The sequence below is a fragment of the Caretta caretta genome, chromosome 3, assembly GCF_965140235.1.
Source record: "Caretta caretta isolate rCarCar2 chromosome 3, rCarCar1.hap1, whole genome shotgun sequence".
In the NCBI taxonomy this organism is placed as follows: domain Eukaryota; kingdom Metazoa; phylum Chordata; order Testudines; family Cheloniidae; genus Caretta; species Caretta caretta.
In genome coordinates, this window is record NC_134208.1 from 79875781 (window position 1) to 79947869 (window position 72089).

The window sequence follows — 72089 nt, forward strand, 5'->3', positions numbered from 1 at the left end:
GGGGAGGAAGCCGAAAGCAGGGGCAAAAAGCAAGGAAAGCCCAGGCTAGAGGGCACCAGCAGGAGAGCAGGCTAAGTAGGTCCCTTTTCCCTGGGTAAGGTAACAGAGAAGGGTTTTTTTTTTTTTTTGAAACAGAAAAGAATTTTATTTGTAATACTTACAAAGAATTACCAAGGAAAACAAAACAAACTATGCAACAAAACAACGCAAACAGAAGGTATAACACAGCAGCTTTCAGGAGGGAGAAGTGTTCAGGCTAGCCTGGGCCCAGAGCGGGGGGGCTTCCTCGACACTCGTGGTCTTCCACCCTCCTGAGTTACCTGGTGGCCTAGAGCGGGGGGGCTTCCTCGACACTTGTGGTCTTCCACCCCCTCGAGTTACCTAGTGCCGCGCCCGGTGTCACCAATTATCCCTCTCCTGAGAGTGCCGGGCAAGATGGGCACGGCTGCGGGGTGGGCGATTTCGGGGTGGGGGAGGTAGACACCCATGTATTATAGGACCCCTCCTAGATGACAGTAATGATGGTATCCACAGTGGCAACGGCTGGGGCTGGCGTCTCTCGCTCTTTCGCTCAATCAAAGGGTCAGACGGAGGGAACCGGACGGGGTCACCGAGCAGAGAAACCTGGACAGCGCCCACCGCTCCTCGAAAGCATCAAGGGAGTCGGTGGACGCCGCCCAGAGGAACTCCGCCCGGATATGTGAATGTACTGAGGATCGGAAAAAGGCCCCACAATCGCAGGACGTTTCATGGGCCAACCTTCTCTCTCTGGTTTTATAAATGGCTGTTTTAGCCAAGGCTAGGAGGAGGTTGACCAGAAGATCCCGCGACTTTGTGGGGCCACGGATGGGAAGTGTATAGATAAAAAGGTGGGGGGAGAAATGAAGCCAGAAGCGCAATAGAATATTTGTGAGGAGCCGGAAAAGGGGCTGCAATCTGGCACACTCTAAATATACGTGCGCCAGGGTTTCCCTCACATTACAAAAAAGACAAGTGTCCGGGATGGGGGTAAACCGTGTCAGAAACATGCCCGTGCTCACAGCTCCATGAAGGAGCCGCCAACTGATGTCCCCGACGGGCCTCGGGACCAAGGTGGAATACAGGCTGGCCCACCGAAGTTGCTCACCCTCCAAAGGTGGCAGGAGGTCCCGTCACTTTGTATCGGGGCAGGACACCAGGGTGTGGGCGTGAAGGGTGTGAAGCGTAAGTGTATATAAATATTTCCGTAGTGCAATTTGAAAACTAACCGGCTGCAGTTCGTGCAGCCGGCTTGCAGTGAAAGGGTGAGGGGTTTGTTGGGATCTACGGGGTAGGGGCATGATGGAAAGGTCCGGCGGGCCTGGGGTAAAGGATGGGCGAGGTGCGCCCTCGCACAAGGCTCGGCTAACATAAGCCTGAGCAGCGGGGGTCAAGGCGGCCTTCACCTCCTGAAGTACGCGCCGGGAGGTACGGGGGCTGGAGAGCCCCGTGCACCGAGCGAGCGTCAGGGGATCCAGCCAGTCTCTCCGGTCGTAGTCCAGGAGGTCTCTGACCCTCGTGACTTCTGCCAGGACCAACCTCTGGCGCACCGAGCGGGACTCCGCCACCTGCACACGGAGCTGGGGGTTGTGTAGCAGGGGCTCCGTGAGGAGATCTGCTCCCACGATGGCTGCCATGGACCTGGTTGTTAGAAACAGTTTCCAGGTCCGGAGGAGGTCCTGGTAGAAGACCGGCAGCACGGAGAGGTCTCGCAGAAAACCCCTCGGAGAAAGATAAAAGAGCTGCCGGTCGTATCGAAGCCCTTGGAAGCGGCGCAGGAAGGCGTGCGCCAGTATGCTCCACGCCGAACTACTTGCACTATAAAAGAGCCTCTGCAGGGCCTGGAGGCGGAAGACGCGGACCTGAGTGTACAGACACTTCAGGCCCTGCCCTCCTTCCTTCAGGGGTAGATGAAGAACTCCAACAGGGGCCCAGTGCATTCCTGACCAGAAGAACTCTAGAATCAATCTCCGGAGGTGGGTCAGGAAACCCGGGGCCGGGGCCAGGGTGTTGAGCCGGTACCAGAATGTGGACAGGACTAGTTGATTAAGCACCAGTGCTCTCCCTCGGAGGGAGAGACATCGGAGTAGCCTCGTCCATTTCCGGATCCGCTCTATCACCCCGCCCTCTAAATTTTGCCAGTTCTCCGCCGGGGAAGGGTGCGTGGCAGAAAGGTAAACGCCGAGATAGAGCAGTGGACCCGCACTCCACCGGATGGTCTGAAGTGCGGGTGGGAGGGAGCCTACCTGCCGCCAGTCCCCCACCGCCAAGCCAGAGCTCTTGACCCAGTTGACTCGGGCGGAGGAGGCTGCCGAATAGATGGCCTGGCATGCCTCCACTCGCGCCAAGTCGCCCGGGTCCTGGACCACGAGGAGTACGTCATCGGCGTACGCCAACAGGACCAGCCGCAGCTCCGGCTCCCGCAGCACCAACCCTGTCATCCTCCTGCGGAGGAGACAGAGGAAAGGCTCGATCGCCAGAGCGTACAACTGGCCCGAGAGGGGGCACCCCTGCCGCACTCCTCGCCCGAAGCTGACCGGTTCAGTCAGGGTCCAGTTGAGCCTAACCAAACACTCCGCGGAGGCATACAGCACCCAGAGAAAACTCACAAACTGAGGTCCAAATCCAAACGCCTGCAGAGTGCTCAGGAGGTACCCATGGTCTACTCTATCGAATGCCTTCTCCTGATCAAGAGACAGGAGGGCGAACGATAGACCATCTCTAGGGAGGTGGTAGAATCTAGGCGTTACCTAGGGAGGTGGTAGAATCTCCTTCCTTAGAGGTTTTTAAGGTCAGGCTTGACAAAGCCTTGGCTGGGATGATTTAACTGGGATTTGGTCCTGCTTCGAGCAGGGGGTTGGACTAGATGACCTTCTGGGGTCCCTTCCAACCCTTATATTCTATGATTCTATGATTCTATGATCTCTCTGCCCGAGTTCCAAAAGGTCTCGGACTAGAAAGAGGTTGTCGAAAATGCTGCGACCCGGGACAGTATAGGTCTGGTCTGGGTGGACCATGTCCGCCATCACGGACCCTAGCCGCAGCGAGATTGCTTTCGCTACGATTTTTGTAATCCGTGCTAAGGAGTGAGACGGGACGCCAGTTTCGTAGATCGCGGAGGTCCCCCTTCTTCGGCAGCAAAGCGAGCACCGCTCACCTGCATGACAGAGGGAGGACCCCGCTCTGCAAGGACTCAGCCCAGACGGTGACTAGGTCTGGGCCGAGAATGTCCCAGAACACGCGGTAAAACTCCACGGTCAGCCCGTCCATGCCCGGAGATTTATTGGTGGGCATGCGACGGAGGGCTTCCGAGAACTCGGCCAGGGTGAGAGGCAGCTCTAGTCGGTCTCGGTCGCCCACGCTGACCGTGGGGAGTTCCTCCCAGAGCACCTCGCAAGCGTCAGGATCGGTCGGGTCCGGGGAGAAAAGGCTTGTGTAGAAGTCACGGGCCCTCCCACACATCTCCTCCGGATCCGTGAGGGGGGTGCCGTCTTCCGCAAGAAGGCAGGTGACGTGTTTCCTGGCCCCCCTCGTTTTCTCCAGGGCGTAGAAGAAGCGGGAGCCGCGGTCCATCTCCCGAAGGAGGCGGATGCGGGACCGAACGAAGGCACCTCGGGCCCGGTGGTCCTCAAGGGCCCGGAGCTCCTCCCGCTTCTCCCGGCACGCTCCGCAGAGGGACGGGTCCTCGGGATCAGCGGCCAGGCACCTCTCCATCTCTAAGACCTCCCGTTCCAACTGCTCGATCGCCGCATTTCGCCGTCGGCTGGTGCCCCGAGTGTAGTCACGGCAGAAGAGCTTGGCGCGCACCTTCCCGAGATCCCATCATCGCCGCACCGAGGGAAAGGCACGCCACTGCTCTCGCCAGGCCAGCCAAAACTCCCGGAAGGACATCACAAAGCTCTCGTCCTCCAACAGGCTGTTATTAAAGTGCCAATAGGCCGGCCCCGGTCTCTCTGCACGGAGGGAGACCGTTACAGTGACTAAATGATGATCGGAGAATGGGGCCGGCCGAATGGCGGAGGAGTGGGCCTGTGAAAGATGGAAACGGGATAAGTAAATACGGTCCAACCGAGAGTGGTGTGACCGATGGTGAACGTGGAGGTGTCATCTGGGTGATGGTCATGCCAGACGTCCACTAGGGAGTGATGGTCAACTATCCCTTGGAGAATATTCGCAGCGGCCGGACTCGGTTCGGCCCCTGAGCGGTCCCGTTCCTCGAGGGTGGTGTTAAAGTCCCCTCCCAGGACCAGGCACTCGTGCGAATCCAGGGTGCCGAGAAAGTCGGACACCTGCTGATAAAATTGTGGCTGCCTGGAGCTCAGTTGCGGAGCATAGATGTTAACAAGATTAACCACGAGCCCTTCCATACGGACTCGAAGGTGCAGCAGGTGGCCCGGCACGGCCTCGTTGACCCCTAGCACCTCAGGCCGTAGGTTGGGGGAGAACAGGGTCGCCACTCCAGCTTGCCAGGTCGCAAAGTGGCTAAAGTATACCCCGTCCCCCCACTCCAGCCGCCACCTGTCCTCGGCGGCCGGGTCTGTATGGGTCTCCTGCAGGAAAACTACAGAGTACCTCCCTTCCCGAAGGTGAGAGATTCCTGGGACCTGCGGAGAGCCATCCTACAGCCCCTGGTATTCAGGGTCGCAATAATAAGAGGCGTCATGCGGAGGGCTGCAGGGGTGGGGGCCTCGTATTGGCGGGGGGGTTCAGGGCCCCCGGCGGGTTGCACAGCAACCCATGACCCATCCCGTGGGTGAGTAGATCGCGTCGGAAGCTGCGGGCTCGCTCGTAGGCCGCAGCACCGCGCCTTCCTTGCCCCCTGCCCTCCTTTATAAGGGCCCTTGTGGCCTGGAGGATTTGATCAAAGTCCCCCCATAGCTGAAGAGCCAGCTGTGCCCTATCGCGGGCGCCACGGGTGTGCTCTAGGAACTTCCGTAGCGCATGTCGCAGCTCATGGGGGGGTGGGGTTACAATTCCCGAGGTGTTCCCTGATGGGCCTCTTAATACAGCCTCGTGGTCCGCTAAGGCAGGTAGACAGGGTGCGGACCACCGACGGGGCGTCTGACAGGCTGGGGTTATTAAATTCATTTCACGCCTTGGGGTGGAGGGGGATGGCAGGGGAAAAATTGCCACTCCTAATGGGTCGCGGCTAGAAAGTGCAAAGACTGCTCCCTGGGGGGAATCTGCAAAAGGCGGAAAGGAAATAACCCCAGGGGCAGCATTAACATTGCAGGAGGAGGGACCTTGGGCAGGGGCAGGGGTGGGGGCAGGGGCAGGGGTAAGGCTCTGGGGTGCAGGAGGCAAGCAGCTAAAGGAAAGTGCCTCCTGAGCAGAGTCAAGGGTTAAGGGGTAAGGGAGGGGGCTCCCAATAATGCTAGGTGCTGGCTCCATGGTGGTCTTAGCGGCCATGGCATCAGGTGGTAGACCACCTTCTGCAGGGTGCTCACCCGGGAAGGCAATTAGGGGGAGGGAGCATGGGGAAAGGGAGGCTGGGGTAAGGCTGCCCAGCTCGAGGCCAGCCAGCAGCAAATCATCCCCTCCCTGGGTGACCGGGGTCAAATCTAGGGCCTCAATCTCCGCATACACAGGGGAGAGGCCAACTCCTGCCACCCCGGGGGCCTCTCCTCTAGGGCCCGCCTCAACGGTCGCCTCGGGGTCCGCGGGGGGTTCGGGTAGCGTCCAGGCAGAAGGGGCGTCCTCAGAAGTCTCGGAGGGGAGGGTCTCCCGTGGAGGGGGGATTCTGCCCTCCAATGCCAGTCCGTCTTCCCCTCCCGACACCAGCGGGTGGATCTCGCTCGCGGCCGTGGTGGGAGGCTCGATAGCAGTGCCTCCTTTCCTGGTCTTCCGGGGGGCTTCCGCGTCAGGTGGATGCAGTGGAGCTCGAGCCTTCCGCTTGCCTCGCTTCCCCTGGACTAGGGTCCAGCCCTCCATAGCATCATCTGGGGGCTGGTTAGCAGGGGTCATGTCGGGGGGCGGAGGCGATGGTTTAGGGGTTCGGGGAGGTAGCGGTGGGGCAACAAGAGGGGCGGGGGCTTCTCCTTGGGGAGGGCCCTCTCCTATACCCGATAATATCCTTGCCCCACCCTCCTCCATGGGCTCTGTTGGGTTGGTACTAGCGAGGGTGGAACTCCCTTGCTCGCCCGGGCGTTGTAGGGAAGGAATCTCTTTGGCCCGGACGGGAGCAGCGATGGGTCGAGTAGGAGGAGGGTTGGTTTCAGGTGCTGGGCAGCCAGGGGCGTCGGCAGCGACGGGGCCGATGTCCTGCCGGGTCTCAGGGGTTTCGGGTGCCCCTTCCCCCCGGGCCAAAGGGCAATCTCTGCGGACATGCCCCGCTGAACGGCAGAGGTAGCACCGGGCCTCTCCGGTAGAATAAAAGACCCGATAGCGGGCTCCCTGGTAGGGGACTAGAAAGGACCCCTCAAGCGCTTCTTCGTCACGCGCCCCTGCCGGTGGTAGAAGCTGCACTTGCCGGCGGAACGAAAAAATGTGACGGAGGGTGGGGTCCTTGCAGCCCAACGGGAGAGGGCTGATGGCAGAGACAAGTTTCTCCAGGGTGGAAAGAGCGGGTAACAGGGCAGCATTGGGTAAGAAGGGAGGAACGGAGGTAAGGACGAGGCGAACGCCCAGGTCTTCTCACGGTTCTAGGGGGACAAACACCCCCCCCCACCATCAGGCCCCTCTCTACCGTCTCCTGGGCGGCATCCTCCGAGGCTAAGAAGAAAACAACCTTCCCATACATCTTGGAGGCCGCCACAATAGCCGTGGGTCCTACCACCTGCACGTATGTCTCCACGTGGGGCGAGGCGGGCACCAGGAGGCAACGGACGCCGTGCTTCCTGGTCAAGGCGGGGAAAGGGCCTCGGCCGCTGGTGATGGTGGCGGAGGCGGGGGGGGCGAGATGACGAGGCGGCAGGCAGGGGAGAGCCCGCTGCCACCCGGGCATACGTCCTGGGGGCCGGGGGAGGGGCAATCGCGGAGCTGGTGGAGGGAAACGCAGGGAGGGGCGCCACGGTTGATGACGAGGCCGCAGCGGTGGGGGCAGCCCCTGCCATGGAGGGCTCAGTGGTTTTAGCGGGGCCCTTTCCTTTCCACCCACCCTGGCCCTTCCGGCGAACCGGGGGGGGGGGGGTTCCTAGAATCTGGGTGGGCAGTGGGTGCAGCAGCAGCAGCAATCACCCTGGTGCCTCCTGCTACCGGTGCCCCAGCAGGGGGGGTGGCAAGTATCTTAACAATAGTGGCAGGGGGGGACCTTGGGGGTCGGGCAGGGGTGGTGGTGGGGAAGGGACAACTAATTTTGTTGAAGCAGTCTCACCCCTCTCGTTCCCCGCCATTGTGAGCAGGGAGAGACAGGGAGACACCGGAAGGAGGAGGGGGGAGGGGAGAAAACGGAGTAGCCCCTCCTTCCGCTAGGCTGCGGGCAGGAAGGGGAGGAATGCCGAGTGGGGGGGACTGGGAGGAGGGGGGGGGAACAAAATCGGGGTCCAGTAATAGGGGCAAGTTGTGGGATAAGCAATCCGGGGGGGGGGGTGCAGACCCACACACGTTTGTCCAGAGAGTCTCGGTTGGTCGGCTGTTATGTCCGGTCCGGAAGGCAAAGTTCAAAGCGGACAGCTGGATCCGAAGGGAGATGGCAGGTTGCCAGCAGGGACAGACGGCGGGGGGGCCGTGACAGTTGTAATAACGATGGGGGGGTAGGGGCACCGTTGGATCGGGGGTGGGGGTCTCCACGCCACACCCCCTGTGCCGCCACGAACACAAATAATCACAGTCAAACTCCCCCCCACAGGAGTATAATTCAGAAAATTACTCAATCTTATGGCCCTCTTCATGATGATTTATAGCTCTCTTAAATTATTTCTCCTGTCTGCTGAAATCTTCTTCTCCGGCTGTGTTGGCTGTGTTCCAAGGCTTCCGGCATGTTAAGAATGTTGTAAAGTCCGAGCTGCTGGCAAAACGGCTGGGTCTGGGGGTTTCCACTCCCCCCTCCGGACAGCAAATCGGCAATCTTCCCCCCCCCCTCCTCCGGGGGCTCAGCTGAGGCAAGTAGCTGCGCCCGAAAGCAGGCGTGGGGGGGGGCGGGTGCTGGTGAAGGACGTAGACGGAAAAAAACACAAAAAATGAAAAAAAAAAAACAAAAAAGCTTCTGGCCCGGTCGGGGGGGGACTAAGGCAGGTGCAAAAAGTAAGAAAAATCCGGGCCAGGGGGCTTTAGGAAAGAACAGAAAGCAGATAGCTGAGGAGCAAGCAAAAGACGTTCCGTTTCCTAACAGGGACGGTTCCAGAACAATCAGGAACCTTCTGGAGACAATTAAGACAGGCTGAGTAGAACATCTGCAGCCAATCAAGAAGCTGCTAGAATCAATTAAGGCAGGCTAATCAGGGCACCTGGGTTTTAAAAAGGAGCTCACTTCAGTTTGTGGTGCGTGTGTGAGGAGCTGGGAGCAAGAGGCACTGGGAGCTGAGAGTGAGAACGTGGACTGTTGGAGGACTCCGGTGTACAAGCATTATCAGACACCAGGAGGGAGGTCCTATGGTGAGAATAAAGAAGGTGTTGGGAGGAGGCCATGGGGAAGTAGCCCAGGGAGTTGTAGCTGTCGCACAGCTGTTCCAGAAGGTACTCTGGACAGCTGCATTGCACAAGGCTCTGGGCTGGAACCCAGAATAGAAGGGGGACCCGGGTTCCCCCCAAACCTCCCAACTCCTGGTCAGACACAGGAGGAGTCGACCTGGACTGAGGGTTCAGAAAAATGGCCAAGCTGAGGGCTGCCGTGAAGCTCCAAGGTGAGCAAATCTGCCAATAAGTGCAAGACCCACCAAGATAGAGGAGGAACTTTGTCACAGGTAATATGAAATTTTAACAAAATTGAATATCAATTTTTTAGCATCCATTAGTATACACCCCAAATTAGAACACCATATTTTTTGCAGGATGAGGTGGAAAAGGATGCTGTTGTTTATAAGCATTTTTAGGCAATGGTTAACATCAGGTTGCTTTTGAATAAAACCACAAGTTTCTCATCTTCCACAGTATAATACTGTGCTGCAGTAAATCATCGCTAAAATCTTGAGTAATAGAATTCCCATGAAAAGTGTATAGAAATCTGAAATACTCTCGGAATGTGTAGGACCTTTAATTTACCCATAAGGCATACTTCAGGATCACCTTTGTATATATTGTAAGATGTTAATGTGCTCCTCCATGATTTGTCCTACGTAACTATGCTTCACTGCTTCTAAATTAGATTATTGTAAACTGAGTCATTGTGCTGAAGTCTGAATACAAGACCACTTCTGAAGAATCTTTCTTTTCTTTACATTTTAACAGATAGTATGTATTGTGAAGGTAATGTATCTTTAGCTCCTTTTGAGGTGTTCCTTCGGGAAGAATTTAAATCTGTTGTAAGGGGGCAGGTGATATAGTATTCTAGAAGGAGAGAAAGAAAAAGAATAGCAGAGATTGAGGAGCACAGCACAGGCACTCTCTCAAGCTTTACACAAATATATCATGTTGTGCATTCTACTTAACTTCAGCACACTATTGTTTAGATTTAATTTTTTCTGTTCACAGAACTGCTGCTTCAGAGATAACTTGAACTAAGATTTTAAATTGTGTCACCCTGAAACAACATGGTCCAGCTTCTGCATTCAGTTATGCCCCTACAACTCACTAAAGTCGCAATGGGTCAAATTCAACCATGCTGTTACTACTTTGATTTCAATGAAATTATGGCCTGTTGCAGTAGAACTAAATTGGCCCAAAAGATTGGCAGGGATGCAAAAGAGAGCAGAACTTGGCCTGGCTATAATTTAGATTCTTAATTTAATATTAATATAATACAATGACAACAATAGCCTAGAGGCAGACTTTCAGCTTTAGAACCATCTCCTGAGCTGTTTCAGTTTCAGTCATCCCTGGAGGTGTTTCAAACTAAAGTAATTGCTTTGGTAGCTGCTTCTAATCCAGAAAAGGCATACCTTAAACGTCAAGCCTAACCTTTCAAAATCAAATTGCCTAACCTTCAGCTGATTTCTAAATCAATTCAATTCTGTTTCAATTCAAAGAACGATTTTTCAGTACACAAAATACTATTAAACAGGATAACCTAACCAATGAGCCCTACTTGCTGTGCTATACATTAACATTCCAGGGTTGAAATCCTACTAATAATGGGGCCCTTACCACTGCCGTTACCCCTGATTGTGCTAGGATCTCTGCCTTCAGACGGGTATAGTCAGTGGCATCCGTGGCAGGCAAGTCAAAAGACCCGACTACCCAAGGAAGGCCCCTTTCGAAGCAAGCACCCGACCCCAACCCTGGAAGATTGGGCAGCCAAACCCCTGGAGAGTCCTAGGTGGAAGGGGGGGGGCGGCGAAAACCAGCAGGGACCCCAGAAGGAAGGGATTGGCCTGAGTGAGGGGAACCCCGGGACTAAACCCCCTAGCCCCCAGGATAGGGGAGTGATTAAAAACAATTATAGATGTTATGCATGTGGGGAGTGGGGACACATAGCAGCACAGTGTCCCAGCACCGGGGAGCCTATGCAATGCAACTTGGGGGATTGGGAGGTCCAATGCTCCCTTATCCACCTCGGGGGGGGACGGGACACATTAGCCCCGCATAATTACACCAGGCCAGTGAGGATAAATGGAGCAGAGACTACAGAGACTACAGCACTTGTGGACTCTGGGAGTGCTATCACCCTCATATCGGGTAAGCTGGTAAAAAATAGTCAGCTGCTACAAGCCAAACGCGTAATAGTGACGTGCGTGCATGGGGCCATGAGCCATTACCCCACCATCCCAGTGGAGATAGAGTTTCAGGGAAACCCCATTGAGGTGACCGTGGGCATAGTTCCTAAACTTCCATGTCCTGTAGTCATTGGGAGGGACTATCCAAGGTTTGATATATACACACAGAACATGAAAAAATGGGTGTTATCATACACACTGTAAGATTGAAGTGTTCTCCGACTGGTTTATGAATGTTATAATTCTTGACATCTGATTTGTGTCCATTTATTCTTTTATGTAGAGACTGTCCAGTTTGACCAATGTACATGGCAGAGGGACATTGCTGGTACATGATGGCATATATCACACTGGTAGATATGCAGGTGAATGAGCCTCTGATAGTGCGGCTGATGTGTTTAGGCCCTGTGATGATGTCCCCTGAATAGATACGTGGACACAGTTGGCAACGAGCTTTGTTGCAAGGATAGGTTCCTGGATTAGTGGTTCTGTTGTGTGGTGTGTGGTTGCTGGTGAGTATTTGCTTCAGGTTGGGGGGCTGGCTCTAGGCAAGGACTGGCCTGTCTCCCAAGATTTATGAGAGTGATGGGTCATCCTTCAGGATAGGTTGTAGATCCTTGATGATGAGTTGGAGAGGTTTTAGTTGGGGGCTGAAGGTGACGGCTAGTGGCGTTCTGTTATTTTCTTTGTTGGGCCTGTCCTGTAGTAGGTGACTTCTGGGTACTCTTCTGGCTCTGTCAATCTGGTTCTTCACTTCAGCAGGTGGGTATTCTAGTTGTCAGAATGCTTGATAGAGATCTTGTAGGTGTTTGTCTCTGTCTGAGGGGTTGGAGCAAATGCGGTAGCCAATGGATCATGTGGTGTGGTCAGGGTGAAAGGTGGAGGCATGTAGGTAGGAATAGCAATCAGTAGATTTCTGGTATAGGGAACCACAACAGAACCACTAACCCAAGAACCTATCCTTGCAACAAAGCCCATTGCCAACTGTGTCCACATATCTATTCAGGGGACACCATCATAGGGCCTAATCACATCAGCCGCACTATCAGAGACTCGTTCACCTGCATATCTACCAGTGTGATATATGCCATCATGTGCCAGCAATGCCCCTCTGCCATGTACATTGGTCAAACTGTGGACAGTCTCTATGTAAAAGAATAAATGGACACAAATCAGATGTCAAGAATTATAACATTTATAAACCAGTTGGAGAACACTTCAATCTCTCTGGTCACTCAATTACAGACCTAAAGGTCGCAATATTACAACAAAAAGACTTCAAAAACAGACTCCAACGAGAGAGTGCTGAATTGGAATTAATTTGCAAACTGGATACAATTAACTTAGGCTTGAATAGAGACTGGGAATGGATGGGTCATTACACAAAGTAAAACTATTTCCCCATGTTTATTCCCCTCCCACCTCCCACTGTTCCTCAGATGTTCCTGTTAACTGTTGGAAATGGCCCACCTTGATTATCACTACAAAAGGTTTTCTCCCCTGCCCCCCACTCTCCTGCTGGTAACAGCTCATCTTAAGTGATCACTCTCCTTACAGTGTGTATGATAACACCCATTTTTTCATGTTCTGTGTGTATATAACTCCTCACTGTATTTTCCACTGAATTCATCCAATGAAGTGAGCTGTAGCTCAAGAAAGCTTATGCTCAAATAAATTGGTTAGTCTCTAAGGTGCCACTAGTACTCCTTTTCTTTTTGCGAATACAGACTAACACGGCTGCTACTCTGAAACCTGAGATTTCTCAGGATCTGTTCTCAGCCCCCCAAAAGACCCAGAAGACAAAAAAGAGGGGAAGGCTGTGAAGGTCTTGGGAACCCGGATCCTGACCTAGGGCCAGAAGACCTCCCTAGTAGGCAGATGGACGCGAGCAGCCAACAGAGAAACTTCCACCACAGAAGGTGAGTCAGAAGCTGCCCCCAGCCATGATGGTGGCGAGCCGTTGGAAGAAGTAGAAGCCGGCCCTTGGGAGCTTGGTCATGTTAGTCCCGGGAGAGAGACTTTTGGGCGGGACCAGGTGGAGGACCTCAGATATGATAACACCAGGAAAGAGGTGGCCGAGATTGATGGGATACCCATGGATGGGAAGGTCCAGGATCCCGGACCTTACTTTATAGTGAAGAAAGATCTCCTGTACCGCGTGGTACAAATGCAGGAGCAAGAGGTACAACCACTTCTGGTGCCACGAGAACATCAAAAAGCCATATTGAGTCTCACCCACAGTCACCTGTTTGGAGGACACCTAGGGGTAGAGAAAACCCAGGCACGGATCCTGCGGAGGTTCTTCTGGCCAGGAGTACCTGAAGATGTCCGGTGATACTGCACCTCTTGTCCAGAGTGTCAGTTACATAGTCCTCACCCGCACTTGCTGGCTCCTTTGATACCTCTTCCAATAATAGAAGTTCCTTTTGAACGGATAACCATGGATCTAGTAGGACCCCTAGAGAAGACAGCTCGGGGCCACCAACATGTGCTTGTTGTACTGGACAACCCGGTACCTGGAAGCTGTTCCCCTGCGCAACACAGCTTCCAAGACAATAGCTAAGGAGCTAGTACAGATCTTTGCCCGGGTTGGGCTACCCAAGGAGATATTGACTGATCAAGGGACACCTTTCATGTCCAAGTTGATGAAAGATCTCTGTTCATTGCTCCATGTACAAGCCCTACGGACCTCTGTATACCACCCGCAAACAGATGGCCTTGTGGAAAGGTTCAATAGGACCCTCAAGGCCATGATCAGACAAGTGGTGAGCCAGGATGGGAAAGATTGGGATACCCTATTTCCTTACCTCACGTTTGCCATCCGGGAGGTTCCGCAATCTCCATTCGAACTACTATATGGGCACCACCCTCGGGGCATATTGGATATAGCCAGAGAAGCCTGGGAAGAGGAGCCAAATCCTGGAAGGAACATAGTTGAGCATGTACTGCAGATGAGAGATCGGATAGCCCAAGTTACGCCCATTGTACGGGAGCACTTGGAGAGAGCACAGGAGACCCAACGAACCCATTATAACCACCAAGCGAAGCTTCAACGGTTCCAACCAGGGGATCGGGTGATGGTACTGGTGCCCACAGAAGAAAGTAAACTGTTGGCCCAGTGGCAGGGACCCTACGAAATAATCGAAGCCATGGGAGAGGTGAACTATAAGGTGTGGCAGCCAGGCCGCTGGAAATCGGAGCAAATTTTCCACATCAATCTTCTAATACCTTGGCACAATCGAGAGGCATGCTTAGTCATGCAGGAGACCCTTCCCCAGGAGGATAACTTACATGAGCAAGTGAGGATATCAACCGACTTGACGCCGATCCAAAAGATCGAGGCAGCCGACATGATTAATCGCAACAGAGATGTGTTCTCTACAAAACCAGGGTGGACGACTGAGATCTATCACCATATCTGCACGATCCCCAGAGCCAAGGTAACATTGAGACCCTGCCGAATCCCAGCAGCCAAAAGAGAAGAAATCAAGGCCGAAGTAAAGAAAATGTTAGAATTAGGGGTTATTGAAGAATCTTACAGTCAGTGGTCCAGTCCAATTGTTCTAGTGCCTAAACCTGATGGTACCATGAGATTCTGTAATGACTTTCGCCGACTGAATGAAATATCCCGTTTGATGCATACCCCATACTACGCATCGACGAACTGGTTGACCGACTGGGTAGTACCCGATTCTTGACTACACTGGATCTGACAAAAGGGTTTTGGCAGATTCCTCTGACCAAAGAAGCTAAAGAAAAGATAGCATTCTCCACCCTGGATGGGCTATTCCAGTAGCCTCCCTTTTGGGCTACATGGGGCCCCAGCCACATTCCAGCGCCTCATGGATAAGCTGCTGCGCCCCCATACTAGTTATGCAGCTGCATACCTAGATGATGTCATCATCTATACACCAGACTGGGGAACCCACTTGGAGAAAGTTGAGGCAGTACTGCGCACCTTAAGGTGGGCTGACCTCACTGCAAATCCCGCTAAATGCGCCATAGGGCTAGCACAGTCTATGTACCTGGGATATATTGTGGGAAGGGGCATAGTGAAGCCCCAAATGAATAAGCTAGAGGCAATTCAAAACTGGCCCCGGCCGACCCCAAAGAAGCAGGTCCATGCGTTCCTAGGCATGGTAGGCTACTACTGATGGTTTATTCCCCACTTCGCCACTAGGGCAAGTCCCCTAACGGACCTGGTGAAGGCCCGAGGTCCAGACATGGTAAAGTGGACCGACGCAGCAGAGGGGGCATTTACAGACCTTCGGATGGCCCTCTGTAATGACCCTGTACTCATAGCCCTGGACTTTAACACGGAATTTATTTTACGAACAGATGCTTCCGAGGTGGGGTTGGGAGCAGTTCTGTTGCAAATGGTGGGAGAAGAGGAACACCTGATCCTCTACCTAAGGGGAAAGCTTCTCCCAAGAGAACAGAAATACGCAGTAGTCGAGAGAGAATTCCTTGCTGTCAAATGGGCTATGGAGACACTGCGTTATTACCTCTTAGTACCGCGATTTACTCTTGTGACGGACCATGCACCCCTCCAGTGGATACAGCGGAATAAGGAAAAGAATGCAAGGGTCACCAGGTGGTTCTTATCCCTCCAACCATTCCAGTTCCGCATATGGCACAGGGCTGGATGCCACCATGGCAACGCTGATGGTCTGTCACGAGCATACTGCCTGGTGTCCCAAGTTGCCCAACTCTATGGTGTTGAGCAGAGGGGGGGGATATGTGATGGGGAAGACCAGCTGGCTATAGAAAAGTAGCGGGAGATAGATATATTAGCTCCAGGCTAAACAAATCCCTGGTACCAGGTTAAGTGAAATGGAAGCTGTTCCAGGTCAGTTAAGACACCTGGGGCCAATTAAGAACTTTCCAGAAGGCAGGGAGAATGCTAGGTTGATTGGGACACCTAAAGCCAATCAAGGGCTGGCTGAAACTAGTTAAAAACCTCCCAGTCAGTCAGGTGGGTGTGCATTTCAGGAGCTGTGGGAGGAAGTTGTGCTGTTGGAGAGACTGAGTAGTACACACCATATCAGGCACGAGGAAGGAGGCCCTGAGGTAAGGGTGAAGTGGAGCTTGAGGAAGTGAGGGCTGCTGTGGGGGAAGTAGCCCAGGGAATTGTATATGTCATGTTTCTAAAAGGTCAGCTACCATAGCTGATACTATTAGGGTCCCTGGGCTGGAGCCGGAGTAGAGGGTGGGCCTGGGCTCCCCCCTCCCCCGCCCACCTTTGCCCCCTGATTAATTGCTGAGACTGGGAGACAACAGAGACTGTGCAAGGAAGGATAACTTCTCCTCACCTCCCTTGCTGGCTTATGATGAAAATGGCTCAGTAGACTGTGACCCTTGTCTCTAGAGAAAGAAGGGTTACATGGAGGGTCACAGTGAGCCTCTGAGGCTTGCGAAATCTGCCAGGAAATGCGGGACCCATGGAGGCAAGGACAGAGCTTTGTCACAATATGCTTTATATTAGACTGTCCTGTTTTAATTGGTTGTCTATACTTGTATGGCATTTTCACTTATGATTTGGAGATACATGAATTACAAAATAAACTGGGAGATTTTCAAGAGGAAAGATCCTTGTTTGTATATAGTTGAGTGTGTCATCTGTCATTAGATTAAGATCTAATAAGAGATTAGATTATTACTTCAGAAAATCATATTATTAAAAATAAATAAGGAATATTAGTATCCTATGCATCTGCCTTTAATTTTAGACATCAATAAATGAAGTTTAAACAACAGACATGTTCTTCATATGCTCCCTTGGATGTACACACATCTTAATTTTCAGTTTAGACAAATGACACTACAGGACATTTTGCTGATTAATGGGCACATGATTGTCTAGAAACACCATCTATAATTATATCTTTGTCTGATGCTGCTGCTTAGTAAAAGTGTGTTCATCACAAATGTCATGGTTTAATTATTTAATTTACACTGAGTTGAAACTTGGCATTCAGGTTCTCCAATTACAATTCTTTCAGAACACTTTTGTTAGTTCAGATCAGCCATTTTTAGGTTGAACATAGAAAAAAGTTGGCAACCTCCAAGATGCAGGCTCTGTTCATTTGTTAAAACATCAAAAACAGCTAACTTGTTTTCTTGTAGCGTGACCAGACAGCAAGTGTGAAAAATCAGGATGGGGGTGGGGGATAACAGGAGCAAAGAAAAAGACTCAAAAATCGGAACTGTCTCTATAAAGTCGGGATGTATGGTCACCCTATTTTCTTCACATTTGTAGAACACCTATTGAGCATGTGCAATAGCTACTTCTCATATTTAACAAACATCACATTCCATGTTGTCAACAGGGAATATCTTAATACTTCCTCTTCAGCCAGAGGGTGCCAGACCCATTAGAGTCACTGAAGTTCCTTTGTGCAGTGAAAAGGGACAGGAGCTGGGGAGCCCACACTGAGATTCTGTACCCCTGTACATGGAGCACGGCTTTTTCATTGTACAAAATACTATTAGTGTTTATTTTAGTGTAACTACATATTGATGCATTGCATTAATATTCCAGTCCTGAAGTAGTTTTACCTAATCAACTATACAAAATATATCTTTAAAAGCCTATTAAAATGTTTCAAGGAAATTTTGTTTAGCAGCTTCTTGGCAACATTATGTTAGTGCTGTTTTTCTATTGCCTTTCACCTCATGTAATCATTGACATCTTTGTAAAATGAGAGAGATGCAGTCTGTTCTTACAGTATTTATTTCTCCTGGACCCAGAATGAACATGAGGCCTCTTGACTGAGGGTTTTGTTCATACTAAACTCAAAACATTGGTGACTCATCCAGAATCCAACTGCCCCTGCCCTTGTCCCCACCTCATACTTCTAGGTTGGGGTAGACTTTAATTATATCTAAGTTCTATTAAAGTAAAATTCAAGTGCCAATCATGTTTAATGCATTGCATTATATAGCTTGTAATTCCATACATGGGGAACCTCAGTTTTTAGTGAAGTGGTTCTGCAAATAAAACAATCTTCATTATAATATGTTGTTGAGTCTGTCTATAAATAGGTTTCAGAGTAGCAGCCATGTTAGTCTGTATTCGCAAAAAGAAAAGGAGTACTTGTGGCACCTTAGAGACTAACAAATTTATTTGAGCATAAGCTTTCATGAGCTACAGATAAATAAATTTGTTAGTCTCTAAGGTGCCACAAGTACTCCTTTTCTTTTTGTCTATAAATAGAATTTTTATTCTGGTTTAGGTGATATTCCCTTCTCAAAGGCATTCTTTCCAGGACAGTCGTTCAGTCATACACTGATCTAGGAGTGGTCTTTAGACCTCCTGTAACTTTTATTCAGGAGATCAATATTTCACTACTATAATCTTTTTGCACACTATTTGCAATTTCCTGGTGTAGCACTTTCCAGTGAGAAGAGAGGCAGCAAAAGCTCTCATCCCCTAACAGATGGCAATGTTCCAGGAAAGTCCAGGTGGCACCTATGGGCATGAGTGCTTCTGGGAGTAGACAAGCATTCTGTTACCCAGGACTTTAACACTTCACTTATGTAAAATATCCCGCCAGAATTAGATATAAGACATTTGAGGTTGCAGCCTCTTTATCCCTGTTAAGTCACCCTGTTTGGCCTTAATATACATAATTTTTCTTTTCAATTGTGATTGATTTGTTGTTCAATTAGTTTTATTTGCTTGCAGTCATAGTAACAAATGGATGTACTAGCCAAATACAAAATTTGAAAGGGAAAAGGAAAAATAAAGACTTCAGGATCACCTTCCCATCTTAAAGACAGTGTACAGAAAAGCTCCCATTCAACTAAAAATTACAGGTTTTCATTTCTCCTCAATATAAGCTCGCTATTTACAGTTTAGTGCCTCATGTGAGCCCACTGTATGTGATTTACCATCCTGGGAAAGGCAGGAAATAATGAGTCTTAAATTAATAAGGCTGTAGGATGTTTTAATTATTCTTGGCAAGGTATCCCAAATAGAGGCACAACATATAGATATAGTCAATAATAAATGTAGTCAACAATATAGTCAAAGATATAGTCAACAATAACCATATGACATTTAAAAGTGAGTAAAGGAAGAACTGCTCTTTTTCAGCTATACTTGCTAATGCAGGGTAGTTTTTATGTGTAAATAGTAGGGCTGTCCATTAATCACAGTTAACTCAGGCGATTAATGCAAAAAATGAATCGTGATTAAAAAAAATAAACGTGATTAATCACAGTTTTAATTGCACTGTTAAATAATAAAATACCAACTGAAATGTATTAAATATTTTCTTTGTTTTTCTGCATTTTCATATATATTGTATTCTGTGTTGTAATTCAAATTGAAGTGTATTATTTTTGTTTACAAATATTTGCTCTGTAAATATGATAAACAAAAGAAATAGTGACAGGTTTCAGAGGAACAGCCGTGTTAGTCTGTATTCGCAAAAAGAAAAGGAGTACTTGTGGCACCTTAGAGACTAACCAATTTATTTGAGCATGAGCTTTCGTGAGCTACAGCTCACTTCATCAGATGTATACCGTGGAAACCGTGGAAAAATAGTATTTTTCAATTCACCTGATTCAAGTACTGTAACGCAATCTCTTTGTCGTGAAAGTGCAACTTACATATATAGATTTGTTTGTTTGTTACATGACTGCACTCAAAAACAAAACAATATAAAACTTCAGCGCCTACATGTCCACTCAGTCCTACTTCTTGTTCAGCCAATCACTGAGACAAACAAGTTTATTTACATTTAAGGGAGATAACGCTTTCCTCTTCTTATTTACAATGTCACCAGAAAGTGAATATAGTCATTTGCATGGCACTTTTGCAGCCAGTATTGCAAGATATTTATGTGCCAGATATGTTAAATATTCATATGCCCCTTCATGCTTTGGCCGCCATTCCAGAGGACATGCTTTAATGCTGATAATGGTCATTAAAAAATAAGCGTTAATTAAATTTCTGAATGAATTCTTTGGGGCAGAATTGTATATCCCGTGCTCTGTTTTACCTGCATTCTGCCATATATTTCCTGTTATAGCAGTCTTGGATGATGACCCAGCACATGTTGTTCATTTTAAGAATACCTTCACTGCAGATTTGACAAAATGCAAAGAAGGTACCAATGTGAGATTTCTAAAGATAGCCACAGCACTCGATCCAGGGTTTAAGAATCTGAACTGCCTTCCAAAATCTGAGAGGGACGAGTTGTGGAGCTTGCTTTCAAAAGTCTTAAAAGAGCAACACTCTAATGTGGAAACTACAGAACCCGAACCACCAAAAAAAGAAAATCAACCTTCTACTGGTGGCATCTGACTCAGATAATGAAAATGAACATGCATCGGTCCGCACTGCTTTGGATTGTTATTGAGCAGAACCCGTCATCAGCATGGACGCATGCCTTCTGGAATGGTGGTTGAAGCATGAAGGGACAAGCATGAAGCATGTAAATCTTTAGCGCATCTAATGTAAATGGCATGTAAATATCTTGCGAAGCTGGCTACAACAGTGCTATGAGAACGCGTGTTCTCACTTTCAGGTGACATTGTAAACAAGAAGTGGACAGCATTATCTGCTGCAAATGTAAATAAACATGTTTGAGCAATTGGCTGAACAAGAAGTAGGACTGAGTGGACTTGCAGGCTCTAAAATTGTTCATTGTTTTATTTTTGAATGCAGTTATTTTTGTACATAATTCTACATTTGTAAGTTCAACTTTCATGATAAAGAGATTGCATTACAGTACTTGTATTAGGTGAATTGAAAAATACTATTTTTGTTTTTTTTGAAATCAAAAATAAAGTGAGCACTGTACACTTTGTATTCTGTGTTGTAACTGAAATCAATATATTTGAAAATGTAGAAAACATCCACAAATATTTAAATAAATGGTATTCTATTATTGTTTAACAGTGCAATTAATCAATATTAATTTTTTAATCACTTGACAGCCCTAGTAAATAGAGATTAGTGTAACAGAGAAAACAATTCACATTGCCAATTTGGTTTGTGTGACTTGCTAGTGACAGGCTTGACCCCCTATGAACTTCAATGGGAAGAAGACCCAGTCAATAATGGGGCATTGGTCCCATGGGGCCTCACATGGAAATCCTACTTCTGGTAATACTATTATAATTCCATAGGACATTATCACATTGCTGAGTTGCATTTGAATGCCCTTGGAAATCAATACTACAAATATATTCATATAATCATTATTGATGTACTTATTGCAATACCAAATATGTCAATAATAATCACCCAATAATTAACCAACAACAGAAACAAATTGAAGGACAATTGGAAATAAGAAATAGTAATTAAAGGTATTTTAATGCCCACAACCCTGCTTTCATTTGCAGGCCTGCAGTTTGTATTTCTTTGTGCTTGTATGAACAAAGACTGCATTATGCTTGTCACAAGATGTTACTTCTATTCTGCTAAATAGAGAAAACTATGGAAGAAAGTAGTCCAAACATTTTTGTGTGTGTGAGTGCACACGCAGACAGCTCCTTTGCACTTGTTTCTCTTAGACGACTTAAAACTATCTTGAACAGAATTTTGATTTGTATGTTAGAGCCTGAAATTCAGCCAAGATGTAAATGAGAGCTCACATTTCATTTCAAGCTTCAGACTACCACTTGGTAGTGTAGTTGATATTGACGGCTGATTATAAACTAAATGGTGCAAGAAGAAAAAATTGAAATGAACTGCAGAAATTTATCTTTGCTACATATATTCTTAAATGCTTTGCAGTTTGAAAGTCCTTTGAGTCCCTGCACTGTTCCCTTCCCAAGGGTGCAGAATCAAACCAATCTGACCCTGGCAGATGAAATTTTGGAATAACTCTGACTAGAGCCTAGGAGGACCATCCTTAATATTACTCAGATAGGGTTACATGGTGCCTGCTAGGACTAAGCATACACACTTTGCAGCACTCCCAGTTTCTTCTGGATCAACTATGAAGAAGCAAGCTAGTTTAGCTTCCCATAGAGTACAGTTTGAATACTTCTGATATCAGATTGAAAGCTTTTGTAAGTTCTGCTGAGACCAGAAGACATTTTCTACAAATTCTGAGATTATTAATATGCCTCATTCTTGTAAATTTATCAATCTTAACTAGTGGAAGTTTTACAGGGTTGTGAACAAGTATTCTTTTCGCTGCCAACATTTTATAGGCAAGAAATTATTTCTTTTGAGGGTTTTCACACTGAAACCATAATTGAAAGCAAAATCTCCCAATGGAGGGGAGAACCTGAAAGGAGAAGAGATACATAATCTAACATACAATAACTAAGAATAAGCCATCTATAGTGTCTATGCAGCAGACAAAGACTACTGGGAGCTTTGAATAGCTTTTATACTTATGATCAAGATGCTAGAGCAAACAAAGTACTAGATACAGCCGGATTATTAACCAATAAACAGACTGCTTTGCTGTATAATAGACACAGGTAACCACAGCCATTTGTATCACCACGTTGGCAACCTGCACATACACTTCCATCTATACAAGACAGCAGCGTCTAATGGATTAAGTTACTGGAGCAGAGGGACTGGATCTTGAATCTTCCGTCTCCCAAATGAGTGCTCTCTCATACTCTCTCTTTGGCCCAATGATTCTTTCATTATTTGTCCACTGTGCCACAGTTTCAATGCTAGGCAACTAGCCTGAGAATGACTCCAGAGCCTGGTGCTTAAAGCACTCAGGGGGGAGACCAAGAATCCAGTTCCTCTGCTCTAATAACTTTTTAATTATTTATCCAGAGTGAAACAGCTTCAACAGGAGAAACTGAGGGCATTTCATCTCAAAATATCCTATATCCCAGCGATTTGGATGCTTGCTTGAGAGTAGCAAATCTCTGTTCACATCCCTTCTTCCTCTTAGGTGGACTTGAACCAGGGGTAAGTATGTTAACCAGTGAGCTAAATGTTATAAGGAAGGGCCACTTCCCCGAAGGACATTTCGTGTAAGCTTGCCTATAGTGGCCTGATCTGGTAGGTGAGGTCTGAGTATGCTTACTGGATCGAACCCTAGAGGTGATTTAGGCAGAGTGACACGTATCTTCTTGTTTCACACACCACACTTGGGTAGGGTGACCATATTTTCCCAAAGGGAAAACGGGACATCTCTGGCCTGGCCCAAGCCCTCCCTGAGCTCCCCCAGCCTCCCCCATGCGAGGGGCTGCTGGAGGCCCCTTTCATCCATCTGTGTGTTTGGGGACCTCCCCCAGGCTCAGGACTGATCTGAGATCCCACTTCTCCCCTGCAAGTGGGGCTGGTCCTCCGAGCTCCCCCCCCCCCAGACTTGCCCATTGTGACATTCCCCAGTGATTTGCTAGGTCATGCTAATCATTGACTCTGGGAGCCAGCCTTACCCTGCTCTGCTGTGAGAATCCCCACTCCTGGGATGTTCACACACAGCCTCTGGCACGTAAGCTGCTCCTTGAATTGTGCAACTGAGCGACACTAGCCAATATCTCCGGTCCCAGACACAACCCTAGGAACCTCCATCTTGCAATGTCTAGTTATGCCCGCTGGCACTGCAAGCTTATATGAGTTCATAAATTTAACAAATAAATTGATATGTATCAGCCTTGTTATTCCAAGGGGAGTCTCTGACATGCTTCAAACCAAATGCACTGCTTCAGGTAGAATAAATAAACAAATGTATTAACTACAAAAGATAGATTTTAAGTCAAAGCAAAACAAGTCAGATTTTGTCAAATGAAATAAAAGCAAAATGCATTCTAGCTGATCTTAACACTTTCAATGGCCTTACAAACTTAGATGCTTCTCACCACAGGCTGACTGGTTGCCCTTCAGCCAGGCTCTCCCCTTTCATTAGCTCTTCAGTTGCTTGGTGGTGATAGCTGTAGATATAGGTGGAAGAGAGGGTTCATGTCAAATGTCTCTCCCTTCTATCATGTTCTTTCTTCCCTCTTGGCTTTGCCCCCTCCCCTTCAGAGTCAGATCAGCATTACCTCATCACAGTCCCTGACTGCCCAAGGGAACGGGGGTGACTCACTTCAGAGTCCAACAGATTCTTTGTTGTTGCCTATGCCAGTGTCCTTTGTTCCTGTGAGGCTGGGCTGGGTTTGTCCCATCCATGCCCTGATGAGGTATGAACTGCCCCTCCGTTTTTGGAGAGTTTTGCCGTTTTAAGCCATGAGAACACATTTTCAGCCTCATAACTATATACATGAAATTACAACCTATAACATTACTATAACATTACTGTAACAACAATTACTATAACATCACTATAATAATGCCCAGTGCATCATGAGCCTTCTGAAGACACCCAACATGACAAACTTTGCATTGGACACCACACAATCATATTATAAGGATGAACATACATGAACAAACATCTATGATTCTATGAACATGGGAGTTGGGTATTCTCCCAAGGTACAAGAGGTACATCCACGATCTCCCCGTGGCTCCCTTCCCCCCCAGGTGTAGGGCTGTTCTGAGCCCCCCATCTCTCCCCCATGCTTGGGGCTGGTCCTCTGAGTCACTCCGCTGCCTGCAGAGCTGGTGATCTAAGATCCCCAAAACACGCCCATCAGTGGGGCTGGTGGTCCGAGCCCCCACCCCAACTGCATGCCTTGCCTTCCCTTCAGCGCAGGGCTGATGTGGCTACTCCCCCACACCACAGTCCTCTGTGCCCCACTAGCGTGTGTGTGTGTGTGTGGGGGGGGTTGGCAGCAAGGTGAAAAGCTGCTTGCACTCTCCTCCCCCCACCAGGGGGCCAGCATAGCCCCTCCGCCTGGGGGAGCAGGTATCCTCCCCAGAGGCAGGCAGGGGGCACAGCAGGTGCATGGAGGAGGGGGGAAATGCCCTGCCCTGGCTACTTCTTCCTCGGCTACTCACCCGAGCAAGGCAGGAGCTGACAGCAGCACAGAGTGGGTGCTTCCCAGGTGGCGGGGCAGGAGCAGTTGCAAGAGAAGCGAAGCCCGGGCTGCTTCTGTGTGTGCTCTCACTGCCCATCCCTGGTACTGCTGCCGCCACTGATGCTATTGCTGCTAGAGGGAGACTGTGTTGCAGGCATGCAGTGGGGCAAGCAAAGGCCCCCCACTGCTGGCTCTGTGCTGTGATCCCACAAAATATGGGACAATTTGAATAAGAAGCAGCTATTTGTGTTTTAAAACTTGGCCTTGGAGAACTCCCTTAAGGAGAAATATCCACTTTGCTTTATACTGCCAGATTTTTTGTTTTGGTTCTATAATAGCAACTGCAACTGCTTTGCTTGGGTTCTCTCAGCAATCACCATATTCCTGCTGAGGAAAGCTACTATGTCCTCCTCATTAATCTGTTTGGAAATGGAGTCCTCAGCCTTTGCTGGTGGAATCTGAGAGAGTTGAGGGAGAGAGTTCTGTCTTCTTGAAAAATATGGTTGAGGTTTTATGCTCTATTGGTCCATGACTAGTCATTAAATAATGCTGGAATGGTGGGAGGAAGGCAAAGTGTTCCTATTTGGGAATATTTATGTTTTTCAGCTTCAACATTGTGTTTTTAAATGTTAGTCAAGGGCATGCAGGACTTTAAATGGGCACACATCGGTGTGGAGGATATTTTTTAAGTGAAATCTGAACAAACAAACTAACACTGGACCAAATGGAGGTCACCAACTGGCATTCAATGGAATGAAATCTTCACTTATAGCTCAGTTGGAATGAAGAGTGATGGATATTTTTTTTAAAGAAAAAAACTTACACTCTGATTGAATGAAAATTCATGTGTGAAAGCATTCACTTAAGGCCAGATTCTGATCCCATTACTCACAATGAATAGCATCTTGACTTCTGTGGGACTACTTATAGAGGAAGGTATTATTAAATGTGAAAAGGGGGACCAAAATCTGGCCTTAAGGCCTCAGAGTTTGCTTTAAAATCACTCATTTGCTCTCCTCTTATAAAGAAAGCTACATGAATATTAGTCAAATGCTTAATTTTGAAAGCTCTCAATGAGGAATAATCAACATTTGATGCATTTTAGTTTCATGCTGAAGTTTATTCTTACTGACCTAGTGGCTTTGCTTTGACTATCACCATTCCCTCTCCAAATTTGACCTATGCTCACATGTTTACACTACCTCTCAAATTATAATCCTCCCTTCCCCCTAAAAAATTGCTAATACTCACACAGGAATACCTTCAGATGAGTGTATCATAGACACAACCACCATCACAGCCCTAGATATATTTTATAGCATCTCGGGCAGTTTATCTGAATAGTAATAGTAAATATACTCATAATGTTTTAGCTATGCATTTATTTATACTGATGGAGTTTCTCCAGTTGAAATATAGTAATTGAGAATACCTTTAGTTAGTGAACCAGAGTGGCTAACAGGAGTTGTGCGAGGGAGTTTATAGAGGGGGAGTGTGAAGGTGGGCTAGATACACATACCATCCTTGAAATTTCTTTAAACTTAAGGCAAAAAACATCCCCAGATAAAAACAAAATCTCAACAAGGGAACTAACTTCAGGAGTAAAAAGAGAATGCAGGCAGAAGTCCAGCCACAGAGTGGGGCTATCCAGTTTATTGCACTCAATGCTGCATGTATCATTACGTATGTGTGCATTCAGTCCAAGGAGCTCCTGGCCCTCTGAGACAATGTACGGGCTTTGGAGGCCAGGGTAGCGGAGCTTGAGGAGCTAAGGGAGACAGAGAGGTATATAGATGAGACTTTCCAGGACACAGTAGAACAGTCCCACCCCAGGTCTGACAGCCTCTGTACTGTTGAGGAGGATGAAAGTCTCAGGGAAGGGGAACATCCAGTTGAGCAGAGGGAAACGATACCATAGTTGTGACCCTCCTTCCAGATGATGTCCGGGTATCCTCTCACACTGAGGATGCCTCTCCGGGGGAGGGAACTCCAGTTTTTAGGAAGAGACAGGTATCAGTAATGGACGATTCAATCATTAGAAACACAGATAGCTGGATTTGCGTTGACTGGGAGAACTGCATGGTGACTTGCCTACCTGGTGCAAAGGTTGTGGATCTCTCAAGGCATCTAGATAGACTTATGTGTAATGCTGGGGAGGAGCCAGTAGTTGTGGTAGGTATCAATGACATAGGGAAGGATAGGAGAGAGATGCTGGAGGCCAATTTTAGGCTTCTAGATAAGAGATTGAAGTCCAGGACCTCCATGGTAGCATTCTCTGAAATGCTTCCAATTCCATATGCAGGGACAGTTAGACAGGAAGAACTGCAGGGTCTCAATGCATGGATGAGACAATGGTGTAGGGAGGAGGGGTTCAGATTTATTAGGAACTGGGGAAACTTTTGGGAAAGGGGGAGCCTATACAGGAAGGATGGGCTCCACCTCAACCAAAATGGAACCAGATTTATGGCACTTAGTTTAAAAACTAGCCTTTTTAATTTTAAGGACTGGGGGAAAGCCGACAGATGCAGAGGAGCACATGGTTCGGACTGAGACATCCCTTAGGGGAGGACTTACAAATGGAGGTTCTCTATGTCCTAGTAAGGAGGAGAGGATGGAGGATGATAAAATACAGGTAGGATCTTATGAGAAACAGTCAAATGAAAAAAAGTCTCATTCAATTACATCATGTAATGGCAGACAGCTAAAAAGTAACAAGTCTTTTAAAGTGCTTATATAACAATGCTAAAAGTCTAAATAATAGCATGGGTGAACTAGAGTGTCCCATATTAAATGAGGATATTGATATAATAGGCATCACAGAAATTTGGTGGAATGAGGATAATCAATGGGACACAATAATACCAGGTTTCAGAGTAGCAGCCGTGTTAGTCTGTATTCACAAAAAGAAAAGGAGTACTTGTGGCACCTTAGAGACTAACCAATTTATTTGAGCATAAGCTTTCGTGAGCTACAGCTCACTTCATTGGATACCTGAATACCAGGGTACAAAATATATCAGAAGGACAGAACAGTTCTTGCTGGTGGCGGAGTGGTAATATATGTGAAAGAAAGTGTAGAATCAAACGAAGTAAAAATCTTAAATGAATTAAACTGTACCATAGAATCTCTATGGATAGTAATTCCATGCTCGAATAATAGGAATATAGCAGTAGGGATATATTACTGACCATCAGATCAAGATGGTGATAGTGACTGTGAAAGCTCAGGGAGATTACAGAGGCTATTAAAATAAAAAAAAAACCCTCAGTAATAATGGGGGATTTCAACTGTCCCCATATTGACTGGGTACATATTGCCTCAGGACAGGATGCAGAGATAAAGTTTCTTGACACCTTAAATGACTGCTTCTTGGAGCAACTAGTTCTGGAACCCACAAGAGGAGAGGCAATTCTTGATTTAGTCCTAAGTGGAGCAGAGGATCATCTCCAAGAGTTGAATATAGCTGAACCGCTTGGTAATAGTGGCCATAATATAATTAATTTTAACATCCCTGTGGTGGGGGAAAACACCACAGTGGCCCAACAGTGTAGCATTTAATTTCAGAAAGGTGAACTACACAAAAATTAGGAGGTTAGTTAAACAGAAATTTTAGCAGAAAGTTAAACAGAAAGGTACAGCACCAAAAGTAAAATCCCTGCAAGCTGCATGGAAACTTCTTAAAGACACCATAATAGAGGCTCAACTTAAATGTATACCCCAAATTAAAAAGCATAGTAAGAAAACCAAAGAAGTGCCACTGTGGCTAAACAACAAAGTAAAAGAAGCAGTGAGAGACAAACAGAAATGCTGTAAAAAGTGGAAGTTAAATCCTAGAAAGGAACATAAACTCTGGCAAATGAAGTGTAAAAATATAATTAGGAAGGCCAAAAAAAGAATTTGAAGAACAGCTAGCCAAAGACTCAAAAAGTAATAGCAATTTTTTTAAGTACATCAGAAGCAGGAACCCTGCTAAACAAATGGTGGGGCCACTGGATGACTGAGATGCTGAAGGAGCACTCAAGGATTATAAGGCCATTGTGGAGAAACTAAATAAATTCTTTGAATCGGTCTTCACAGTTGAGGATGGGAGGGAGATTCCCAACCCTGAGCCATTCTTTTTAGGTGACGAAACTGAGGAATTGTTGCAGATTGAGGTGTCATTAGAGGACGTTTTGGAACAAATTAATAAACTAAACAGTAATAAGTTACCAGGACCCGATGGTATTCACCTAAGAGTTCTGAAGGAACTCAAATGTGAAATTGCAGGACTACTAATGTAGTCTATAATCTATCATTTAAATCAGCTTCTGTACCAAATGACTGGAGGATAGCTAATGTGATGCCAATTTTTTAAAAAGGGCTCCAGAAGTGATGCTGGTAATTACAGGCCAGTAAGCCTAACTTCAGTACCATTCAAACTGGTTGAAACTATAGTAAAGAACCAAACTGTCAGACACATAGATGAACATAATTTCTTGGGGAAGAGTGAACATAGTTTTTGTAAAGGGAAATCATGCCTCACCAATCTACTATAATTCTTTGAGGGGGTCAACAAGCATGTGGACAAGGGGGATCCAGTGGATATAGTGTATTTAGAGTTTCAGAAAGCCTTTAACAGGGTCCCTCACCAAAGGCTATTAAGCAAAGTAAGCTGTCATGGGATAAGAAGGAAGGTCCTCTCATGGATTGGTAACTGGTTAAAAGATAGGAAACAAAGGATAGGAATAAATGGTCAGTTTTTAGAATGGAGAGAGGTAAATAGTGATGTCCCCCAGGGGTCTGTACTGGGACCAGTCCTATTCAACATATTCTTAAATGATGTGGAAAAGGGGTAAACAGTGAGGAGGCAAAATTTGCAGATAATATAAAACTACATAAGATAGTTAAGTCCAATGCACACTGCGAAGAGCTACAAAAAGATCTCTCAAAACTGGATGACAGGGCAACAAAATGGCAAATGAAATTCAGTGTTGATAAATGCAAAGTAATACACATTGGAAAACATAATCCCAACTATACATATAAAATGATGGGGTCTAAATTAGCTGTTACCACTCAATAAAGAGATCTGGGCTAGATGGACCTTTGAGCCGACCCAGTATGGCCATTCTCACGTTCTTTATTCCTACAGGTCTTTTTTTTCCTACATCAGGTTTTGTTTTTAAAAACAAAACAAAACAAAAAACATGGTCCTTAGTGTGTGGTATCAGAAGATACCTAAGCTATCTTGTCCTCTTTTACAACTGTCTCAATTGTCTCAATAGTACTGATTTTTTTAAAGTACAGATAATCTAAAAAAAAAAAAATGCTAGTTTTACATGGAGTTTCTGTTTCATGTCTGCACAGCACATTAATATTAGCCCCAAACACTACTCTATGGAAGTGAGAGTTTGAAGGCCATTGAACAATGTGAATTCTCCCAATGTATCATAATTGCAGGAACACCTGCACTCAATAGCTTTGTTCTCATCCACTGTGAAAATTTGTAGTGTTCAATAGGCCTGAAAATTTCTCATTTCTTACCTGTGGTGAGGTGGTTTAGTGATTGCACATAGGCACTTAGATTAAAGACCTCTGCAAATACTGTTACACTGTCTGCAAACTATATCTTTTTTCCCCACTTCTATATTCTTAAAAAAAATGTGGCAATTTAGTTTGGACTGTATTTAACACTCATGTCTGGAAATTGGGTGTGACTTGACAAATTTTAATGAAAAATTTGAAATGTGGCTAGAAGAAATGACCCGTAGGGCCAGATATGAACAGAAAATAAGATGTTATGGGGGATTTAATATACATTTATTTTTATTTTAATAAACTCACTACAGGCTCCTATAGAATGCCCTAGACATCCATTCTAAGACACAGTTAGAAAATAAAATCAAAGCAGCATTTAATATTTCAAAAAGGAACTCAGCGAGCCAGAAACCTACAGAATACTCCTTCCCTCTCCCCCAACATCATCATTCAGAATGATCTTGACACACTGGAGAAATGGTCTGAATTAAATAGCATCAAATTCAATAAGGACAAATGCAAAATACTTCACTTAGGAAGATATAATCAACTGCAAAAATACAAAACGTAGTGGGTCACAAACTAAATATCAGTCAACCACGTAATACTATTGAAAAAAAAAAGTGAACATCATTCTGGGATGTATTAGCAAGAGTGACGTAAGCAAGACACAAGAAGTGTCTTCCATTCTACTCAGCAGTGATAAGGCTTCTACTGGAGTTTTATGTCCAGTTCCAGGCACCACAATTTGGGAAAGATGTGGACAAACTGGAGAAAGTCCGGAGAAAAGCAACAAAAGTGGTAAAAGGTCTAGAAAATATGATCTAGAAGGAAAGATTGAAAAAAATGGGTTTCTTTGGCTTGGAGAAGAAAATACTGAGATAGGACATAACAGTCTGACTCCCACGCAGGCAACTCTCAATCATCAGGTCTCTCACTGGGTCCTGCTCCTCAGCTCCCTCGTTCTTTATAGATGTCACTATAGTTGTCACTCCATCCTTTTAACTGGCCACATGGGTGCACCTGTTCTTGCCTACTTCATTTACTGGGGCCAGCCACCCTGCACATAGAACTCACCCCCTATAACATTAAAAATATGCCAAAATATGCACCTGTTGACCAAATGATATTTTCAGTCTAGGTGACCAGATCCACAGATGGTGAACTGTGCAATATACAGAGTGGTACAATGTGATTTTTCCCCTATGGAATGCTATCACCCTAGCTCAGTGCTTGAATTTGGGAGGGTAGAGAGAGGGAAATGATGGGGAGTACGTTGCAATTTTCTCAATTCCTTCCTCCCTTCCATTTTTTTCAGCCAAAAGCAGATAGAAGTCGAGTTATAATAACTTTATGAGAGGAATGTCTTGAAATTCATATTACATAATAAAGCATGTACAATCCCTAAAATGGGAATTCAGATATAACAAGGAGAGAACAGATTTAATATAGAATTATAGCCGAGGAGTGTAATCAAAATGTAATGCCTAGGAAAGAAGTCAATATTTGGTGAAACTAGTGTACTATATCATTCTACAATGCTATGCCAGACACTGAAACAAGTATGACTGTGTCAAATACAGTAAACAAATTAATGTAAGAGACATTCATTCTTAAAATGAGGTTGCCCCATAACAGAAAAAAGAGCTAAAATGCATACATATGGGTATGTAAACTCAAGTAAAATAGCAGTGTGTGATTGGTAGTATAATTCATTTGTAAATAGTAGGTGTAAGAAAAGCCACTTTAGGTTGTAAGGGAGATGCTTAATACAAAACCTATGGAAATCAATGACAAGACTCCCAAACTTTTTCAATGTGCTTGTCCCTGATACAGAATGAGAAAAACAAACATATCAGAAGGATTAATACCAACAGTGCAATAAGTAGAGTTGATCCAAGACAAAAAGCGAGATCTAAATGCTCCTGAACTTTGGAGAAGTTCATATCAAAGTTTGAACTTTACAGCTTATGTTTCTAATATTGGCCAAAGCAAAACTACAGATCTGGATACTACCTGATCAATGAGGAAATCTGTATCCAAACTTTGTAGCTCAGACCAATTTCTAGTAGCTCAGGGCCAGATTCTGTCACTCTACAGGTTTAAGTAGTTCCATTGATTTCAATGGAACATTTTGTGGAGGTAGGTACGACTCAACATTAGTAATGGTAGCACAGTCAGGATCATAGAAACAAGTAAAACTTAATTAAAATCACTATGGGCCTGATCCAAAGGCCACTGAAGTCAATGGAAACACTCTCACTGATTTTGATGGGCTGTAAAATGCATCATAGTAGAATTAAAAAGAAAAAGGAATAACAGAAGACAGTATATTTTAACTGATTAAATATTCATAATTCATAGATTATAAAGCCAGAAGAATCACCATGATCATCCAGTCTGTCCTATCTAGTTGTTTTGTATTCGGGTAACAATGTGGGTGTGGTTTGCTATTGTTTGTGGGGTCATATTTTTTATTTGTTTGCAAGTAGTCAGTAAACTGCTTGTGAATTTAAAAAACAAACAAACCAGTTTTAACAATGATCATTTGTCTGAAAATTCTTCCTGGTAATTTATTAATTATTTTTATCCTCTTTTCATCATACTTTATCTCTAATTTCAAATGCAGAGCTGAAACAATATGTTACTCGTGTGATCAATTACATACCACAAATAACAGTTACTAATTAAAGTCAGTAGTTTCCAAATAATTCATAATTAGAAGCTTCTGCACCCAAAGTAGTCATTAAATACAAAATGAATGTCTTCATTTTATACAGGACTGGCTTACATATTTCAAAATTTAAAAAAAGGTGTGTGGGGGGGGGGCTCTACCTTTGTAACAAATACTATTTGCAATGAATAATTTGATAAACTCTGCCAAATGTCAGGTATTGCCCTTGATTCATGTATTCTGCTCAGTGAGAATTCTCCCTTATGTAAACGGCTATATTGCCCTATATGTATAAGTAATTTCACATTTTCACATTTCACAACTGGTCACAAATTTGATTACTTATCTCAGCAGTTCTCTGCAAAAAATTGTGAAATGACATAGTCCCCACTCCCATACACAAATTATTTCCAGATTAAGGAAATTCTGGTCTGTAATGATATAAGGAATCACAGCCCTTCTTGATGTGTGTATTACAGTAAACAGCTAAAACTACAGACACAAACAAAAAGATTTCTGCAGAGCTTGAGTTCCAGCTTTGTCTCCTTTTTTCACTAAGGAACACACCCTATCAAACTCTACAGCACAGAGACATCTTATGGCTGAATAACATACTACACATAAACATAGCATTACAAGGTCCTACATTTTTACGTACGACAAACTGGCAAACCAAATATGTGCATCACTGTATTCTACATTATTCACCTTTTAAAGGGCTTGATTCTCTTGCCAATCCACTCACATTACTCCCATTGAAGTTCTATTTAGTTCAATAGGAGTTTCATATATAGAGTAGCTGTGGAATAAGCCTAAAACAAATGCAATCAGTTATATGATTACTGTACACTGTGGTGTACTCTGGTAGTAAAAATAGCAGCACTCATTCTGTACCTCTCCTGATAGGAGATCAAACTTCTGTAAATGGAAATGGTTCCACTGGGTTTGGTGGCTAAATTCTAATTTCAGGGGTAGGTTTATTTTCTGCTGTTTATGAGAACAGAGAGAATTATATCATGATGGTCTAAAATACAAATAATCATTTAACTATCATTTTCTCTGCATCCACTAGGAACATCAGGAAACATTGGACATCAATTTAAAGCTCCTGAGATGAACTTTAAAGTGGTAAGGAACTTGACTTGATATACCAAATGGATACAGAAAAGGCAAGCATGATCAAATCAAACAATTTGTCTTACTTTTTCCCTCAGAGATAAATGGAAATGTCAGTGAAAGCCTCTACTCAGATTTGTAACTTACTAACCCATCATTTCATGTAAAATCTGACAATATAAAAGCTGCAATAATAGACCACACAAGCCTCTCTCCTTTCACAAGGACAACACAGGATGGATTCTAAACAAAATCACTGCTGTACATTATCTTTAAAATTATGCTACTGTTCATGTGCACTGCTGCACATGGAGCTATGTGAAATGCAGCAGTTTCATCTCAATATTTATTTAGCTTCTCTTTGAATGAGTTCACATCCAGATCACATCCCCATAAGTTTCACTTTGACTTTCATGTTCAAACAAAGCAAAACAGTACAAGCTTCAGCCAAAAACTGATACAACTTCCTCTGGTGTTTGTGCCAAAACCACAGAGTTTCTGATGCCACTCAGAAACATAAAACAGTCTAAGTTTGCTCAAGCCTCAGGCTAAGTTTACACAATGGCCATTCGTGGCAGCCCTCACTGAACATACATCCTCTTTTAATGCTAGATTTCAGAATGTGTTACAGAAATGTGGTACAACTCTATTTCTACTGTTTTAAACTCTTGGCAGTAATGTTCACAGTATTTTATCTATCTGTTATAAATAATGTCCTAATAATTGTGCAACGTAGTCCCGCTGATTGTTTTTATTATATTTGTATTGTGATACAACCTAAGAATCCCAGTCATGGGCCAGAACCCTATTTTGCTAGGTGCTGTACAAACAGAACAAATAGATGGGTCCATATTTCAGTCAAACACTGGATTTCAGGGGTTAAGTAAATGTCTCATTACTTAATGGCATTTGTACACTTATTAAAATCTTTCCTTATTCATTTTAAATTCAACGTACATATAATTCATTTTGATATTGTCTTCTATGATTATTTCCATAATTAAATAGAAAAATACAAACAATAAAACTGTTTTAAAACATTAATGCTGTAATTCACTCTAGTATTGCATATACATATATAATGGAAAGCTTTAGCAGTTAAAATCACAACTCCCATCTGCATAGTACAGTACTATAGTTACAGTCAGATCATTGTTGGATTTCCCATCAACTGCTTAAAATGAGATATAAAGCTGTTATTCTTTTTTACCAGCTGTAAAGATACTATATAGTCTCTAACCTTTTACAGATGTGACTTCCCTTTCGCCACTGTCCACCCAGTAATGGTAGAAGGAGAAGACAATGGGGTGCCTCAATTTATCCCAGCTAAATTTCTGGTCTTAAGAGGCTAGTTTACCAGTCAGTGGACCGCATTCTTAAAATCAGGGGATGCAGGGAGTTCTATCTGTGCAGTAGTTCACCTGACCTGTGATTATACTCTTTAGCACTGGCTCGACTGTGTATATAATACATTTAATACTCATCCCATTGTTTTTTTTAAAACCAAGAATTACTGACATCGTATTTTAAGTTCTCTCAGTAGATTAGTACTTTTCTTGCCTATTGTGCAGCTCAGATTCATGGAAGCCACTTTAATATTCCCAAATTCCTGTAGAGATGATTGCTTTGGGCTGATATAATAATGAGTGTGACAGCCTTATTGATGAAACTCAGTTAGTGCTCAATCCACAAGTCAGACAGCCGAAGAGTAGAAAAAGGACATATGATGAATAAAAAGACCCTTGAGACAAAAGGCAGAAGAGACACGTGTAACTTGGGGTGAATGGGGAAAGATCAAGGAGGAAAGACAAAGCATCTGCAGGATAAAAGGCACCACATGTAATTGAAATCTGTGGCACTTTTGCACATTGGGTGCTAGGGTACAGAAAAAGTTGGGAAAAAATAAAAGCTGAAAAGACTGAACAGCTGGGAAACTGGGGGATGTTGGCTGAGTGCTCTCTGTAACAGAACAGTAAGGGTAATTGGAAACAGAATTTAAAACAAAATAAAACAAAAACAGGGCAGTAATTTCTTTGCTAGGAACAAAGATTATGGATTTTGAGGGGAAAAAGGGGGTTTGTAGGCCAGGTAATTCAGAAGGGAGGGAAAGCAGCTGTGAAAGTGAGTCACACCTAATTGATCTGTTGAGGACAAGGTTCAGAGATTGAAGACTGAAAAAGTAGTAACTTTTTTTTTTAAACACAAGTTAAGCTCTAGTGTGAGGAAACAGGACAATGTTTCTACGGTGATTACAGCGTCCACCATGTGTAGATATTTCTGATATCTTCTCTCTCCCCATCCCCACCCCCTGATTGTGTTTCTTGTATTTGGACTTTAAATTGATTCATACCAAAATCTTTGATCTTGTACTCAGGAACAAAATGGGCAATTCAACTCAGATATTCCTGCTGTGACTGAGCCCTATATTTATAATGGGCTGAACCCAACCTCCAAGTTTAAATGCCTCTCAACTATGAAGTTTTCAACCTGACCTTCTAGAACATCTTCAGATATAAACATAATTACACTTGCCAAATTTTTAGCCACATAGTGAATGAGCAGTCCCCAAAGGCGTTATATACACTATGATAAATGACTAATGGTTTAAACACTGGGTTTGTTCATCAGAATAGAAGAAAGAAAGAAAGAAAGAAAGAAAGAAAACATTTACATGCTAAACTGGATCAAGCTAGATGTCTCTAATACAAATGGACACCCTTGGCCACCTCCCCCCCCCCCACTAACAATTGCTAAAAAACAATAGTGGCTGAATGTTTTAACATCCTTCCCCTTCAAAAAAAAAGTATGCACTATTATTTACTTTTTTTAAAAAAAATATCTGTATAGCACTTCAGTAGTTGATGAGAGAGTAGAAAAATACTAAAATAAACTATGCATTCATCATTCATGTTTTCTTCAAATCTGACATATATTGAGATTGGAAGACAAAGCTTCCTCATTGCAGACAATGTTTCTATTCACTAGAACAGAAGATTTATCACTGTACATGTAAAAATACTTTGCTGGATTTCTCACAGAGGTCTGATGACACTTAATGCATTAAATTACAGTCTTATTTGCATCACCAGTTTACAGTGAAAGCTACACTAGGTTTTCCATAATAATGCCACAGTGACAAAGATTAATATAAATAAAGGGTCAAACACTTCCCTCAACTTCCATGGTGGCAGCAGGTCCAAATACAGGAAGGGTGCCAAAGCGTGAGTGTATGAGGGGAAGTGCTAGCTCAGCAGCCTGCTTCCTTCACACCCTTATCCTGGGAAAACTTCTCTTTGGATTAGGAGGGAGTGAGGCTAGAAATATGGCTGCTTTCCACTGCATCATTCCCCATCCCAGCCCTGTGGTATGGTCTTCTGAGCATTAATTTACACCAGTTCCGCCAATACAACACTGGGCCTGGGGAGCAGTGACAGCTGGGGCACCATGAGAGAATAACTCCCACAGGAGCCATTTTGCCGTGGTGCTAGAAAGAACCAACTCCTGTGAAGATCAATGGCCTTGAAGTCAAAGTCCCATCCCCACAAAGAAACAATATGTTGCAAACCAAGCTTGCGGAATTAGTTGTCCCAGCATGGGGACAACTTGTGCAGGGTATGGTAAAGCCCTTATTTGTTAACATTGATTCCTATCTGAGTTGGCCTGAGAATGGACGTTAGCTTTTGGCAGCATTGAGAAGAAAATCTGATTAATTACTACAGAATTACAAAGATGCTCAAAAAAGTTTGCACTTTAAAGGAATTCTTTGGGTTGATATAACTTGGATGGGTCTGATAATTAGCTCTCATTACCAATCAGATTGTTCTGATTCAGTTATCTCATGAATGGAACCCTTTGTGTGGGTTTTGAATTATTTGTGAACTGATCCATTTCCTATGAATGCATTTGATATTTGCAAGTATGTGAACCAATTTCACCATATGATCATTTGGAAACTGTTAATTCTGACTATCTGTGACAGCTGGTAAACCTAACATATCAGCACAAACACTTGTTTCCTGCCTATTCCCATCTGATTATTGATCACTGAAACCAGTGGAAAAATCCCATGGTTTTGTTTCTACTGACTTGTTAGATAGCTGACACTTTTTAAATGGTAGAATTAGGAATAATGAATGAAAAAACTGCAAATACACTTCCTCCCCCCACCTCAACAAATATTTTGGGGCTTGTCTACGAGGGGTTGCAATGGACACTATAGTGAATTCTAAAGTCTACCCATGTGTGTGTGGACCCTGGCCTATGTAGACATTGCTGGAGTACATAAAAGTGCCCCAAGTGTGTGTTAACTTAGTACACAGTTCACGTTAATCAAGGAACTATTAGTGTCCATCAGCAGAGTCTACATTGGCAGGTGCAATACATTGGTATGCTTTAGAATTCACAACCCTCTAGTGCACATCACTGTACCATGTAGACAAGCCCTTAGTCACATGTGACTATAGTATATGAAAAACAGCCATTCTCCCTAGCATCCATGGTAGAATCCATATGAGATCGTCCTAGCCATCTGGTCAAATGCAAATCTAAAAGCTCTCTTGGGCGTGCTAGGATATCCAGAATCATCTCAGGAACCAACAAGACCCAAGTTGAAAATTTTAGTAACACAATTTGGGCAAACCCTGCAGCATAAGTAGCTGATATACTCTCTGCCATTTCCTCTAACTTGTTCCTTCAGTCTACTCCTTCAGAGTAACTTCTCTGGGCTGAGTAGCAGCCAAAACCTACATCCAAAACCCAGTGGGTAAACTGATCACTTCCCAATTTGATGAAAAAGACACAGAGAGAAGTATAACCCACAAACTGGATACATCACATGATCTCTGAGTGATCTCATACACATACTGAAGGGATATAAGATAAAATCCTGAAATACCCCAGGCCACATGAGACCTGCCTCCAGGAGAATGAGCAATCATGCCCTTTAAGTCCTCTCAGCAAGAAAGGAACCGAGCTTGTAACAAGGCAGCAGGCTTAATGACCCATAGCAATGTGGCCCTCTTCTGTTGAAAGAAACTAGTATAAATTAGAGCCCTGCATAAAGTTTCTGAATACATTCCACAGACTCCTTGTGAAGCTGCCAGATATGAGAGATGGGTAGCACCCTCTGGTCATAGAGGAGAGACAGGGAGGTCCTGTAGGAAATCCTAGGAACAACTAGACTTGTGGAAAATGTGTACCTTGAGGTTTAAATCCTGTTCTTATTATTTGAGTTACCAGTATTGCCAAACCCCAGAAAAGGATAGGTGTGATGCAGACTTTACTTAGAGCAGAGTGAGAATATTACCTGTTCACAGACCCACTCAGGAATGATCATGTGCATCTCTTACTCGGTGCACAGCATACACATCACAGTAAATAGCACCAGTAAAATAGCAATAGTAAAAGACATCCGGGAAACCTAACACATCAGCACAAACATTTGTTTCCCACTTAGTCCCAGCAGATCATTGATCACTGAAACCAGTGCAGAAATGTAAATAAATAAAAATACTGTCATCTTGTAATTAACAGACTTCAATTTACTCTTGCAAAGTCCTGTGTGTTATACACACAAAGCTAAATTGTAAGCAAACTAAGATACAAGTGACAAATGCTTGATTTATATAGTTTATTAATTCAGGTCTTAATGTACTTTTGTATGATTTGCTAAAGTAGTTTGAGTCTTATCCATAATGTCATTGGCTATGCAATACTTAATCAATGAAAAACGTACAAAGAAAAAAGTTAAATGCAAATTCATGATACCAGACTCCACATTCATGCAAAAATGTATAGACTATGTAGAAAACACTTTTAGAGAAGAGACGTTCCCAGAAATTAAGTGGTTTCAGTAGAAAACAGTTTAACACCTTGCTGATCTTTTGTGCATTTGAAGTGGGATCATTTTAATAAAATACAGCTTAGAAGCTCATCAGTTTTGAAAATCCCATTTGTTAAGCATCGTCATTGACAAATTAGCCTGTGGGCTCCAATATGTCCCTTATTTAGTCACTTTTGTGTACATAAAACAGTGAAAATACAATCAAACCACGATGCAGAGTTGTCTGTCATTGTTATAGGTATGATGTGCATCTCAGCTGCAGCAGCCACTGGGAGCTGATTTATTAAATGGCATTTGTTGTAAGCATCCCTTTTGAATGGCATACTGTTAGTGAGAGGAGCTATGTTAGCATGTGAATCTACAGAAGTGAATAAAATGTCATACACAGAACACTTCATTATGGTGCTGTTGCAGATATTTTCATCTGTGTCTTCTACACAGTCTAATAAACAAAAAAACCCTTGTGATTTAGAGGTACTATTGTCTAGCAGTTAGAGCACTGGACTGGACTCAGTTCTGCTAACTGTGGATTAGTCACTTCCCTTTATCTCTGTTTCTTCTCTCGTACTTTGTCTCATCTATTTAAACTGTAAACTTTTCTGGGCAGGGACTGTCACTCTGTGTTTGTACAACACCTAGCAAATATAGGTCCTTGATGTCAGCGGGACCTCTAGCAGCAATGGTAACAAGCGGTGCCGCTCCCAACTTCCCCTGAAATCAGAAGAAGATACTCATCCCCTCTTGGGATTGGCCATTTAACTGGAACGACAAAATAATTATTCTAGTCAATAGGTGTAAAGGATTTTTTAATCAATGATTTCATATTATAATGTTAATTATTACTAAGGCCATGTCTACACTTCCCGGGGATCGATACTGCTGTGATCGATGCAGCAGGGGTCAATTTAGCGGGTCTAGTGAAGAGCACTCTCTGATCAACTCTGGTATTCCACCAGAATGAGAGGAGTAAGGTAAATTGACGGCACAGTGTCTCGCAGTGACGCAGCATAGTGTAGACACCACAGTAAGTTGACCTTAAGCTACATCGAGTTCAGCTACTTATTCACTTAGCTGGAGTAGTGTAACTTAGGTCGACTTACCCTGTGTAGCAGTAGTGTAGACAAGGTAACAAAGAGCGACAGGCAATTTATGGGAACCCAAGCATTAAAGAAAAGTGTGGAAAATGCAAAGCTAATATAAATGGGAAAAATTAACCATTTTTGCCAAAGAAAGTTTTTTCTTTTCTTGTTTTGAGACAACAATCCATAAATTCAGCTTGGCCACTTGCTCCTCCCCAAACATCTGCAACAAAGCTAAACATTTTCTGAGTCTAAGTCCAAGGAACAGATACAGTCAGCAGCATTATTGTTGGCATGTTTAATATGCTGTCACCAGCTCTTTGACTTTCACTCAGGAAAGTCCTTCCCTTGTTTTGTACACCAGGCCCCATTCCTGTTCACATGGGCAGAAATTTGCCCCTTTGCAGAAGTCCTGTATACCACTTCAGTCCCATGTAAGCTATCAGAGTAGGATGCAAGTGGAACTTAAATAGTTCACAGGGCTAATGCGTGCCTGCATAGGGGAGCCTTTTTTATCTCAAGAGAAAAAATAATCTTTTAAATATTTCAGAATTGGGTTCAGCTAGAGAGCTTCAAGTACACTCACACAATTACGCTTTGTCTGAATTGAAATGGACTAGGAGCAAATTGAAATTGTTCTGAGACTAAACAATAACATGAGTACTAGATACTCTTGGAGCCAAAATGTGAATGTGAATGTTTTATCACAAGCCTACACCTGCTTTTTTAGTTTTGTTTCTTTAGTAGTGTTTCAGAATTATAGATAGCCCTGCAGAAAAAAGTCTGCTTTCTTCTCCTCAGACCAAGTACTGTCCTGCCAATGTGTCTACAACCCTGACATCAGGGGACCACTTTTAGAGGTGAATAATTTGCTCATTCTCCATTCCTATTCAATCCTTCCCCTTTCTCCTGAAACTGGCAGCTAGTGCCAGCTCTGGTACCTTTTTTGGGTTCAGTGAGAAAAGAGAAGACACAGGACAACAAACAGTGGCTGCCGAGGGATGCGCGGGCTGAGGGATGTGCTGGCTGCTGCTTCCCGCAGCCCCCATTGCCCTGGAGCGGCGAACTGCGGCCAGCAGGAGCTGCAATCGGCCGAACCTGCAGATGCGGCAGGTAAACAAACTGGGCCAACCTGCCAGGGGACTTACCCTAGTGGGCCACATGCCAAAGGTTGCTATCCCTGCTCTCTACTAAAGTGTTGATCAAAACTGGAGAGCAGGAGGTAAATCTACAGCTATTAATGTTAGTGACAAGTTTGGCTCAATTTGGATAAGAACCTACAGGCTGGATCCTTATCTGAATCAGATATAAGCTATCCATACCTCTTATGTATTGTTTAACTGGGCTGGAAATCCTTTAAGAATAGAGTTCCTTAATAGATTTTCAGTACTCTACTTCCCTCTTGAAGCTGGTTCAGTGAAGACTAAGTTCAAATTTTGGGGCAAATACTGTATGTTCACTCATCTCTCATTGAAACCCAGAAATTTCTTTTAGCAGCTGATGTTTGCTTTTTTTTTTTTTTTTTTTTTTTGGTCTTTGGCTCTGTGGCACGTTTATACATGTCTATATTTAGTGCACGTTCCTAACTCCCAGAATCAATCACATATCTTTTTATTATTTACAAAGAGGGCTTTTTGGAACAATATTCTTAGTGTCTTTTTTCTCCAGAGGTTTTTTTTAAAATTCAGATGTGGCTTTAATTTTTTATTCATATATTTTATTTAATAAAAGGTAACATGCAAGTAATAAGACGTATTAGAAAGGCAACAACAAAAATTATCATGGCCAAGAAAATGCATGATAAGATCAATACTAATCGAAATACGTGCTTTACAAGAGAGAACAATAACATCAAATGGTAAAGGATATTGCATTGTCATGCAAACCATATATCACAGGAGTTTATAGATCAATATATGGAGCATCCACACATACTGTATTGATTTTCCTTTCCTAAGCAGCTATCTCAATATGCTGTGACTTATCTATACTGTACTAATAACACGTTTAATATCTCCTTCATTTTATTAAGATTCCCAACCCCCCACTTATTTTACTCTAATGTTTTTGTATCTAGCTGCTTAAATTACATTTAGTCATGCTACAGATTAAACTTAAGTGATTCACAGCACTCCCAATTATTAAGAAGCAGTTTTGACACCCAGCAACTTTTGACTCAGTCATTTGGTTAGTTGGGTGTCTTTCATAAGAATTCCATAGAGTGATATAAGGAGAGAATGCAAATAATAAATAAGGAACCTCTTTTTGATTAATTTCCCCATCTGTAACAGAAATGATCCAAGTATAAGGCTACCAAACAGTCTGGGGATAAGTGTTGCTTTATATGACTAACCAGACCAGCATACATCTGCATCTTTGAAGCCCTCTGTTCAGGGTTACTGGAGATGAAAGTGCTATGTGGCATGTGTAATAAGGAAAGTGGGTAATAGTGGCAGATTTTAGCTTAATATGTGCCCTCCTACATTCCTCCCTAGTTATCTGGGTCTAATTCAATTGATATGTCCTTTCCCTGCTCTTTGCTAGCCTAATACTCCCCATCATTTTTAATGCTTTGTAAATTAGAGAAGCTTTTTGCTTCCCATTGATATGTCTCATAGAAATTTTTGGCTCTATGAAAAGTTTCATGAAATTGGACCTCTTACAAAGAGGATTTTTAATTCAATCTTTTTAAGTATAGCTATTAATGATAAAAACAGCCAATAGGCACAGGTTTCAAATGTAGCCAATTGCTCACTTATGCTTAGATATCCTAGAATATGGCTGCCAAACTCTTGGGGTGCATCTGTACTTTTGAACATCAGAGGAAATTTTTAATTACAGGAAGGGAGAATGAAAAGATACCACATTTTCATTTATAGTAAATATATGAAATGTTTGAAATTTGGGGAAGTTATTACACAGAGGGATTCCAATTCTTAGCAAAGGGGTCTTCCCCCCCGCCCGAAGAAAAAATATGTCACTAATTAGATTCAAAACCACTTTGCCTCTTTCCCCCTTACCTCAGCTGTACTGAGCACATTGGTCCAGCTGAGATATTGGGTATCAGCTCAACTCAAGATGATATTATAGCCATTGGGCAAGATTTAACTCCAATGGTGTGGGGGGACCTACAGAAGCGGCTGCTCTCAGTGGAGGATTCAGTGCTGGTATCATCTTCTTATGGGTTTGGCAGAGGAGAGGTAACTATAAATTCCTCACTGGAGTTCTGCCAGCAGAGGCTCCCAGTGACAGGAACTGAAAAGCTCTTGGCTACCTTCATCCCATTGCCCTCTATTAGGTCTTACATCTAGCATATTTTAATTCTCATTCCAAGTAGTGAGAGACTATTTCACTGGCTCTCCCTGTCTTTAATGATATTAACTATTGTATATGGAATAGCTATTCTGTGTAAAAACTGCAGTATATTGAGCTACAACTCTCATGAGCAGGTAGGGTGACCAGACAGCAAATATGAAAAATCGGGACAGAGGGTGAGGGATAATAGGCGCATATGTAAGAAAAAGACCCAAAAATTAGGACTGTCCCTATAAAATCAGGACATCTATTCACCCTATGAGCAGGTTTATAGAACAATTTAGTTATCAGCACTTCCAGTGGTAGAATGGCTCCATGAAGTATCAATGTTTGTTTACTTCTATATAAGTTTTATGTGTGTGTATGTGTGTGTGTGTGTGTGTGTGTGTGTAGCTACTGGAACTGTTCTGACCTCCTGGACTGAAGCTGATCAGCACTATCTAATGTTGAGTGAGTATGGGCTAAACTTACACTTAAACTCGCATCAAAACTCATACCTTTGCCTGAGGAAAAGAGGTGTCTTCTTCAACTACGATAATGTCCCCATTGCAGCGTCTGTTGATGTCTTTTTCTGCTCTTCTACTGCCACATATACCTCATGCCCTTAAAGTATATATTTACAACACAGCAGATTTTGACATTCCTGCAGAAATTCCTATATTTAAAAAAAAAATAGTGGCAGCATTGTCTAGTAACGAGTGCACTAACCTGGGATTCAGGAGATGTGTGTTCATGTCCTTGCTCGGATCTTTCTGTATAATGTAAGGAAAGTCACTTAGGCCCAGATCCTCAAAAGTACTTCAGTGGTACAATGTTGAGTGGAGAAAATGTCTAACTCCTAGGACCCCTGCTGCATAGTGGAATCCTCAGCCCTGAATTTGACATCCAAGCTCCCCATTCAATAGAGTGGGAGATTTAGGTGCCTAAGGAGGGGATCCTCAGAAGCCATCAAGCTGAGCAGGGAACTGCCTAACCTTGCCAGGAGTGAAATACAGAGGGAAAGGATGGCTTAGGGCTCAGATTCACAAAGTATTTAGGTGCCTAGCTGACAGGCCAGAGGGAGGTGTCTATCTCTGCTCAAGATTCTTGTCTGTGAATCCTTTCCTGAAATTAGATGCCTAAGCCAGATCAGCTGCATAAGTAGCCCATTCTGTAGCAGGAAAAAAACATTTAGACAACACTGAAACGTTTTGATTTTTTTTTTTGGGGGGGGGGGGGGGGGAAGCAGGGAGAAGTTGGCCAAAGGCCTGGCGATTAGAAGCAAGGAGTCCAACCTATGTCTCCCACATCGCAGTTGGGTGCCCTAACCACTGGACTATAGAGTTACTTTCACTCTCCTTGAGAATATTTAATTATTTATACAAAGCGGAACAGCTCTAATGGGAGAGATTGAGAGAACCAATGCCAGAATCACCAATAGCCCAGTAGTTAAGGCACTTACTAGGAATATGGGACATCTGGTGTGGGTCCCTGGTCTGAGTCAGGCAGTGCAGTGTAGCTTGATCTATAGATTATGTATTAATTATATTGATTACTTAAGAATTCCCAGTTATCACTTTGAGGGTTGACAGGGTCTCGTCCCAAGATCAGGCCCAGTACTATTAACATTTCTGTATAGTTGGGAACCACAATGTGCACAGTTGCAACACTCAGACTACAGGAACCCTTCAAGGTTTACAATAGTTTATTAATACATTTAGCAAAGTCACAAATACTGTAACTCAGGTTGATAGAGAATGTATATCTGAACATCCATACTCACACAATCCCTTGCAGAACAAACAGAAATGTTAGCCACTATCTTCCCCATTGTCATCATCTTCCTCCTCATCTCCAGTGACCATCATTCTGGCACCTCACAAGAGTTACATCTCTCTCTCTCTCTCTCTCTCTCTCCCCCGCACACAGACTGGGATAAAACTTTTGGAATATGTTACACTGATGGCACTATGTCTAATGTATATTCAGTAGGCAGTTTCTGCCTCCTTCCTTATTCGTATTTCCTTGCCCTACTAATGCTGGGATGCCTTCCTCCTATATGTTAGTGTATGAATGATCTCAGTTTATTATTATATACATCAATTTGTTGCCATGGCACTCTTGTGGTCAGATATCTGCAGATGTTAGCTCATGTTCCTATGGTTGGCTGGTGTCTTCCTGGCAAAGTCAGACAAAATTCCCCCTTACATACACTATTCTCAGTTCCCCAAAACTTGGGTGTTATCATTGGGCCATTTATCTGTGCTGAAGGTCACAGGCCTCACGCCTTATGCTAACTGCTGAAGCTAATGTATCACAGGGTACAGACCTGTAGGTTCCTTTTATTACAGCTGAATATAATAATGGCAGAATATAATGAAGGCAAGGCAGTGAATATAATAAAGGTGAGCAGGGTTTTGAATTTGGGGTCAACTGAATGCCCTAACCACCAGGCCACCCTCTCCCACAAATAAAACAGTTTAGTCCAAAAAATTTCCAATGTGCTCGCCCTGGCTTTCTTTTGTATGGGTGCTGTGCTGCTTCCCTAGCTATCAGTTGCCTACATCTGGCTCTCCTGCTATGGACTCTGACAAGTATCAGGTCTTAGGTGTGATCAGACCATGCCTACAGGATTGGATCACACTGGCAAGACAGATGTTCCACTACTTCGTTTGAGAATCCTGCTCCAGGAACATCTATCCAAGGAGCTTGTTAGTTGTGGGTGGCATCCCTACTTACATTTCTGGAAGTCAGCATTCACAAAGCTACATAGGTTTCAGAGTAGCAGCCGTGTTAGTCTGTATCCGCAAAAAGAACAGGAGTACTTGTGGCACCTTAGAGACTAACAAATTTATTAGAGCATAAGCTTTCAATAAATTGGGTTGTAGTCTCTAAGGTGCTGAAAGCTACATAGGTGTGTTGCGGGGTGGTCAGCCGCTCCTGCCCTGAAGGACTTGAAATCAGCCCTCGGAGCAGGCTGAGGCTGCGAGAGGGCTGCTGCTAGGGAAAGCAGCAAGCCTCAGCTGATTGGGGAAACAGCCACAGCTGCAGCCATGCCATAGTCAGGGCCCAGCTGGCTTTATAAGAGGGCAGTGGGCCAGGCAGACACTGTCTGTCTCTAGATGTTGAGAGGGAGGGGCCTGACTGCTGGGAGCTGAGCAGGGTACCTAAAGTGGAGCAGGGCTGGGGCAAGGCCAGAGGAGCTGGGGAACTCTGGACTGGGAAACCCCCAGGCTGCAGGCCTTGTAGAAGGCCCAGGAAAAGGGTACTGGGGTGGCAGAGGTCAGCCCAAGGGTAGGCAGAAGCAGCAGGTCCAGACCCTCCTTGCCGATGATGAGCGGCAATTATACTGTAGTCCACCCCAGGGAGCGGGGGCTAGATGGTGACTGGCAGTAGACAAAGACTGAGGCAAGGTGGAAATAGAGGGTAGGGATTCCCCGAGGGCAAGGGGAGACCCAGATCTGTGGGGGTACTGCCAGGGGGCAGCACCCTGGTGTGAAAGGGGCACCAGGGTCCAGGAGGGACTCGGGGCCCAGTGACAAGTGGGACACCGGCCTGCAGAGGGCGCTCCAGAGGCTGGAAACACTAATTCCCTGGATGACCAGCAGGAGGCAATGCAGGGGTGAGTCATGCCCCGCTACAAGGTGGCTTAGTGGGGGATGGAAACATATATTATTTGTTGGGTTTTTTTAATGTGTATATATTTGTGACCAGAAAAAAGAGTGTCAAAAAATCCCCATACTCAGTGACTCCTTGTTGGAGATAAAATTAAGAACAATAGGATGAATAAACTTATTTAGATACAGATAAAAGCTGTTCTAAAGAGCCTGTACACTCTCAACTTAATAAAGCTTTCACTTTATAAGTTTCCATAGGATTTTAATACCCTTGTGTAAACTGGAATACAGATGTGCCACCTAAGAATGGAAAAATACAGGCCCAGCTACAGTCTCTTCACATCCCTTTCTTCAGAACTTTATTTCTAAAAGCACATCCTCAAAACTGGAATGAATCATTTCATACTACCTGATAATAACTACCCAAGGCCTCTCCAACCTCAGCTAGCTAGAGAGGAAGAGGAAATGTTTCCCATATGGTAGCTTCCTTCACACCAGCTTCCCCTTTCCTTTTTAATAACCCTGCCAGCATCATCCATGTTCTAGGAAGGAACATGATAACCCCTTAACTGCCAGAGGGCTCATCATATCTCAATTCATCTGGAACCAGAAATAGCAAAATATCAGAGAAAGTCTGTTCTCAAGATATTTATGGTCTAGCTCATGTCCACAAATACAATACTAAATGTCTCATTTGAAAGCCCCATTTCATGAGATTTCTAGCTCAAAAACATTCAGTTAAGGATAGATAAGCTTTGGAGAAAAATCTGAAAACTTGGATGCTTATCTGCTCTTCACCTCTCAATTATGAGAGTTTAGTCCTCTTATCTTCTGAACCATTTTCTGTGTCTTCCAAATAATTTAGATCTATTATGTTCTTATAATAAAGACTTGGCTTCATCTGGATCTTCTAATAGCACAACAATTTTATCAAAGGAAGGGATCCTAAATTTTGCGGGGCACAGAATTGTTGTTTCCAAACCAGTCTATGAAAAGTGAAATAACTTTCTCAGCTAAATACACTACTTCTTACATTTTTTTTTTGGTCATCACGTATCTGGAAACATAAAAGTATATGTCCTTTGGTTTTGAAAACGTATTTCTCTTTTCTACTTAAAGAACATTGTGCTTTTCAAATATATTGCAAGTCCACCAACAGAATCTTCATCACTTTTGTTTCTGGTTAAAGGAGTTGAATTTCTTTTGGTTATTTGTTGAGATACAATATGCTTTATCAATTGCAGAGACATTCTGCCCTCAAATTTTGAGTACAATCTGAAGGAAAGTCTGAAACAAATAAAAAAGTTATCATCCTCAAACTCAAGTAGTGAACCCTAGGCAATTGGCTTTTCCTTCTGAATTTTCAACTAGTAATTATGTTTTAAATTGTGAACCTGCTCGTACTCTCATTGAAGTCAATAGTAAAAGTCCAACAAAAGTGACATCAAATTATATCTTCTGTCTTTTATCTTCTAATTTACAGAACATAATAAATTTGGAACAATATTGTGAAGCATTATCCGTAATCTTCAAATTCACGTAACTGAATTTTCATGTATCAAAGCACCATGTAATTTCTCTAGGTTCATAAGATTATCTCTCCGCAGCCCACTTTAGCATTTTTCCACCACTTGAAATCTAGCATCAGAAAGCCCAATTATATTTCACTTATGTACTATTTACCTCTTTTATGTGCTACACAAACTTTAATCTATGAATAAGTCCCTTTGTTTTCAGTTTAAACCAACTTTTACCTGAAAATTCCCAGGTTTCACAAAATATTATTCTTTTTTTTTTCTGATTTTCACCCTACTTTTGTATCATTTAAATATATGAAAAATAACTTGTCTTCTTAGGAAAATACAATACATTACATGAGGTATATGTATTACAATACTACATTAGTCTGTGTGTATATGCAAAGCTGCCTGTTGAAGTAAGGTCATGTATTAGTCTAGAAGATACACACAGTAAACACGCATGCATACATGCTCTGAAGTGCATGTGCATCTGAACGTACTGATGAATCTCACACCCACAATATACACATTTCAGGCTGTCTGGAGATACCAGTTTAAAGATTTGACATGCTAAAATGGGAAGAAAATGAAAATCTGAATCAGAATACATTTCAGAACACAAGGAAGTATTCAAAAGTTTTTAAAAAAACAAACAGGAGAAAAGGATGAAGTTGAGTGTATGCGCTGAAAATTGTGTGGCCTGATTATTAAATGTAAATATTTATAGGCTAATAGTTCTAAGTCTACAACAGTTTATTTGTGAATTAGCGATATATTGTTTTCTTAAACTTAGAGGTGGCATTGTATTTTGAGTTTCTTTAGTTCTGCAGCAAACCACAGTGGTGAACGGAATTCAAAGCATTAATCTACTGAATACCTTTTCCCTGTCTTTCCATCCACCAAAATAAACCCCTATATTTACCCAAAAAAGTTATTAATAGTTTTTTGCACTGATTTTCACCTGTTTTTTTTGTTCTTGTGATAAACACTGAAATTCTCGGGGAAAAATAAAAACTGAAAATGAAGGGCCCTACCTATGAATCATCACAATGCCCCTGTGGAGAATGGAATACAGTTTTCTATAAAAATCATAAAGGGCTTTTTATTCTTCAATTTATGTGAATAATTTCTGGTCTGTAGATTGTTCACAAATTGAATAGTGAATTCTCATGAGAAATGAAGTCCAAAATTCATGCTGTTTTTGACTGGACATACAAGACACATGGTATGTTTCAATTCTGCGATTAGAAGTCTGTAACTCTCATTCAGATTTCTGAGAGTAAATACTTCCACTCTGAATTCACTTACTGTGGACAAACTACAATATTTGCTTAAAATTTGCTCAATAATTCCTTAAAATCTTGCCTTTCCTATCACTAATAGGAATTAGTTGGACTAAACTGCAACTTTGGCTCAATGAGTTTCATGAAAACCTTGTAGTCATCACTGTGTCAACCCCCCCGCCCCCGCTTTTTGCGGGGGGATTAACAGCCTTGTTTTGAGTTTTTAAAGTCAAGTGAACCCATGTTAAAGCACAGAAACCACCAACATTTAAAGTTCTGCTTGGCTCTAGATTCAATTTTATATATTCAAAAAGGTCAAGAGCGATAACCCAGGTAATTATAGGACATCATTCCCAGGGAGAAATAATGGAAAAACAGATTATTGAATAAATAAAGAATTAAAGGTTGAAAACTAACTACTACCAGTCAACATGGTTTTATGGAAAATGGGTCTTGTCCAACAAACCTGATTTCATTCTTTGAGATTAGTCATACCCTGCTGAAATTTATTTAACCCCAATCTCCTGTCTTCTATTGGTCAATTCAGTCAAAGTCATCCATTTTGATGTCTCTAATATAAAATAATTGTGGTTCCATTTTGGATTTCTAGCTATAAACAATCATTTATTATCAAAAGCCTTAAATCTTAAACTAACCATATTTTTATGCAAGTTAAAGTGTTATGATACTGTCACCATCTTTATGACTTTAATTGGGAGAGGTGATTTTCTACTTTTTTTTTTTTTTTTTTGCTGCTCTTTGGCTGTTTAAAGCTATATATATCTGTATGTCTCTGTCCTGCGTGCTGTATTTCTTATACAGAACCAAGGAGCTAAAAAGCCTCTTGATTTTTCATAAGGCTTTTGATATAGTCCTGATACATCATCTCTACTGCTTCTCCCCTAGCCACTAGCCCTGTCAAAGAAGGAAGTTAGGTTGGTTTGGCATGACTTGTGCTTGACAAATCAATGCTAGTTCTTTATATACCTATTATCCTCTAGGATCATACAAATTGATTTAATCATTTGTTCCCCTGTCTTTCCAGTATCCAAGTAAGGATGACTGGTTTATAATTCCCTGGGTCCCCTTTGTTCCCCCTTTTAAAGATAGGTACTATGTTTGCCCTTGCCCAGTCCTCTTGGCCCTCATCCATCCTCCATGAGCTCTTGAAGATAATTGCTAATGCTTCCAAGATTGCTTTAGCTAGTTCCTTAAGTACCCTAGGATGAATTTAACCAAGCCCTGCTGACTTATCCTTGAAAACAATGACTCTGAAGAAGATTTTAGGGGTCATGGTGGAGAAACAACTCTACATGAGCTTTCAGTCCAATGCTGTGATAAACAGGGCTATGTGATCCTTGAATGTATAAAAAGGGAATAGAAAGTAGGAGTAGGAAGGTGATTTTAGTCTGTGAACAGCATTGGTGAGTTCAATACTAGAATACAGCATCCAGTTCTGGGGTCCATATTTTGAAAAGTGTGTTGAAAAATTATAGATGCAGAAAGGAGCCACAAGATTATTTGAAGGCAGGATAAAATGCCTTCAGTGAGAGACTTAAAGAGCTCAATCTGCTTAGTTTATCAAAAAATTGAGTGAGAGGTAACTTGATTACAATGTGCAAGCATCTTCATGGAGAGAATACTGGGTACTAAAGGCCTGTTTAATCTGGCAAAGAAAGCAGAACAAGAACCAGTGGCTCGCAGCTGAGTTTACCTGCCAGGCAAGTTCAAATTAGAAATGTGGCACAATTTTATAACAGTGCAGTCAGTGATTAATGATTGAATAACTACTGAGGAAAGTGGCAGATTCTCCATTTCTTCAAATAAGGCCTTTTTGGAAGATATATTTTTGTCAGACACATATTATTGCATTCTTTACCAAGGTAGCTGGGTGAAATATGCTGCTGTGTCATATAGCACATCAGACTAGATGATCTAATTGTCTCTTCTGGCCTTAAAGTCTATGAAAACCAGTTGTAATTAAAGAGTTCAGCATTTTTTCCATTCTAAAAATTAAATTGTCCTGGGTTGTTTTTGAAGCACAGCATGGATTTGCAAACGACCATATTTTCTGTGAAAGTTTTGGGTTTGTAATTGTGTGTCAGTCTGCTCTGCACTGTCCCCTATTGTTCTCTAGATCAGCAGCACTTATCCTCTATTCTTCTCTCCCCACCCCCCATTCTCTTCAATATAAAACCAGGACCAGAGTAATCAACTACTTCTCAAGTCTAGTTTATTAGCACATAAAATAAGTAAAACAGTCTCTTTTCCCAACCCATCAGTGGGAGAAACACCATCTCTCCCAGTCTCTCTTCAGGCAAACACAGTTCCTCTTTACTGAGGTATCTTAAATCATCTACAACCAAACATATACTTTAGCTTCCCCAGTTACTTCCCTCGCTCTCATCCCAGGACCATTTTCCTAGACAACAGTTTCTCTTAGGCTACATCTAAACCAGGGATCGGCAACATTTGGCCCCCAGCCCGCCAGGGTAAGGTCCCTGGCGGGTGGGGCCAGTTTGTTTACCTGCTGCATCTGAAGGTTCAGCCAATTGCAGCTCCCACTGACTGTGGTTCACTGCTCCAGGCCAATGGGGGCTGCGGGAAACAGCAGCCAGCACATCCCCCAGCCCGCGCCGCTTCCTGCAGCCCACATTGGCCTGGAACGGCAAACCACGGCCTGTAGGAGGTGCAATTGGCTGAACCTGCAGACGCGGCAGGTAAACAAACTGGCCCGGCCCGCCAGGGAGCTTTTACCCTAGTGGGCCGCAGGCCAAAGGTTGCCGATCACTGATCTATACTATACACCAGATTCAGTGGAGTATATGTGTAGCTATATCCCATAGTGAAAAAGCATGCCATGTGCACACTGCAGTGTATAGCTAGCTACACATCTCCATGAAAAACTGGCAGCAGCGAAAGGCTTGAGCAACTCCCTGCTGCCGGAGCCTTTCACTAAGGCAACCAAAGGCTCTGACAGGGGTGGGGGACAGCAGGAAAGCCTTTCCCTGCTGCCAGAGTCTTTCCCCACTGGGGGAGACATTACTTGAGATAGGGAAAGGGTCCAGCAGCAGGGACCTGCTGGAGTCTTTCCCTGTGGCCTCCCCAATGCGGGAGTCTTTTCCTGAAGCAGCAGGGAAAGGCTCCAGCAGCGAGAAGCTGCCACAGCCTTTCCCCACTGCCACAGTCCTTACCTGCAGTGAAAAGACCCCAGCAGCACTGAGGGAAGGCACCAGCAGTGGGGAGCAGGCAGAGCCTTCTTTCCCCCCACCCCACCCCCCTCAGCCAGAGTCTTTTCTCACTAGGGGAGTCTTTTCAAGCAACAGGGAAAGTCTCCAGCAGCAGGGAGGAGCAGGACACTAACTGGTTAAAAATAGCTGTGCAGACAGGGGGCGTGGATTGAGCTAGTAGAAAGCCATGAATAGTACCTACTCATGTATATACTCACACCCTTCAGATATGTCTCTACTGTAGTTGCCTAAATCGTGCCTCAGCAGCTACACTGCTATTTATGTCCATGCTAGTGGGGCTACATGGGTATGTATACTACAAACCATTGAACAAAGCATGCATTATAGACACACCTTAAATTGCTGGCCACTTCTTGAAGGCTTACCAGACTATTTTCTTTTAGGAGCTCAGTTCAGCCCCAGCAATGTTTTCCTATTGATTCCTGATTGTCTTTGAGTTCCTTCCTAATTCCCTTCCCACAGCTAGCATTAGCTATTATAATTAAACTTCCCTTTCTAGGAGGTGCTCAGCCTCTTATAAAGTCCAGGTGCCCTCTTTTAATCAAACAGATAATTAGTCCAAGTGTACTGCCTTAGCTCCCACTTATGAGCCAGTCACTCTGTGACAGTAATGGAGCATTTAACAAACCAAATTTTATTTTATTTTGGTTTTCAATTTTATTACAAAATTTTCCACACGTCTAGTGCACTACTCAAAACTGTAGCAATCTAAGATTTTAAAGCCCACTTTATCATTAGACACAATAGGTTAAATTCAACCCATGTGTAAGCAAGTATTTTCATCTACTTCCTTCAGGACTGAATTTGTTCCAGCATTAATACTGAATTAACATACTAAGACTGGCAGTCTGCTCTTGGGAGGCATTGGCCATAATATCACGGGGTACGGGCAATAAAAAGATGGGATTTTTTTTACATATCCCTGATTTTTGTTGGAAAAAAACCCCAAAATTATTTACCCAGCTCTAGTTATGGGTTAGAAAAACCCACCTGCCGACTTTTCAGACCTCATAGTACCCCATGGGGTTGTACCAAAGGCATATACAAAAGTCACCAGTCTTGTTTGGCCCTTGTCTGAAATCAAATTGTCTGAAGAGTTTGTGTGCTATGGTATAACTGGGAGTGTTAAATCTAGTTTATCTTTATGATGGTGCTGTCAACTTAGATTTACCTCAGTGTGAGCACCCTCTGTTTGTGTACAGTATATTTATCACAGAGAGATAAATAGGGCTTGCTGTGTGTGTGACATTAATTACTAGGTTTCCAGCACAACATCACTAAATTATATTTTACTAGTGCAAATCCAAACAGACAGAAAATTTGCCATCAGCAATCTATGAAAAGACTTGGCTCAACTAAAAGTTAAGAAACAACTCTTTTCATGTGAAAATGACATGGTAATTTTTGGTATTCTTAAATTATCAAGCAGCAAACATATTATATACAGTAAAAAGAAAAGGAGTACTTGTGGCACCTTAGAGACTAACCAATTTATTTGAGCATAAGCTTTCGTGAGCTACCGCTCACATGCATCGGATGAAGTGAGCTGTAGCTCATGAAAGCTTATGCTCAAATAAATTGGTTAGTCTCTAAGGTGCCACAAGTACTCCTTTTCTTTTTGCGAATACAGACTAACACGGCTGTTACTCTGAAATCTAATATCTGTATTCAGTGGGGCTCCTGGAGGTAGATCCACTTCATTTAAATGACTTTTAGTGATGCAGTAGTGTTTCTTGCTACTTTGGATAGCTTTCTATATTAACATTTCAAGGCATTTAGCGCTATCTTTCTTAAACAAGGAGAGTATATAATTTGCTTTTGCATTTCAAGCCTACCAATTTTTTAATTGTGAGCCCCCTGCTGGTAAATGGGTTAAACTGATTACAGTGAATTCTTGAGTAATTACAAGAAGCTCATTATCAGAAAGTTATGTTATTGATCTTGTTATGCACTATATTCATTAACAGTGTCTCAAAATGACCATTCCCCTGAAGACAATTTGCAGAACTCAGACATGCTTAATTAATTCTAACAGAAGGACAAACTCAGTCAATTGTTTAAAACACAAATCAGAAACAGACGGAGAAATGAGTTGAGATCCTTTTGTTCTGATGATGCAAAACAAGAACCGAGCATTAACACAACTGTGAAATATCAAACCTACTTTATAAAGACGGGGCTTCCACATTTCATAATTCAAATAAATTAATCCACTGAGAGAAGTGAGTTTTCCTCATATCAGTAAGTCGATGAATTCCAGTCAGTGTTTCGCAGCTGTTATCCTGTCTGATAGTTATAGGCTGCCAACCAAAAAAGCCTGAAAGTAAATCTACTTTACATCTGGCAAATAGCAAACTGTTTGTTTTATTTTTAAGTAACAAAAAGATCATGTGTAATTCACAAAATTAGTCTATTTTGAGCTTTCAGCACTGAGATGTAATAGGGCTACTCCCATTAGTTTCCAATCCTTCCATTTGCAGGGACCAAGGTCTGGAAGGTCTTTTCCATCTTTAGTTTCTAAGTTTATGTAATTAATACTAAAGGCAACTGATTCCTAAATCCTGATGCAGGAGACTGACATTTTATCTCTCAAGTGTTGAAAACAAATGGCGTAAGAAAAACATGGGTCAAGATTTACACAGCTGCCCTGATTTGACTTAATTTTCAAGAGGACATCCAGATCCCTTAGGCATCTTTGCAAATCTCAGCCTTAATTTTTGAGACAGCTATACATTTAAAGATGGGAAGGATCAAATGGCAATATCAGTAACATGGACTTTCTAATTATGAACTTCAAAATGGCAACTCTGACCACCACAAGCAATGGGTAATGCAATTCTTACATCTACCTCACCCTACCACATGATTCCTGATAAATCTAGGGCCTAATCCAAAACCCAATGAAGTTTGGGAGAGTCTTTCCACTGATCAGGCTACTAATCTTTAGTAGAGATTGTGACACTGACAATTTCCTGCAATATCTTGAAGGAACCTTACTGAATTAAATTAAACTTCATAGAATTAGGCTAAAGTCCATTGTATTAAAATGCTACTGTGTATGTGGTGTTGTGGAATTGTATATATTTCCATGGGAAGAGTAACAAGGAAAATTGAAGTGGGTGATTAGATAAAATCACTTAGGATATAAAATCACTTAGGATATAACATCTACATTGAAACCACAACCCTGGAAAAGTAAACCAGAAGTCCTGTTCACTTTCTGGATCAGTAAGAAGGCCCTGAGCCATCTAAAATCCCATGCTTTGTCTATTCATAGAATCATAGAATATCAGGGTTGGATGGGACCTCAGGAAGTCATCTAGTCCAACCCCCTGCTCAAAGCAGGACCAATCCCCAATTAAATCACCCCAGCCAGGGCTTTGTCAAGCCTGACCTTAAAAACTTCTAAGGAAGGAGATTCCACCACCTCCCTAGGTAACGCATTCCTGTGCTTCACCACCCTCCTAGTGAAAAAGTTTTTCCTAATATCCAACCTAAACCTCCCCCACTGCAACTTGAGACTGTTCCTCCTTGTCCTGTCATCTTCTACCACTGAGAATAGTCTAGAACCATCCTCTTTGGAACCACCTCTCAGGTAGTTGAAAGCAGCTATCAAATCCCCCCTCATTCTTCTCTTCTGCAGACTAAACAATCCCAGTTCCCTCAGCCTCTGCTCATAAGTCATGTGTTCCAGACCCCTAATCATTTTTGTTGCCCTTCGCTGGACTCTCTCTCCAATTTTTCCACATCCTTCTTGTAGTGAGGGGCCCAAAACTGGATACAGTACTCCAAATGAGGCCTCAATGTCGAATAGAGGGGAACGATGACGTCCCTCGATCTGCTGGCTATGCCCCTACTTATACATCCCAAAATTCCATTGGCCTTGTTGGCAACAAGGGCACACTGTTGACTCATATCCAGCTTCTCCTCCACTGTCACCCCTAGGTCCTTTTCCACAAAGCTGCTGCCTAGCCATTCAGTCCCCAGTCTGTAGCAGTGCATTGGATTCTTCCGTCCTAAGTGCAGGACCCTGCACTTATCCTTGTTGAACCTCATCAGATTTCTCTTGGTCCAATCCTCCAATTTGTCTAGGTCCCTCTGTATCCTATCCCTACCTGCCACCGTATCTACCACTCCTAGTTTAGTATCATCCGCAAATTTCCTGAGTGCAATCCACACCATCCTCCAGATCATTTATGAAGATATTGAACAAAACCGGCCCCAAGACCGACCCTTGGGGCACTCCACTTGATACCGGCTGCCATCTAGACATGGAGCTATTGATCACTACCCGTTGAGCCTGACAATCTAGCCAACTTTCTACCCACCTTACAGTGCATTCATCCAGCCCATACTTCTTTAACTTGCTGACAAGAATACTGTGGGACACCGTGTCAAAAGCTTTGCTAAAGTCAAACAATACATCCACTGCTTTCCCTTCATCCACAGAACCAGTAATCTCATCATAGTAGGCGATTAGATTAGTCAGGCATGACCTTCCCTTGGTGAATCCATGCTGACTGTTCCTGATCACTTTCCTCTCATGTAAGTGCTTCACGATTGATTCCTTGAGGACCTGCTCCATGATTTTTCCGGGGACTGAGGTGAGGCTGACTGGCCTGTAGTTCCCAGGATCCTCCTCCTTCCCTTTTTTAAAGATGGGCACTACATTAGCCTTTTTCCAATCGTCTGGGACTTCCCCCGATCGCCATGAGTTTTCAAAGATAATGGCCAATGGCTCTGCAATCACAGCCGCCAATTCCTTTAGCACTCTCGGATGCAACGCATCCAGCCCCATGGACTTGTGCACGTCCAGCTTTTCTAAATAGTCCCTAACCACTTCTTTCTCCACAGAGGGCTGGCCACCTACTCCCCATGCTGTGTTGCCCAGCGCAGCAGTCTGGGAGCTGACCTTGTTCGTGAAGACAGAGGCAAAAATAGCATTGAGTACATTAGCTTTTTCCACATCCTCTGTCACTAAGTTGCCTCCTATTGGTCCACTGGGAATGACCGACAGACAAAGCAAGTGCTTTGGGATAAATCTGATTTTAAACAGGCTATGGTAAGGTCCTTCTTACTGATCCAACAAACAGACAGGACCCCTGGTTTATGGAAGGCCGCAATGCTTAGGGTAGGACTGGAAGGACTGGACCTGCCAGAATCCATGTTAGAGTTCAGGTTAATTCTGGTAAATTTATTAGCATGTTTGTAAGTTCTTTTGTTCTTAATATATTTTCTCTATTACTTTATTAGCTTAAGAATAGAATAGGTTTGCATAGTCAGAACTGTGTGGTATTAACTGTTGACAATCACTCCATCAGTCTCTGAAGGGAAAACAAGCAGGTGTCCCTGGGCAACCTGTCTGTGTTGGGAAATACACAGTGAGGCAGGGAGATGTGCAGTCTGGGAATACTCTGGTCAGAAGAGAGAGATGCAGATCTCCACCCAGAAAGGCACCAGCTGAGGAGCTGGAAGCTGAGCATGGATGCCTTTGCAGGACCACTGAGGGAAATACAGATGAAGTTGCCTGAACTGTGACAGAGATATTTACTAATAGGTGCTTGAGATGATCTCATACTTACCCTGTGGCCAAGTAAATATTTATCTTTTAAAAATCATATTTCTGGAAGTCAAAAAAATGGAGACAATGCATGAACAGGTTTGTTTGAACTCATATTAAACCTGAGTCCCTTTGTTGTTGAGTATCCTCAAACCGAATTAATTCAATGTGATTTCAGGGTGCTCAAACCTTGCATAATGAGAAGCTTTGTTGTTGCTGTTGCTGTTCAATAATGCTGTGTCCACTGGGATGTTCTGGGGAAGAGGCAAATCCTCTTGGTCGTCGGCTGAGCTCTCACTTATTACTGGTTGTGCTTTAGGGGTAAAACAGTTTGACACAATGTTTACTTATCAAAATTTGTATACATGTTTAATCAGTGCAATTATAATTAGTCTGAGTTTCCTTAATGAAGCCTGTACACCTTTGAGCATTGTGTTGGTAGTGTGGATATTAGCTGTATAACCCCCTCTTTTAAACCACTCAAATATAAATTAAGCTTGCACTCCAGGGAGTTTTGCATGCTTCAATAACAATAATTTTAAAAACTCACACTTTTTCAATTGTGGCAAAACTAAATGCAGTTGGCTGGATTATGCCTTCAGACACAATCCTGTGTACGAGGTGGTGCATAAAATGCATTGCCCTTAAGGAGCCACCGGGCAGAATTTGGACTTGGTCACACTATCACCTGTCCCTCTTGCTCTGGGCCCCACTCCCTCCGTCTCATGCAACAACCAGAAGAGCTGCCTGGGCACACAAGGGGAAGTAAGCTGCAGCTTCTTCAGAATCATGTGTCCGCCCATTCCCAGCCCCATCCCACCCACTTTCAGGTGGCCTTCTCCTGTTACAGTTATGCAGGACAGCAAGTGACAAAGCTATTTACAAACTGGCCCAATGTTAGTAAGTGCTACAACTCAGAATTATGCAGTAAATAATGCAGTAAGTGATGCAGTAAATTATTCTAAAAAAAATGACAGCTGAAAATGGGATGAAATTTGCTACTGTTATAAATCCATAGTTATGCAAACTTATGTCCTAAAACCTTGAACATTCCTTCAAAATGAAACTATTTTTTCAAGCCCAGAGTACAGTCATGGACACAGCACATTTTGGTGACTTAATCATTCAACAATTTGTTGTAGATAATTTGAGAGAGAATACTTTAAAAGAACGAGTAGAACTTGGAGAATGTACAGAGAACAAGCAGCAAAAACTTCACTGCAGTAATTCATTCTCTCTCTCTGGGTTTTATATGGCTGCCCATCACTGCAGTATCTGAGCACCTTCCATGGAAAATAAATAGCAATAGCAAAGTCCTTCATGGAGTGTCTGGGATTTCTCCCTTTTCAAAGTAAAAACTCTGCTTGTGGTAGGGTTTCCTTTTCTGATCTCTCTCACTCACTAACACACACTCATTTTACTTAAGTAACCCTACTGCCCGGTGGAGTCAGCAGCAAAAAGGGCCTGGTTCAATATCTAGGGCAGAGGGGAGTTTCGACATTTCCAAACTACTGTACCCCTTTCAGGAGTCTGATTTGTCTTGCAGACTCCAAGTTTCACCTCACGTAAACTACTTGCTTACAAAATCAGACATAAAAATTCAAAAGTGTCACAGCACACTATTACTGAAACATGGCTTACATTCTCATTTTACCATATAATTATGAAAAATCAATTGTAATATAAATATTGTACTTATATTTCAGTGTATTGCATATAGAACAGTATAAACAAGTCATTGTCTGTAAGAAATTTTCATTTGTACTGACTTTGCTAGTGTTTTTTCTGTAGCCTGTTGTAAAACTAGGCAAATATCTTGATGAGCTGATGTACCCCCGGAAGACCTCTGCGTACACCCAGGGGTACACATACCCCTGGTTGAGAACCACTGATCTAGGGGTTCCTTTTGACAATACCACACAGAACAGGCTTGAGCCCTGTCAAAGTTCCTTCCCCACTCTGAACTCTAGGGTACAAATGTGGGGACCTGCATGAAAGACCCCCTAAGCTTATTCTTACCAGCTTAGGTTAAAACTTTCCCAAGGTACAAACTTTTACCTTTTGTCCTTGAACCTTTATGCTGCCATCACCAAAGTGTCTAACAAAAATAACCAAGGAAGTGCCCCCCAAAAATATCCCCCCAAGCACTACACCCTCCTTTCCTGGGGAAGGTTTGATGAAAATCCTTACCAATTTGCATAGGTGAACACAGACCCAAACCCTTGGATCTTAAGAACAATGAAAAAGCAATCAGGTTCTTAAAAGAGAATTTTAATTAAAGAAAAAGTAAACGAATCACCTCTATAAAATCAGGATGGTAAATACCTTACAGGGTAATCAGATTCAAAACACAGAGAATCCCTCTAGACAAAACCTTAAGTTACAAAAAGACACAAACAGGAATATACATTCCATTCAGCACAACTTATTTTATCAGCCATTTAAACAAAACCGAATCTAACACATATCTAACTAGATTGCTTACTAACTCTTTTTACAGGAGTTCTGACCTGCATTCCTGCTATGGTCCCGGCAAAAGCATCACACAAAGAGGCCCTTCCCCACCCCCCAGCTTTGAAAGTATCTTATCTCCTCATTGGTCATTTTGGTCAGGTGCCAGCGAGGTTATCTTAGCTTCTTAACCCTTTACAGGTGAAAGGATTTCTCCTCTGGCTAGGAGGGATTTAAAGATGTTTACCCCTCCCTTTATATTTATGAAAAGCCCTAACCTGGGAAACTTACACACCACCCCAGGTACCTCCAAGAGCCAATACTTCCTCTCTTGCAAGCACTGAGTCTGTGTAGAGAAAAGAAAACTTTAAATAAAAGGGGAAAGGAACCCAGCATTAATTTGGGAAAATACTACAAGCATGAGTCAAAAACATATTGACCATGAACACCCACCCCGAGTAGACCAGGCAGTATCCTTTTCCTTAGTCTCTCACCTTGCTGTATGAAAGTCTGACAAACAAATGTCCTTTTAACACCCAACTCCCCTCTCTCTCCTCCACACCCCACTCATAGTTGTTGTACTTGGTGAGCAAAGACCCAGAGATTAGAGGTGCATTTGCATGCATTTGTACCTTCCACCATTCCACCATTGGCTGTTCAGTCAATCACTCCACCATCACTTCCTCCACTACTTTCCTCTGTACTGCAATCTCTGGAATGTCTTCAGGTTCTATCACTTAATACAGCTCTCAGTGATTTCAGTAGTTAGTGGGGGAGCCTCATTGCTACTACTGCCTGGGTACTCTTTCACCAGTGCTTAGACCTGGTTATCAGTGATTTCAGCTCCAGTGATTCGCAACTAAAGACTCTCAATTGGGTCTTATTAGCTCTGTCATTGAACAGTGGAGAAGGGAAAGGTCTAATGGTACTTAGGACTCTTAGGGCAGAGCCCACACCACCAGGCACAAAAGCCTAAGTCTAAATCTGCCCCTGCCCTTCTCTCTCTCTCTCTCTCATATCTCCACTGGCCTTTGGCACCCTAAACCCCTGCTTGTGAGTGCAGATCAGTTGAGGGTGACTGCCCTCAATCAGGGCATGCCAAGCACAATTCTGCTGCTCTTTACTCACACAACAAGAGTAACAACACTTCATCACCCCTGCACCCAATAACAAAGTGCCTTGCCATCCAACGCTAGCCAATAGTGATCATTTGGGTAAAGCAGTCCCATCATGCTGCACACATACACAGAGGTGATGTGTCTCTGCAAACAAGGTCAGTTCCTGAAATCTTCTCCCCCAGCTCATCGCTAGATGTCAATGGAAAGCTCATTCATACCCTGCTTACACTTACTAATTGCAATTTAAGAACTTGAAAGTGAATTTGATCACCTCTTAAAGATGACAGTTAAACATAACCATGGGTTAACCCGAAGATCCAATTCAAGTGAGTATGCAAAGGTTCAGATTTTTGTGTAAGCTTTGAGCCCCTCACTTCCTGCCACCCTCTGACATTCATCTAGGGACCCCTTCCAGATACCAGCCCTGTCTCTCCAATATATTATTCCCTCCCTGCTATCTTTGATGATCTTTTGGATAGATAAGACAGGTCTAGGCCTTTAAATTCTTCATTCAAATTACCAGGTAATATTCAAGGAGAGGCCCCAAACAACGCACTCCTTATCTTCCAGGACAATAACTTAGAGGGAAGCATGTAGCTAATTATTCCTCCCATTTTAAAAGCTTTCTCTCACACATCTTCTCTGCTAGGGTCTGCTGATGCTGAATTTAAACTTTGTATGTTCTATGACTGTAAGTATTCATTTATTTTCATCTATATTGTGCCTGTGCCTCATATTCATGTGAGCATCCAGTTCAGTCCTGGTTATGGTCCAATAGAGAAACTGCTTGTCAATCTGGGCTTCAAAAAGGATTGGCAAAAATGTAAACATGGAGTTGAAGAATTTAATCTATTCAAGGGATGAAGTTAGGGCTGCTCTGCTGAGGTGTGTTGGAACATTAGGGTAGGTTGGGAGGAAGGAGCAGCCCTATCAGACCTTCTTAGCTTCCTTCCCAACATCACACTGGGTTTTTATTTAGAGAGTCTTAAAAGAGGTTTGATTTCAGTTTGATGTATAGGTCTAAGTTTGGTCAGTTCACCTATCCTTATTAAAAATGGTTTGCAAAACTTCAATATCTGCACTTTCCCCTTCTCTTGAATATATTGAACTTTGGCTACAAACAAGGATGATCATTGCTTCCTCTAAAGACTCCAAACAATTGTTAGTATAAAAAGGTAAGATAGCTTTGGTTGTCAACTTATCTCACAAGGGAAATTATGAACAACTTGTCACCACTAAATTATCATTCCTGACAGCTAGAGGCAATTCCATGAAGACACAGTATATATCCTTAAAAATTTATTACATTATTTTTCCATCAATCAAAAAATCAACATCCTGAGACCTCTGGAAAAATACAGAAAAGAGATGACCAGTGATCTGACAGATTGATTAACATCAGCAACTATTCTCCAAATGATTTAATTTTTGGAGTCCATACAATTTATCAATATGACGTTTTACAAAATGAGTTGGTATTTTTGATTGTCTTAATTTTTTTTATTAAACTGTACCCAAATGTTGGATGGTTCTAAGAAGCAAATTCTATTGAAGCTACTTAGCTGATAGATCTATCTGGTAGCCAATTGAAGACATTCAATTTTATATCAAATTATTTAGTGACACAAATTGTATTTTAATTTGCTAAGTGAACTGTTTGGGTAAATTGAAAAGACATGTCTTTGTTATATTATATGCAGTAAATAAATTAATTAACAGAGAAAATGAAGAAATATGAAAAGCTATTTTCTTGCTTTCATTTGCAATCAGAGAGGCTTTTCTCCTTTATAATCAAGAGGTTTCAAATTCCCCACTGAATTATTGGGTTTTTTTTTCTTTTTTGGACTGGGATGTTGACAGCATTTAGATCATGAGACTTCACATCTAGCTGAAGCTAAACTAAAACTTTTAGATACCCTGTGAGTAGACCAGGGATTGGCAACTTTTGGCATGTGTCCTGTCATGGCAATCTGGATTTCCCTGATGGGCCGCGTGCCAAAGGTTGCTGATCCCTGATTTATCGCCTAATTCTAAATTTTAATTACTGGATGAAATAACACCATAGAAATATAGAAACAGTTAAAAAGCATTCAAAAAGTGGGGAGAATTTGCTTCAGAAATTAGCATCCAATCATATGCCAATAAAGTGAATGGCAAAATTCCCACTGACTTCTGTGGAGTAACACTAGTGTCCCTAGCTCCCTATTTTGCTTTAAAAAGGGGAGGGGGAAGGGGATTTTCTGTTGGGGGGGATTCACTGAAAGAGAGCTTGTTGGACACCATGTTCACTTCTATTTCTCCATTATTCCTCTAGTTGTCTGCAGTGTGGGCTGGCGTGTCCCTATGTTTGATCTTCAAGTACCACTAACATTAATGGCCACTTAGCAGCTTGCAGGATCAAGTTCATTGTCACCCAGCAAATCATTGTTCTCTATTTCTAGTTTTTTACCCTTGCCTTTACCTTCATGTCCACAGCATTTGTTCTTTTTTCTGCCTTCTGTTTAACCTATTATACATCTTCTTTTTGCTCCTTCATTTTTCTACCATTAAATCAGAGATCACACAACTTCAAAACTGGTCAGAACACTGATGTGTCTAACACCCTAATTCTTGTTCTCTATAGTAATATTATAAACTATAGACTGATAGTGGAACCTTCAGCACCAAACCACAGACTTTTACCATTTGAGCAAAAGGGATAATTCAATTGACTCTTATTCTTTATGCAGATCACCAATCAGAGAACTACATGACACACTTAACCAGTTGTGAAACACACTCCCCCTCAAGGTAAGCACATCCTGGGAATTTGAAGTTAGGAAAAGATTCTTCAGAAGTGATTAGTGATTTTGGTAGCCTTGGATTTTGGGTGCCCCTTAAATGAGCCTGATTTTCTGTGGGTGAGGGCTCATCACTTTTTTTACATTCAGGACCTGTTAAGATATTTCTCAATGAAAAATTGTGGCAGCCAGAACCATTACTCATTTTTTAAACATCTTGGCCTCAGTGTCTATCACTACTGTTCTAGAAGTATATTAGAAAAAGAGTCAACGCTAAAAATCTTTACAGCTTTTGGGTAATATAGCTGGGCATAAGTACAATAACATTTTTGGGAAACTGGAAGTTCTGGATAATCTGCAACATAATTTTAATTAGAGCTTTTCAAAATTGATCAAACATTTTTAAAAATAAATACTGGCTTTTTATCAGAAATTAAAAAATGATGAAAACCCACATTTTAAAATACAGTCTTTAAATACAATTGCAATGAGGTGTGTGCACTAATTAGAACAATGGATACCCAAAATAAGATGAAAATATTTAATTTGCCCCCCAAAATATCTACAACTCTTGAATATTCAAAAACTTTAGAATATACTAGTATGAGGTGAGTGACTTATATAAAGACATTTCTAATTATTAAACCCTTGATTTGTGTATCTTCCAGTAGATCTTGTGCTATGGTCCAAACAAGCTAACACTCTGTCCAAGATGGGGTGACTATTAGGTTATGCCATAAATTCTTTATTGGAAGTGAGGCATTACCTAGCAAACAAAAATATCCCATTTTATGTAAAACTTACTTATTTTAAAAGGTAGCACTTGCATTGCTAATTTGTTGGTTTGGGGAACATTCCCTACAACTAAACTCCTTAACTGCTACGAAAACCAGTGTGTGGTCTGTCCTCTTTCTGTAGTAGAGAGCAGCAAATACAGGTCCTTCATCTCATTCTCTGTCTTCCCTCTCTTCTATCCCTGACAATTTTCTTCTTGTTACTAGCTTCCTTTCTCACCCCAGGTCTATTAATTACTGTGCCAGCCCCGAAATTCTCCTGTTCCTTCCTCCTTCTCCCCTTCCCACCCCAATTGTTGCTTTTAGTCCAAGCAACCAGTTAGTACTGTACTTAACCTCCCTCTCCTCATGCAATGTGCCATGTCCTACTAAAGTCTACCCTCACAGGTTCTCAATATGTACACTGGGAAGTTGGCAAAACTGCAATAGGCAAGTTAACTCCCACAATCTTATTGCAAGTCTTGTGATGGTGTTTTATTAGGGCCTACAATGACAATGGAATAGAGCAGTAGTTCTCGGTACACAGAGGTCTTCCATGGATTACATCAACTCATCTAGATATTTGCCTAGTTTTACAACAGACTACATAAAAAGCACTAGCAAAGTCAGTGCAAACTAAAATTTCATACAGACAATGACATGTTTATATTGGTCTATACACTGAAATGTAAAGTACAGTATTTATATTCCAATTGATTTATTTTATAATTGTATGGTAAAAATGAGAAAGTAAGCCATTTTTCAGTAATAGTGTGCTGTGATACTTCTGTATTTTCATGTCTGATTTTGAAAGTAAGTAGTTTTTAAGTGAGGTGAAACTTGGGTATGCAAGATAAATCATACTCCTGAAAGGGGTAAAGTAGCCTGGAAAGGCTGAGAGCCACAGGAATAGAGAACCCCTCCAATTCAAAACAGTATTGACTAAATCACCATGGTGTAACCTGTTTGGTGCCCTTGCTGAAGTGGGTTTGTGTCTCATATCCATTGCCAAGTGCATATGTGACAAGAACCACCATTGCATTGAAACTGAATAGACATGTAGAAACTGAACTACTCATTATGGTATCAGATAGTTCCTCAAGGTCAGGGAGAGGCACCCTGGTTCAGGAGATGTGGAAAGCTATGCTGTACCTGTTCTGCACATAGAGGACTTTGTGGGCTCTCATTTTGTACCAGTAACTCACAGGCTTTAAAGGGCAGTGGGGGGCTGGTAAGGGTCAGAAAGTAAGGGTATCCAAAGCAAAATAAACATTCAGGTCTTGTTTGTGTTTTGGGCTCGTTCTTATTCCCAAAACCATTTATCTATCCTTATTCTGTACATAAAAAAAATCTGGCTGCAAGCATGAAACTTTACAAAGGCAAGAAAGAGAGGCAAGATACCCAGTCAGATCAAACTAAAACAGGCAATTAGTGTCTGAAGCCTTAATGTATTAACTCTCTGTGGATCCATTTCCCCATAATTTTCTCATTCAAATGCAGTAGTTACATTCTTATGTGCAAAAACTACATTAAGGCATCAAGATTACAGTATGGCAAGTCTTCATTTTTTTTTTTAACAGAATAATTTCTGTCTGAGCAGTTTCTGGTCTGTGTTCTTCTCTGGTGTAAGCAGTTAATAGAAGATATTAGTAGACTACACAAAACCAGATTTTTGCAGAGGGTGAAGACTTCTACACCTATGGAAAACCAGGATCACATATATAAAACAGGAGTGGAGAAAAGATACATTAGAGAACTTCAGTAACAAAAAGCGTCATTAAAGGATAGATTTTTAAGGTGAGTCAGCCATAAATTCCCCACCACAAAAGCAGAATTAGTCTGAAACTAATACATCTTCCCCATTCTTACCCTTAATGATTATATAAAAGAGGTCTTGCATCCAGTTTAAGATCACCAAAATGTGTAAATGCAATCTCACTGTTATATTAGCTTGTTTCCCCCCAAGCACCCTTCAATTTAGATTTGCATCCTGTAATATCTTTAAACAAAGTGCATATATGGATCATCTTTGTAAGAGCAAACCCCTCTTCTCATACTGGCACTAAAGGCACAGAAGAACACACCTACTCATTCTCCCAGTCACCAGCTCACAAAATTCCCACCCCCCATTTTTTCAGAATGCAAAAAACCTTCCACTCCAACACTTTATATAAATTCTCATTTTAAAAAAAAATTCTTCTTTAAATCCAGAAGAAGCTTCTCACCATTACCATAAATTATTCCACCAAATAAGATGAGTAAGTCCTGTAATAAAGTCAAAAGATCCCTTGGTACTAATAGAAATACAGCTGCCTTACTTAGTACCATAATGCCATATGCGCACCATCAATGGGCTAAGCCCTCCAAAGTGCAGAACTCCCTCATTCTCTCTCAGAGCAGAGACAACACTGAGCAGCTGCTTACAGGCCTTATGGCCTGGTACTACAGATGCCCAAATGAGAAAATTTGCATTCCTGCTTGACCATTTGTTTTCTTGAACCCTTCACATCTAACGGTCTTGCAGTTGGTTTCCTCTGTCTCTTGAATGGTTTGGAGGCAGAGCAGACGGTTGACATTAGACTGGGTCATAAAACCCCTTTCTCCGGTCTTCCTCCTGCAACAGTCAGACTCGCTGGTACAATTAAAAAAGGAGAAATAAAGACCATAAACTTTCCTAAAATTGTAATGTAAACCAAAGTGATTTTGGATAACTTAATTCTCCTATTATTCTTTCACTTTTGAGTATCTCTACATTTCCTTATGGTGACCGTGTTTGGAATCAGAAGTGAGGACATACAGCATGGAAATCTGTTTTCATATTATTTCCATCCAGTTCCCTAGTTTTGCAAACCCAAGGAATGTGGATAAATATCTGCATTTTTAGGAGCATAATAAACCAAACAAAACCTTTTAATTTTTCTATTATGAATGTATACCCCATGTTACTGAAGAAAACCTTAACATACCATTCTGCCTTGGGCTGAAGTTATGATTCCATCCTTAACTGCATGAAGACAAAGGGCACAAACTCAAAGAAAGCTCTCCATGGAGGGAGGAGATGTCACTGCCAAGGAAGCAACTCTATGTGGAAAGATAGGGATAAGGCTCATACAAAACAAGGGGTTACCATGAGGCCCTCAATTATTTTAGGGAAAAGATCAATTCAATCTATATTCACTATGAACAGTAGAATTACCTAAAAGAAAAAACAAGAAGCTACTTGCAATGCAAAGCCCAGATTTAGAAAAGCAGCTTGCTCTCAAACAGAAGGTTTTTCTTCTCCTTTTCTAAATGTTTTTCCTTTGCCAGCAGACATAATGCTCCTTTCCTGCTGTGAAGAACTTTCTATATTTAGAGGCAGAAAAGGCTATGTTGTGGATTATTAACTTAGAATCATAGAATATCAGGGTTGGAAGGGACCCCAGAAGGTCATCTAGTCCAACCCCCTGCTCGAAGCAGGACCAATTCCCAGTTAAATCATCCCAGCCAGGGCTTTGTCAAGCCTGACCTTAAAAACCTCTAAGGAAGGAGATTCTACCACCTCCCTAGGTAACGCATTCCAGTGTTTCACCACCCTCTTAGTGAAAAAGTTTTTCCTAATATCCAATCTAAACCTCCCCCACTGCAACTTGAGACCATTACTCCTCGTTCTGTCATCTGCTACCATTGAGAACAGTCTAGAGCCATCCTCTTTGGAACCCCCTTTCAGGTAGTTGAAAGCAGCTATCAAATCCCCCCTCATTCTTCTCTTCTGCAGGCTAAACAATCCCAGCTCCCTCAGCCTCTCCTCATAACTCATGTGTTCCAGACCCCTAATCGTTTTTGTTGCCCTTCGCTGGACTCTCTCCAATTTATCCACATCCTTCTTGAAGTGTGGGGCCCAAAACTGGACACAGTACTCCAGATGAGGCCTCACCAATGTCGAATAGAGGGGAACGATCATGTCCCTCGATCTGCTCACTATGCCCCTACTTATACATCCCAAAATGCCATTGGCCTTCTTGGCAACAAGGGCACACTGCTGACTCATATCCAGGTTCTCGTCCACTGTCACCCCTAGGTCCTTTTCCGCAGAACTGCTGCCTAGCCATTCAGTCCCTAGTCTGTAGCTGTGCATTGGGTTCTTTCGTCCTAAGTGCAGGACCCTGCACTTATCCTTATTGAACCTCATCAGATTTCTTTTGGCCCAATCCTCCAATTTGTCTAGGTCCTTCTGTATCCTATCCCTCCCCTCCAGCATATCTACCACTCCTCCCAGTTTAGTATCATCCGCAAATTTGCTGAGAGTGCAATCCACACCATCCTCCAGATCATTTATGAAGATATTGAACAAAACCGGCCCCAGGACCGACCTTTGGGGCACTCCACTTGATACCGGCTGCCAACTAGACATGGAGCCATTGATCACTACCCGTTGAGCCCGACAATCCAGCCAGCTTTCTACCCACCTTATAGTGCATTCATCCAGCCCATACTTCCTTAACTTGCTGACAAGAATACTGTGGGAGACCGTGTCAAAAGCTTTGCTAAAGTCAAGAAACAATACATCCACTGCTTTCCCTTCATCCACAGAACCAGTAATCTCATCATAAAAGGCGATTAGATTAGTCAGCCCCATGTAGTCAGCATAACTTATTACACAGTAGCTTGTTACCTTTCTGTAACAGAGCCTCTGACTACACTGTTTACTTTAATGAAATGCTAATTAAAGTGGGTCATATATAGTCAACTCTTTTCTACCCTAATATGGATGGAAAGAGCGGTTGATTATGATTTGTTTTTTTCACTACATTAACATGGGCCTCTTGTGTGTCCCAAATAACTATGGCAGAATTTATTTTTAGATTTGATCGATACGTTTCTTGAAATAATGAGATTGTTCGTTTTGAGGAAGCATTTTGTTTGTTCCAATCCCAGTGCTTTATCACAGCTATTAAGTAACATTAATCACTGTATTATAGCCAGATTTGTGTACTGGATGTTACTATTATAAACTCTGTATTTCAGGGATTTCCAAATCATCAAGAGTTGTACATAAACTGTCAGACACAGTGAGTCTTTCCTTTTAATTGTAGTTAAGAAGCACCCAATAAAATACCCCTGTTTGACTATTTCTCCATGGAGACAGCTAGCTTCTCAGAGTACTTTCTTGAGGAAACTGAGACTATGGCCACACACACACAAAGTCATCAATGGAATGGGGAACAAAACCCCAATTTAGAGAGACACAAAACCTGGCTTTAAAGCATGGTATGTGTTTCTTCATTAGATCTTCCTCCCTGGTGCTTGAATATGTTATGTTCTATAATATGGGTGCTCATTCTGGGCCTGATTTCTTACTGTCTTATATCTTGTGTCATCACTGGCATCTCTACATCATACCCATTTGGTAGTATTTCCTCCTCCCCCCACAATGCTCCCTCTTCCCCTGCTCCCAAATTCACACATTTTGCTCCAGAGTAAATGACCACACAAAATGCCTGGTGACAGAAAATCTGAGGGAGAAACTATCAAACAAACAGTGTTGATTACATTGGAAATGAATATGCCTT